Source organism: Cyprinus carpio, chromosome B20 (genome assembly GCF_018340385.1).
Source record: "Cyprinus carpio isolate SPL01 chromosome B20, ASM1834038v1, whole genome shotgun sequence".
NCBI classification, from domain to species: Eukaryota; Metazoa; Chordata; class Actinopteri; order Cypriniformes; family Cyprinidae; genus Cyprinus; species Cyprinus carpio.
Genome location: NC_056616.1, coordinates 25216107 through 25288195, shown reverse-complemented (window position 1 = coordinate 25288195; position 72089 = coordinate 25216107). Strand labels below are relative to the sequence as shown.

At 32.5% G+C, this 72089-nt stretch overlaps 1 protein-coding gene and 1 long non-coding RNA gene across 5 annotated transcripts in view; both read right to left on the bottom strand.

Annotated features, from left to right (window-relative positions):
* The window catches only part of LOC109076428 (MAM domain-containing glycosylphosphatidylinositol anchor protein 2-like), a 156156-nt gene extending 150124 nt beyond the window's left edge, over positions 1–6032 (bottom strand). For all 4 annotated transcript variants that reach the window (XM_042746467.1, XM_042746469.1, XM_042746468.1 and 1 more), the window contains exon 1: positions 5523–6032. In XM_042746467.1, coding sequence (XP_042602401.1) covers positions 5523–5595 — 73 coding nt within the window. In that variant the 5' untranslated portion in view covers positions 5596–6032. The remainder of the gene's footprint in view (positions 1–5522) is intronic.
* An 11845-nt stretch (positions 6033–17877) lies between these two features.
* LOC122141061 lies at positions 17878–53386 on the bottom strand. The gene is made up of 3 exons (XR_006157520.1): positions 53278–53386; positions 22552–22618; positions 17878–19464 (listed from the first exon to the last, which is right to left on the bottom strand). It is a non-coding gene; the product is annotated as an uncharacterized LOC122141061 (long non-coding RNA).
* Positions 53387–72089: the final 18703 nt, after the last annotated feature.

The following is a 72089-nucleotide window of genomic DNA, read 5'->3' as shown; positions in this document are numbered from 1 at the left end:
ACACAAATTCATCTGTTACTTGGTAGAATCTAGTACTAGACAAATGAGACATGGATAAGTCATGTGACACCTTAATATATATATATATATATATATATATATATATATATATATATTATATATATATATATATATATTATATATATTTATATATATAAATTTAAGATATATAAATATATATTTATATATATATACAAAGCTGGAAACTATATTATCACATAGCTATATCTAATATATAAAAGTATATATAATATATAATACTTTATCTGCATACAGTACATGTACATACTCTCTTTTAAAAAAGTGCTGTAGGATTAGCTTTTTCACTTGAAACAAAACAAAGATTACCTGAAATAAATTATAAAAGATATTTTTGATATTTTCTAAAATATAAAATTTATTTTAAAAAATGTTTTTTTTATTTTTTATTTTTGTCATTTTTATTAGCTTGGTTTTTTTTATGTCTATTTTTTATTTGTTATTTATTTTTAGTTATTTTATTACATCAAGTTAAACTAAAAACGACGGAAATTTTGCCTTGGAAATCGCACTGAAATATGTTTGAGTTTTCTTTTTATATTTTATTTTATTTCAGTTATTGTTTATTTTATTCCATTTTATTCCAAGTAACTTTTTTAATGGTTTTAGATTTAGTTTATTATAATAACCCTAGTATCAAAATACCCTGATTAAAATATGGCTAGCTGAGCAAGAGGCAACATTTAATTAGTTAAAATGTATAAGATTACTGATTAATTTATTAATCTGGTTATTTAAAGCACATCCAGTTTATTAGTGCTTTTACAGAAATCTGACCTGTCCCTGCAGCACAGAAGCAGTCATCAGTAGCACAGGTATATTTGTAGCAATAGACAACAATACATTGTATGGGTCACAATTATACATTTCTCTTTTATGACAAAAATCATTAGGATATTAAGTAAAGATCATATCAAAACAAGATATTTAATAAATAACATACCTTAAAAATAACAAAAACAAATTTTTGATTAGTAATATGCATTGCTAAGAACTTAACAACTTTAAAGATGATTTTCTCAATATTTAGATTTGCACCCTAAGATTCCAGATTTTCAAATAGTTGTATCTCAACCAAATATTGTCCTATTTATTCATTCATCTTTCAGATGATGCATAAATCCTAATTTCGAAAAATTTACCCTTATGACTGGTTTTGTGGTCCAGGATCACAAATATGCATCACATTACATTTATTACATAAATTATGTAAAGCAAATGCATGGAAAAATTATATATGCATCTTATGCATTATATATGCATTTGACTAATTCAAAATATACATTTCCCAAATCTCATCCTATGAACACGCCAGCAGAAGTGTGCGAGGTTGCTCTCATTACAGTAGGAAACGCAGGCTCCTGATCCAAGGGAATTGATAAAGAGCTCTGGAGGAGGCGCAGAGAAGCAACAAAGAGCGCTTTAGTTGCACTGGTGGAATGCATTTGCATAGTTTAGACGGCCGGCATTTGAAGCTCGCCGTGAACAGAGACTTTACTAGCGGCCGGCTCAGGGAATAAAGCACAGCAGCCTTGTTTTCATTCATCCTGACGCTTTAAAGAACAGAAGCGTCGCATGAAACAACGTTACGCAACGACACACGGTTCCCACGCTTCCCCTCTATAATCAACATCATGAATGAAAAACCGTCAACCCGTCTCCTCTTCCATAATTAAACCAAAGAGCCCTTTTGAAAGATTTTAGCGCACTTTTAAAATGAGTGCTTAATAATGTACAGTACTTTAAATGAACTTACTGAAGTGCAACTGAATGCAGTGTTTTCAGACATTTTATTGCATGTCTTTTGCAATGAAATGAAAATATATTATAGTTTAAATGTAAATTAAAAGCAGTTAATTGAAATTAGGAGTGCGTTTTTATCCACTTAAGTGCATTTTAATATGCATTTTAATATAATTACTTCTATTGTCAACTATAATCTAATTCCACTGAAACTTGCATGTCATGCATTTAAGTATATTTGTAATTACACATTTCTAATAATGAAGTTGCAGTTTAGTGCATTTGAAAATTTTACATCACAATTTTACAAAGTGTACATCTTTAAAGCATGACAAGAGTTTATTAAAACAATGATTTAAAGTGTAGTTTAAAGTAAAACTGTTAATTTGACATCATTACACAGGTCACTTTTTAAAAGTCTACTTACATCATAAAAGGCTTTTTATTAAATGAATATTATATTAGTTGTACATACGTTTTTTTAAAAGTATATTTTAAAAGATATGAAGTACACAATTAAGCACACTTCTTTTTTGCAAGAAAACAGTTTTAGTAATAAGCTTCTCCTAACTGGTTAAAGTAATAATACACCAAAAATTTTGTCAGCATGAGCACGAGAATCATCAACAGCACAAACGTAAAACACTTAATATTTCACTCTTCACCACCAATAAAAAAAAAAAAAAAAAGGAGATTGTTGGGAAGAGAAAGAAATATGAAATTAACCGGCGAACCCATTTATTCTGTCCAAAAGCAGTCAAGTGCTCACCACGACACAATTACATCTTCAGCACTCGTCAAGAAGTGCTTTACTTTACAATAAGGTCTCGTTAATGTGAGTTAATGCATTGAATAACAATGAGCATTACATTTTACACAGTATTTATTTATGTTTGTTAATATTGTTCTTTATTAGCTCATGTTATCCTATATGGCAAAAATTAATGAATGATGAAAATATTGTTTTAATGTAAATATATTTCAGCAAATATAAAGTTAGCCATTTTGTGTAGATTTTGATATGTATACATGTAAACTGCATAAAATACATATGTAAATATAAAATAATATTAACAGATGCAACACTTGAGTTTAATAATGTATTAAGAATTGGTAAAATTTTCATTAATAAGATTAATAAATACATTCTTTAGAAGCATTTTCCAGTGTTGTTAACTAACTTATGTTACTAACAAATGTAATATTATTGTAAAGTGTTACCGTTGCACTAAATTAAACCAATATAATATAATATAATATAATATAATATAATATAATATAATATAATATAATATAATATAATATAATATAATATAATATAATTCAAAACATACAATAAATAAATGACTGAAAGTATATATTTGCTGAAATATATTTACATTAATGTATTTTCTTCCACAGCATGTTTTACATTTTGGCATTTGAAGGTTTAAACTATATATATTTTTATTTTCAAAAATAAATTTAATTGAGCGTCATTGTTTTCAACATATATTTAGCATTTATTTAAAATATATTTTGACCAGAAAAATGCTGTAGAGGAAACCAATGATAATTACTCATTTATGACTAACAAATATGCATCACATTTAGTTTATTACTTTAATTTAAAATGCATGGACATTTTATATGCAATTCAAATACATATCTTAAATGTAGGCCTTTTTGGAGTAAATTGCTGTTTCTTTACTGAAGTAAGCATAATTATGGATTATGAACTCTATGTATTTGAGTTAAAAGCGTCTTAATGCTGGATGTGTTTCATCTTTTGTCTTCTCCAGATGTTAACTGATGGACTGGAGTGCTGTGGATTACTTGTGGATTATTGTGATGTTTTTATCAGCTGTTTGGACTCTCATTCTGACGGCACCCATTCACTGCAGAGCATCCATTGCTGAGACACTGATGCAGTGCTACATTTCTACAAACCTGATGAAGAAACAAACTCATCATAATCTCAGATGAACTGAGGGTGAACACATTTTCAGCACATTTTAATTTTCGGTGAACTACTCCTTTAAGTGTCCCCTGCTGAGTGTGAAGGGAGCAGAGAACACTTGAAGCGAATCTATAATTAACAGTAATTAGGAAGCATATACTGCTGCGCATCTCAGAGCGTGTTGGCATTCACCAGCATCTCTCACCGTCATTTCCATTCCTCCATGGGCTCTGAAGTCATTGATTTTAAAGTGCATTCTCATGGATCAGCGAAACCCGGCTCTGCCCAAACTCTATTATCCTATTAGCCCCTCAGAGACACATGTGCACTATGCTGCGTGCCCCTCTTGATGTGAACCGACTCCAGAAACAAAAACCATGTAGTTGATATTACGCCCACCATCTCAACGCGTGACCCACCAGTCAGATCGCCCCCGAGCAACAGCGGCCCACAGTAAACAATGCTTAGATGTTTTCCCTCATGACATTTGCACATTATGACTCATGGTCGTGCAAAGCTCTGGTTAACCCATACTACACTACTAGAACACCACTAGTTGCTTAGTACATGATGAGAATGCAGGATAAGGAGAGGCTAGAGCTCGACATATGCAGATTTCAGACACTTGCTGTGACATTTGCAACACATTAAACAGCATCCATACAGCTTTTCGACAACATTTCTCCAATGCAAATTAAAATGCATGAATGTCTCTCCATGCTACTTCCATTAAATGTGAGAAAAACACAATGGATTAACTGTTTAGAATGCAAAGCATAATTTTTGCTACTAGATTGGGAATAATGAAGCATTTCTACAGCGTTTCTTTAATGCAATGCATTGACTTCCATTAAATGTGAGGGAAACCAGTTGGATGAACTGTTTAGTATGCAACTGGGACATTTGCAATAGATGTACTTGCTATTTGCATTATTTTACCTTGTGGATTGGGAATATTAAGGGATTTCTACTGTTTCTTCAGTGCAATTAAATAACTTCTGTTGCATTCCCATAATGTTTCTTTAATGCATTGCAATAACTTCTGTTGCGTTTCTACAGGGTTTCTTAAATGTAATGCAATGACTTCAGTTGAATGTGAGGAACTCAGTGGATGAACTGTTTAGCATGCAATATGCACATTTTTAATATAGATATACTTGCTATTTGTATTATTTTATCTTGTGGATTGTGAATGTTAAGGCATTTCTACAATGTTTCTTTAATGCAATTAAATAACTTCTGTTGCATTTCTAAAGTGTTTGTTAAATGCAATGCAATGACTTCAGTTGAATGTTAGGAACCCAATGGACGAACTGTTTAGTATGCAATGGGCACATTTGCAATATTTTTCCTTGTACATTGGGAATATTGATGCATTTCTATAACGCATAAGCATTGCAATGACTTCCATTAAATGAGGAAAACAAATGGATGAACTGTTTAGCATGCAACATGCACATTAGATATCATGGCTATTTGCATTATTTTTTCTTGTTGATTGGGAATATTGAACTATGTCATGCAATGAAAATGCACAATGACTAAATTTTACACCTAAAAAAAAAAAAACTTTTGCAATTAAAACGATTGTGTTTTCTAATTCTAAAATATTCAACTGTTATTTCCAATGAATCAGTGGTGGATCTGGTGTTTATAATGTATCGTTTTTCCTTCTAAAAACCTGTGGATCGGTTGTTGGGAAGATCTCATGCTGGATGGTGTGTGAAATGGCACCTGTTCAGACGCACACCGGAATGTTGACTGGCATATAAATGCATCTGTATGAGCTGCTGGCACTTACCATACACTCCCTGGCATGAGATGCCCTCCAAAACGAGCGTCAGGACCCCCAAAACACTAATAATCCCATCCATCCTTACGTGCCTTTCAACATATCCAGATTAAAGCGCCGGAGTCTCTCCAGAACGTGGAAGAAAAGCCGCAGATGTCACGAACCGCTGGGAAGCGAAGTCAAAGCATCAGACCCGCGTCCTCGCAAGGGTTCGTGAGGATGAAGCGGCTCGCTGAAGATGAGTGTTTATTCGCTGGCTCGGAGGAGGTTCGGTGACGGTGTGGCTGCGGCTGGCATCGCTTCACCCGATCCGAGGTTCTGAGCGTCTCAGTGATGCTGCTGATGCTCGTGCGCGCGCAGCATCAGGACCAGCGGTGTCGGGGACGCGCAATGCGCGTGCACCTGGCTGTCCGTCATCGCTCCGAGCAACAATTGAACTCTTCGGTGGGGTTCCGTCGGAACCGACCTCAACCGAACAGAGTCCGATGCGTTCGTACCGTCGCGTTGCGCAATAACGCGCTCTGTGAAGAGAGAGAGAGAGAGAGAGAGAGAGAGAGAGAGAGAGACTCATCTGCATGAAGGACACACACACACAAACACAGAAACACACACACGTGAAATTAATGTTAATGACTAAAATCACCAAACCCTAAAATAAGTTTTTGCATGTTTCAAACGACAATTATTTGATTTTTAATAATTTATTATTGCTAAAATGTTCATTTGATTGTTTGATTGCATTATATACATATACATATATATATATATATATATATTATATATATATATATATATATAGGCTATTTAATTCATGTCACCTTAATGGGCGAGACCCACAAAAATTTAGCTATTTTATTGTTAATAATAAATGTTTACAGCACAAAGATAATTTATTTTAAAGACAAACATTTTTTCATATATAATTACTGTACAAATAGGCCTTTTCTAATCGTAGTTTTGAGGACTGAGAATCAGATTTTATTCACTTCTGAGAGCAATTTTTTCCCAATCATCCACTTAACAATCTTTTGTAATATTATTTTTCTTTAAGATATATATATATATATACACACACACACAAATATATATATGTAGGCTATATACACTGTGTGTGTATATATATACATATATATCATGTACATGCATTAAAATAATTTTTTTTAAACAATTTTGCAATATCAAGTAGCAAATTATACCTAAAATAACTGGAAGCGAATGACACATAAAATCAGATAACGCTTATGTCAAAAATAAGTGAATAAAACTCCTGCTTTTTCTCGTATCGATATTTCTTCTCAGTGTAAGGACAGAATGAGATTGATCAGGTCATTGAAGCAGCCCTCTGACCCGAAACAAAGACTAAACTGTTGAGCTTGAAAGTCAAATATTTTAATTAACAGCAACAAAAACAGTCTAATTGTGTTGCTTGTCACTGGTGTTGTTTGGTCCACTGTGTTTGCTATTTAATTGGGCGGCTGGAATAAATTCATTAGGGCAGGGAGAGTGACAGACAGACGAGGACGAGTGTGTTTTGCTGGTTTGTATGTTGAACTCCATCTGTGTGCTGCTTGTGTTCGTCCTTCCTGACCTCCATCTGTCTGTCAGCGACGAGCTGTTTGAGGCTCCAGTTCATGACTGGATCTCAGAAATCATCTACTGTAGATGATAGTGTCGGAAACATTCAGCAGATGTATGCATTTAAAATGGATTTGTCCTTTGTTTCATTCTCTTCTGGGAAAACAACCAAAATATAAAATGCACATGCAATCAAACGCTCCCAAGAATTTTGTTCTCCATTGTCCAACAAAAAAAAGAACAAAAGAATGAATCAATGCCATCACTGTCTTTCCAAGTTTTTATTTCTTACAGACTTTTTCTCTCTTTTTTCATCACAAGTGCGAAACTCATTCATAAATATATGCACCCACATATACATATGCATCATAATTTGCTGAAATTCTAATCGTGCAACTACTCATTGCATTTGGTTAAAATGACTCAAAGTGCACATAAAATGTTCATTGTGTAATATGCAGATATAACATTGCTTATATGCACTTTTAGGACCCTACATCCATCTGTTGATGTGCTTTAAAGGTTCAGGTTTTAATTAGCAGGTCAGACTCCTAAAGCCCATCATTTGCATGCTGTCACACTACTAATTACTGGATTGTGAGTTGACGAGACAGATAAAAAACAGCTTTCTGTTGATAAGGCTTTATGCATTCTTGTCGTAAGGCTGCTAATGGACTAAGATTAATAAGAGCTTCTGCGGATGAGCTTCTAGCGTCATCATCAGAGCTCAAATAGAGCCCGACGACGCCTTTGAACTTCTGTGTTTAACAACTGAGTCTTTGTTCACGTCTCAGATCCGACTGACACACATTCAGAGCACTTTGACAGTCTCCAGAACACATCCCTGCTTTTCTAAGGACTCCTCATGATTTCAGGTCACAACAATGGAAACAGCAAAGCTGGAGGATTCACGCGGGTAAATGTTTATTCTCGCCCTACATCTGTTCTAGGGTTTTATTTTGGGTTTTAAAGCAACAGTTCACCCAAAATAGAATGAATTTACTCATCATCAAACCTGTAAGACTGACTTTCTTCTGTGGAAGACAAAGGAGATACATAAAATTACAAACATAAAGCCCAAAAATGACAAAAAGCCCCATAAAAGTAACAAAACAGTGTCAACTTAAACAGTAGTACGTTACTGTAAAAATAAATAAATAAATAAATAAATACGTTGAAGACAACTATTTGATTACGTTACAAAATACTATTTCAATTTTTCTACATCAAATTTTCAAATTTTCTTCAGTGTTTCTTGCTGTTTCTTTGTACAGTAATTGTGAAATTTAGGCTACTAGCAATTTCTGAGCGAAAACTTTGCATTTGATTAGTAATGTTAATTAAAATAAACATTTAAATAAAAATGTACACTAAAAATTTTTGAAGTTGTAAATAAAAAATACCTTTTACAGTAAATACTATTTCAGCTTTCTACATTTAATTTCATGACTTTCTTGTCATTTCTTTGTAAATTTTTGTGAAATCTACTAGCAATTTCTGAGTTTTTTTATTTTATTTTTTTTTATTCTATGTCTCATGCATTAAATTGTGAGGAACAGAAATCATTCAAACCATTGATTCGGAGTGTGGATTTTTATAGTTATTTGAGCTTTAGTCAACAAGTTTCAGGTTGTGCTCGATTGCTTCATTTATTCTAAAGGAATAAAACGTTTCTCTTTATAATCTTTCATCAATCGCTCTTATTTTTTATCTAGCTCTCATAGGGACACTTTTCATTATTCAATGAATTCCTCACAGATAAAAAAAAAACATTCTTTTAGTCTGAACATCAATTCATGTAGACTTTAAGGTCTTGGACACAAAAAGAAATGAACAAAACTCGGTCTGTTTAACTAAAGGTCAGACTCTTACAAAATTCTGCTCTAAACACAGAGTAAATAGGTATTAGGCAAGAAAGAATATCTGATGCTCAGGGACGAACACGAGAGGCTTCAGCAGCATAACTCTTTTACATTTGCAACAAATAGAAACCATTTGTATTGAAACCTGCAGTATCTGTCACCCCCCAAAAAAATGTGTCCCATTCAATTTCACTTTTTGGTTGAACTTTTCCTTCAAAGCTACAAAACTGTTCACCTCTGTGACCTAAATCAGAGCTAGAAGGTTTCGAGATGAAGCAATTAAAGTAAAAGTGTGTGTGTTTCTCACCGAACACACACTCTTAAAAATAAAGGTGCTTCACGATGCATTGGAAGAACCTTTCAGTCTAAATGGTTCCATAAAGATCCTTTAACATCTGAAGAACATTCCTGTTTCACAAAGGTTCTTCAGATTATAAAAAGGTAAGAAAGAGATGGTTCTGTGACTGAAAGGTTCTTTGTGGAACCAAAAATGGTTATTCTGTGGAATCGCTGTGAAAAATCTTTTAAGCACCTTTATTTTTAAGAGTGTAAACTCATCTTCTCTCCTCAAAGCGAGCAAGCTCTGCTTTAACCCATCGGAAATTCACGCCTTCGGGCTTCACTAGGAATATTCTAATGTTACACAGGTGAAAATAGGTATGGCACTATATCATAGTGAAGGGATATGGCTTTTGGCTGATAATTTGACAGCGAGAGAAAAGTGAGCGGTTAGGGAGCGATGTCCCGCCAAACTTCCATGAAGAAAGCGTAAATGAGCTCGCTGAACCAGGGAATGAGGTGATAGATTTTAATCAAGCTAAAGGCGCCCAAGAGACCCGCAGTGAAGCTGAAAAACAGAGCGTGCCACGGAGAGACAATATGCAGCGGCATGCAAAATTTTGGGAACCCCTTGCAGAATCTGTGAAAATGTGAATAATTGTAACAAAATAAGAGAGAGCATACAAAATGCATGTTATGTTTTATTTAGTACTGTCCTGAGTAAGATATTTTACATAAAAGATGTTTACATAAAGTCCACAAGACAAAAAAATAGCTGCAATTATTAAAATAACCCCCTTCAAAAGTTTGTGCACCCTTGGTTCTTAATACTGTGTGTGGTCAGGGTTAGTTTTTTTTAGACTGTTTTTTGTTTTGTGATGTCTGTTCATGAATCCCTTGTTTGTTCTGAACAGTTAAACTGAGCTGTTCTTCAACATCTTTTATACTAAAGACTTGTGCAATCTCTAAACTGCTAAAACAAATGAAAGATATTATAACGGTGAAAATTTTTTTTTTTGTGAATACATTTTAGTCTCGTCTTATTTCGTTAACGTAATTGCATGTTGATATAGTCATCGTCATCGTTTATTGACTTTATCGTCGTCTCGTCTTTGTCTCGTCTTAGTCATGGGAAAAAAGCTTGCAAACAAACATCCTCCGTCATAGTTTTTGTTAATTAGATTTACACTAATAGGGAGCATGTCACGAAGCATGCACTCAGAAGAGCACTAGCCCATGAGAAGGACCCGCAGGTCCTGAGGTTGCAGCGTTATACTGCGGACCTGATGCTGGAAGGCTTCCACAGAAGCCCAGGCTGCGTGTCCAAGCTGAAGATGAAGGCTATCACCAGCCTGGATTCAGCACTGTTGAGCAAAACCATCACTGTATTCGGTCAACAGCAGGAGGTTCTGACTTAGCAGGGGGGTCAAACCTAAAAAGTCAGAAAACAGAACAGATCTAGTATTGAATACACAAGAGCTAGCAGTAGAGTAGATGGATCATACTCACCAACCATGGCTCCCGCGCATGACTGGATATAGACTGGAGCACTGGGGTCTGGACCACAAGTATGTAGTTCTATGAGACATAGAAACTAGCCAAAGCATCACAGGCCCAGCATAAGAGGCTGCAAATGCAAGTGCAGGAGGCTCCTACATATCCTCAGTCAGGAGGGAAGCTTTTTAGGGGAATGGAGGTGAGTAGGTGGTTCAGATTTTACTCTGGTCCAGACAAGAGCCCTGAAAACACCTAGTCTGGATCACCTCCTTCAAATCTTGCCTGATGCCCTTAGACGCACGCTCCTGTTGAACCCTACCCACAGACGGCGGAGGGACGCGAGTCTTCTGAGCCCACCTTTGATCCTTAGACCGAAACGGGCCAGGACCCCTTTGTTGTTCAAGCTCAGATCTGGACATTCGTGGAATGAAGGATTTAAAGTCAGCCGAACGCGTCTTGGCCTCTTTAAACTTCTCGATCAACGGAAGGGGCGAAAAGCTCAGAAGAGGAAACCGGTGCATCAAGAAGAAAGCCCTTCTCTTTCGACCCAATATCCACCAGGTTCACCTACAGAATGCCCTGCCATTCAAACGAGATGTGTCCTGAAGGGGTTTGGACGGCAGGGAGGGAGCCTTAAGAGAAGACGTCTCCACCATCTCTCCACATCTGACATCTCCTGCTCATCCTGGCTCTGAGCCAGCAGAGCACTAGCCGCTGGATAAGACGATGTAAGAGAGACAGCATTGTCATCCAGCAGCTCACTCTCGTCCGTGACTGATGAGCGCGAAAGGGAAAGACCTTTTTTCAACTCATCAGCCAGGTCCATCTGCGATCCCCACGAGCTCATTTTCCTGAACCACAGGGAGCCGATGGCTGTCCCTCTTTCCTCGAAAGAAGAAAAAGCTCACAGTGCACGCACGCTGCCCCCTCGAGGACATCGCACACACGCTCGTCGCCCAAACAAAAGACGCAAAGATCGTGTGTGTCATCAGGTGTCAAAAAACGAGGACACGGATCCACACACCTTTCTTAAACACCTTACTAGTGCTCGCCATGGTAAAGAAGAATAATCGTTCTAACCAGGAATGCATGCTTTAAAATAACAGTCCTTGAAGACGAAGAAGAGGATGATGTGTTCTCCCGGCGCCCTTTTATACTGTGGTCGCGCCGGGTGATGAGAAACACTGAATTAAACGTGACATTTCAATGTAGAAAAGCTGAAATAGTATTTCCTGTAAAATGTACTCAAATGATAATAATAATAAAAGTTAAAGGAGGGGCCTCAGCCATATCCGAGACAGGAAAAATACCCTAGCAACCACACAGCCACGCCCTGGCAACCAGAAGAGTGAGTGTGTCATGATTCAGTCATATATTCAGACGGTGCATCTGTAGGCTTCATCTCATCTCATCCGGCGTCTGACACACTCCACTGCACATCTACAGCAGCGGCCCGTGGGCTCCATCCTGATGAAGCGGCATCAGCCCGTCAAGATCAACCCCCATGAGCCTCTGGCTTTTTAGGCTACATCACGACCCAAGAATCCTGCAGAAATAATACGCTTAGATTCGCTTTAGCTTACACACCGCTCAGATGATAGTTCTGCTGCACTATCAGCTTTATCTCAGATGTTTCTCCTAAAAGAAATATACACATGAGTCAATAATAATAATAATAATAATGGTGTTATTGTAAATAACAATAATCATCATAATAATTTAAAAAAATAGTAAATGATAATAGTAATATTTAGAATTAACATTATAATAATTGTAAATAAATATAATTATAATAATTAGAGTAGTTGTAAATAATAGTAAATAATAAACAATTATAGTTAGAGTAACTGTAAATATAATAATAATAATCATAATAAATAATAATAATAATAATTATATTGTTGTTATTGTAAATAACAACAATCATCATAATAATAAAATAATAATAGTAAATGATAATAATAATATTTATAATTAACATTATAATAATTGTAAATAATAATAATCAGCATCATAAATAATATTAATAATGTTGTTGTTATTGTAAATAACAATAATCATCATCATAATAGTAAATGATAATAATAATATTTATAATTAACATTATAATAATTGTAAATAATAAATATAATTATAATATTAGACTAATTGTAAATAATAGTAAATAATAAACAATTATAGTTAGAGTAATTGTAAATAATAATCATCATTATAAATAATAATAATAATAATACCATTGTTGTTCTTATTGTAAATAACAATAATCATCATAATAATTCAAAATAATAGTAAATGATAATAATTATTATTATTATTATTATTATTAACATTATAATATTTTAAATAATAAAAAAAATAATAATAATAAATAAAATAAATAAAAATAATAATAAATATAAAACAAATAAAAAAAAATTAAAATAAAAAAAAAAACAACAACAAAACCATCATCATCATCATCATCATCATGACAGTCTTCATACAGCAAGATTGCACTGTAAATAAAACAAAGATTGTAGTGTATTACCAGAAAATACCATTTAATTTGCTCTACTTTAAAATTTCACACTTAATTAAATGTGTTACATGCTGTTTCTTTTATTTAGAAAATTTATTAGAAAATTCTGAGTGAAAATTGTTTCTACACCATTTCCCCCGTTTCTTTTGCATATTGAGATATCTGTCATGAGATCTCAGAAACTCCAGAGGAGGAGAAACATCTCATATTTTATTTTAATTCATTTATATTTAAATGTTCTCGTTGTGATCTGAATTGTATTGTATAGGATATAATAACCAATAATGCATCAGCTTCACAGTGTTTGCTCAGCTCTGGCCCAGTCAAACTCATAACCATATGAATATGTGATTTGACACAGTTAATCAGCATCTCTTTCAGAAAAATGTTTAAACCACCCAAAATCATTTGCATTGTAATCATTTTTCTTCCGCCACAGACGGAGTGTGTGATTACGCACGAATAAACGATAGAGAAAATAAGATCTTCTGGATGACGCAGGAGTCTGTAAGCAATAAAACCAAGTAATGAAGTATGTTTAAGTCCAAAGTCAAACTCGCTGTGTGCTTTTGTTAAATATGTTCACACATGCATGCAGAGAAATGCTGCTATTTTTACCATGCTTTGTATAAGCATTTATTTTCCATGAATAGTAAGTATTGCGGATTGAGTGATAAATGATTGTTTTTGTCTGCAGCGCTTGCTGAGATTAGATTTACATTAGGTCGTATTTTGCACACTTTCACTCAGGCTCTAAAATCCTCTGAGATGAGTTTCATTACCACATTTAAACAAAAACACATAAGGACATTATATTTTATCATCTCTTCCACTGACGTTGAATGTTCCCCATGTTTCTATATGCTCATGCAGATCTCTAGATGACATCTACTTGAAAAACTGCTAAATTGCATTGACCCTCTTCTCTTTTTTCCACACGGAAGGCCTCCGTCACGTCGCATTAGCCGCTGCGTGATGAAGGAATCTGGAACGGGACGAGCGTTACGTCTTTCTGACATTTCATCAAACGAGTAAAAAACAGAAAAGAGATTCAGACACATTTACAAGAGCTAAAGTCGTCTTGAAGCCTTTTCGTCAGACGCTATTTGAAGTGACAGCTGCATCTCATTCGGTGCATCACTGTTAAAAGCGTTTGGGATGTACGCTCGGCTCTTGTCTCGGGAATAAACTTCCATGGACAGAGTTTTATCTATTATGACTGCAACAATGTGAGAAGCTTCTTACCCTGAGATTGTGTTTTTACGCTCTCTTCCAGGTCTAAATCATCTTGAAAAGCTCTCGTGAAAAGAAACAGTTTATTACCCGTGTTTATGGAGCTTAGAAAATTGCCCTCCTGTTTTGCACGACCCAGAATCCGGTTGAATAAGTCTCACCCAACCTGGTTTTACTCCCGCCTGTAATAAGAGCTTTCACTTATTTTTGCTCAAATTTGAATGGAAATGCATGAGGAAACGCACTCTGTAAATCATTTTATGCAGATGAGAGACATTGAAATGCCTTTTCCCATGATCCTCATTTGTCTCCGATAGAGTCTTTGTTGTTTGGCGAAATGCATTTGGAAACTCTCCTTTTTTGAATCGCATTTTCATTTATATACATGCATTAATGTAATATGAAACCTCACAACCTTGATCCGAGTCTGCAAATCCACGACACATCGTGCATCAGGCCTGATTTCTCTTTCTAATCATGCATACTGAAAGTTGAGCTCATCAGAAACACGCTTTTGATGTTGCATCTTCCACGTAAAAAGCAATGATATGCATACTGAAACTTCATGCTGGGACTTTATTAGTAGGCCATTTAGAGTGGCTGCTTGCTTTGCTGTATTACATGTGATTAGTAATGTCAGATATTTCATGAACACTAATGCCTGACGTGCTTCACACAAGTGCTTACAGCCAATGCAATGCATCCCTTTGAACATATTTAACATGTTCACTTGCCTGTCTTCAAACCAGTTGTTATGAATGTGAATATTTTAACTAAATTGCTCCACAAAAGGTCATCTAAATGTTTTAAAGAAATAAGTCTCTTCTGCTTATCAAGACTGCATTTATTTGATAAAATCAAGTTATACAGTAAAAATAGTTAAATATCATTGCAATTTAAAACCGTTCTTACTGAATATTTGTGGAAACTGTCATACATTTTATTTTCAGGATTGAAAAATGACTTGAAAGTTCAAAAGAACAGCATTTATTTGAAAAATAAATCTTTTGTAACATTATAAATGACTTTACTGGCACTTTTGATCAATCAGATGCACCACTGCTGAGCAGAAGTATTCATTTCTTCTTTTTAATTCCTTTTTTTTATGGTAGTGTATCATGGTTTCCACAAAAATATTGTGCAGCACAACTGTTTTCAACATTGATAATAATCAGAAATGTTTCTTGTGCAGCAAATCATCATATTAGAATGATTTCTGAAGATCATGTGACACTGAAGACTGGAGTAATGATGCTGAAAATACAGCTGCGCATCACAGAAATAAATTACACTTTAACTTAGATTCTCATAGTAAACACTTCTGTTAAACTATAATATTTCAAAATTTTTACTGTATTTTTGAACAAACAAATGCAGCCTTGGTGAGCAGAAGAGACTTTAAAAATCTTAATTTTTCTAAACATTTGACAAGTATTGCACTTGCATTCTCTCCAATGCAGCAATTAGTGTAAATATAGTTACCAGATTAAACCACAGCAATATAGGAAGTTTGATTTCACTGCAACTTTCTACCATATTCTAGCTGAGCATAATCTTATAAGCATCATAAAAATCTTGTTTGTGATGTGGAGTCAGCGTTCATGTGGCAACTCCTCTTTGATTTCAGAAGCTCTCCGACAGTAAACATGCCCGGGAACTCATTACGGCGCGAGATTAATGATGCACCGCGGCTGCGCTAATGCCGTCTCAGATGCAATCGCTGCTACTTTAAAGAGAGGAAGACGTGATAAAACGAGGCAGTATGTGCAGGCCAAAGGTATGCTCTTATTGTTTATCTGCAGTGTGTTTCAGACGGCCCATCGCTATCCCAGCTGGAAGACTTCAACAATTATTCAAGCTTTAAGACTTTACAGGGTAGAGAAACAGGCCGGATCGCAGGGATGCATGATGGGGATCAGATAAAGTGCTCTGTAAGTGTACAGGAGCATCTGGAGGTAAAAGGCCTGGTCTTTGGGGAATGTTTGGTAAAGCCGGTGGTCTCTAGATGCATGTCCTTCTGGCCTTTGTAGAAAATCAAACCAAGCAAGTAGCAAATGCCACTGAGACACTAAACGTCTAAAAGTGTCTTGACTCTGACAGCTATTAAATCACTGCAAGCCGATGCATCATAAGACCAGAAGTTCATGCACAAATAAAAATGATGTTCTTTTTTATTCACCATCGTGTCTTTTCAAACATGTATGCTGATATTTTTAACTGTGGGATATTAAAGGAAAAACTAGTACACTACAGGTGAATCAGATAGAAAACAAATCCCAGTTGATTATTCACAGGACATTAAGACAATTGTTTTGTATTACAAGTTTTCTGAAATGTTAAATATGCAAATGATGCATTACTTACTTAAACATGCATTAATTTGCATACATTTCCAGACATCTGAACATTGGTACAAAATTCTTGTTTGGTTGACATATTAAAATAAAATGAGAGAGAGGAATAAAACTTTCTAATCAGTAGTTCATATGTCTCATGCACTATAATTCAAGACTGAAGTCATGATACTGTGTGAGAGAATAGTCTTTGTTGTCATTGCAAAAGTTCCCCTCAGCTGAAGATTTCAAATGAAATACACTTGTTAATAAATCATGTCAAATACATCAAACATCACTGACATCAAACCTGCTGGCTGCTGACAGGTTTTTATATGATATTAGAGCTGCATACAAAACTATCACATGCCTTCAGAAGACTGAATATAGCTCACAAGTCATATGGATGAATCTTTTTTTTTTTTTTTTTTTTGGTCTATTTGTAAGTTTTCAGTTTTCTTAGGGAAGCTTTTTTTTATGGAATAAAAATATGTAAAAATGTAATTGCAAACTTTTTCTTAAAATTGCAAAACAGTTTCTCGCAATTCAGCCTTTTTCTCTGAATTCTGAGTTTACATCTAGCAATTATTATTTATTTATTGCCAAAGAAAAAAGGTAATTGCAACTTTTCATCTCACAAGACTTTTATTCTCAGAATTATGAGTTTATACAGTATCTTGCAATTTTGTCTTTTTTCCTCAGATTTTGGAGTTTAAAATTGTTGTTCATAATCTTTCAATTCTATTCAATTCAGTTCAAGTTTATCTGTATAGTGCTTTTCACGATACAAATCGATGCAAAGCAACTTTACAGAAAATTAAGTTTCTACAATATTTAGTAATTCTTGCAATTGTTTGTTTCTTGTTTGTGCCAGAGAATGAATAAATTGCAATGTTTTCATTTAAAAATTCTATCTTTGCTTTTTTAGAATTGTGAGTTTACATCTTGCCATTCTGATTTTTTTTTCCTCATAGGAATTCTTATTTAAAAAAAAAAAAGTCAGAATTGTGAGAAAATTAGGAATTGTGTGAGAGAAAAAAAAATCTAAATTACCTTTTTTTATTTTTGTTTAATAACCAGGTATACTAGATATAAACATTTCAACAGTTTAACTGTAGCTCTGTGAAGATAAGTGTTGGGGAAAGTTACTTTTAAAAGTAATACATTACAGTACAATGCATACTATTATTTCATAACTCGCACTACTTGTGAAGACAGTAGCTGAGCTGAAAGAGAGTGAATGAAATGCATCACGACATTCACAAAACCGCATGAAACTGATCATGCACGCAGTAGACTGAAGCGTCTGCATTCATGTCTGTTTGTACAGTTTCAGTCTGAAACAGCAGGTTTATTTTTGCCTGAACTACTGCTTTCTCCAGCACCATTGTCTCCACCGGCTTGCCGTCCAGTAGGACACGACGGCGTGAGATCAATCCGTATCATCTCATCAATCCTCAGCAAAAGCAGAGCTCCTTCTTGAACCCACGGAGCCGGACGCATGTGACAAGTGAGCCGCCCGAGAGATCGTCCAAGTCCACGCCGCTGCTCTCAGCACTACTGTAAGCACAGCAGATCCACCAGTGTTTGGTAATAAATAGATAATCAGATGAGCTTTACATTCCTCAGTTCCCTAGCAGCTTCTGGAACATTCAGCTCCACTCTTTATGATTTATGGACTCAGCCTGAGTGCTATTTCACTGCTTTTCTTTGGGAAGAAATAAATATCTGCAATGCTGCAATTCATACTTATCCAAGTTTGTTTGTCCACTAGTTTGGAGATGATTAGCATTCGTTTCATCCCACAGTTTTTGCATACATCACTCAGACTCCCACAGACTCGTGAGTCCGTCATTTATTTTCAATTCCATTTAGAGAAAAATAGCTTGTTAACATTTCCTCTGAACCTTTAAAGCTGCTGCATCATATCTGACTTAAATTCTAAGGTCTCTAAAATAATCAAACTTTGTTATGTTGTCGTTCAAGTTTTTATCCAGTAAAAGCTCTTTTAGTGTGATTGTAGAAATGCTTCTTGTATCAAATCTTGACTGGTTTTGATCAAGTAAAGGTCAGAATAACTGCAGTAATATCTCCAGACTGAAGCAGCTCAGCTTTACTTGATTCTCCATCAATCATGTTTTAGAGTCTCAAATCTGATCATCAGGATCTTTTGAGGAGCGTTTGTTTCCAGAAGCTTTACTTTCACTGTTCAATAACAGGTCCTCGAGGCCTGAGTCTGATAATCCATGAAAATCCTCTCCTCCAAAACTGACAAATACAGTTACACATCCTTGGGTGTCCAAACATCTTTACAAGAGACAAACAACATGAAATTGGGAGTTTTCAATTTTTGTAACATACAGTTTTTAGCTTGAAAAGGAAATATAAGAAATAATACACTAGATAAAAATGACTCATTAGAGAAATAAGTACTTCCTTGTCCTTGAATGCCCTTGAGAAATAATTGAGAAATAATTGAGGTGAAATGCGACCTTGGCATGTCTTTCTGAGATTCACTCTTAAGTTTCAGAGGAACAACAATAATTGTTTTTATTTTGTTGATCTCTCACTTGTGTCTCTGCTCCTCACATGATTCGTTGTCTTCTTTAAGCGCCACTGAATCACATCTGCGTCTGAGGGATCAGCTGCTCCGTCTGCACAGAAATACACAAATATCAGCACAAATCATGTTTATTAATCGCATTATTCCTTCAGCTCATACATTAGATCATGGTGCTTGCAACACCAGGATCATGGGTTCGAATCCCAGGAAATAAGTGAACTGATAAGATATTTATCTTGAATGCAATGCAAGTCAATTTGGATAAAACCTTCTGCTTAATTCATGAATGTAACTGTATTAATCAACCCAGCTAACAGGAAACATTTTCAAACATTCTATCAAGGTTCTTTTAGAGTCATGAATAAACGGTCTTCCAGTAACATTAATGGAACGTTTGGTCTTTAATAAATGTCAGCCCAAAATCATTATTTATACATCATCCAATATTGTTCTGAAACATTTTAGTTATATGTTTGTCTGATGTGTTTAAACCGTTACTTTCAGATTGTTCAGAGAACACCCAAGAGTAACAAAAATGAATGATACAATGAAACATTCTGTTCATGTTTCCTTTGTAACATTTAAAGATGTTACATTTAAAAACTGGGCACTTTGAACATCCAAAGAACATTCAGGAATAACGCTTTCACAACATTCACAAAACTTTTGTTGTTGTTGTTGTTGTTAGTTGGGAATTCCATGAGCTTTCAGACGAAACAAACCTCTGCATTGCTGGACTTTCACTCGATTGGATTGTGAGATGTGAATTATTTCAAGTATATGGCATCCACAGAAAAGACTAGAAATGCAGAAAAATGCATTTGATTTTGTTGAAAGATTCTGAAAACATCTTCTTTATGAATATAAACAGGATGTGTTTTGCGGCGTCTGAGATCCACGTCTCTCTCAGGGAACGAGCGGCTGAGAACGCATTACATGCACCATGTACTTTCCAGATGCTTCTTTACAGACTAATGTGTCTGTAACTGTGACAATGTCTTCATTCACAGACAATCTGTGTTTCTAATCATATCTGCTCAATTCACTGAAAAACATCAGATTCTCTTCAGATTATAGACATGCAGATTGGAGATGATCAATAATCGTCATTCTTTTCTACTTTACCCAGCCCATTCAGCAAAAAAAAAAAAAAAAAAAAAAAAAAAAAAAAAAAAAAAAAAAAAATTAAATAAGCTAAATATATTTAATATATATGCTATGTATATTCTGTAAACGGTGAAGCTCAATGAAATATATTTTTGAAATTTTAAATATATTTAGTTTTAACCTTCATATGCCAAAATACATTTTAAAATGTGTTTTAGGGGCAAGAAAATATATTTCTAATCTTACAGTAGCCTACATTTTGGATAAATGCAAATGTGGATTAAATAGCCATCAAATATAGATTTATATTGATTTAATAATGTTTTATTAAAACATTGACTTATTAAAATAATTTAATAATAATTTGTAATTTTAGCAAATACATTTTTGGGGCATTTTATTGCATATTCTGAAATATATGTATGTATGTATTAGATTCTTTATTCTTTTTTTTCCTTTTATCTTTTATTTATTTAATTAATTATTATTTTTGCTGTATAGGAGTGATCGAAAAGCAAACTACATACTAATAAAAAAAAGCAGAGGGTTGTGCAAAATTTCTAAGCAGTATATAAACAGAGTAATAATGGTGCAAATTTAGATTTGAACACAGGAATAAATAACATTTTATAATATATACACATATACACACACATGGAAAACAGCTATTTCAAATTCTAATAATATTTCAAAAGTTTCACTGTATTTTTTATTAAATAAAAGCAGCCTTGATGTTTTATTCCCAAACTTTTTAGCACCTGTGTAATTATGGACACCACGTTCCTTGAAGAGAAACATCTTAAAATCAAATATCTGTATCAAATGCAATCCCATAATGCCACATTTCATATCGAAACATGAAACATCTTGAAACCTTTGAGCTTCTTTGTGTTCATGGTTTTATGAGTTTTACACTTCCAGACGCTGTAATATACTGTACTGTCCTAATATCAGTCTCAGACTGTCACCGTCCCAACAGCCAGCAACAGAAATTAAACAGCACGCCGATCCATGCTTACTTTCTAGGGATTTATAGCAGATATCGTCCTGTCAGTCAAAACTCACTCAGTCCTGTGACGTGAAAAACAGACAAATAATCCGAGGAGAAAGATCCGAATGAGTTTGATTCAGTGTTCATGGGTCAAAAACTTCAGACAAGATATTAGTAGAGAGCCATCTCACCGTCTACATAGACAGCATGCTGTAGTCTCATTAGGGACTGATTTGAAAGACTCGCTGGAAATTTTAACAAGTTTAGAAACCGGTTGCCTGATTTTTGTAAAGCAAACTAACAGGTAAAACTGAAGCTATCTGGCCAAAAATAAAGCAAGTATTTACATATGAAGTAATAAATATGAAGTTAGTTTTGTGTCAGTTTCAGTTAATATATTCTAGAATGTTACTTAATATGAGACTGCACTGCAAACATCCTAAAATATTACATTTAATCTTCTGTTTCAACTTGAAAGGCTCAACATTTCTTCATGCAAACTGAGTGCAACTAACCAGCTAAGAAAAAAAAAAAGAAAATAATTTTCTTGGTTATGTGAATGTTAAAGGAATGTTACATTGTATCATTTTGCAAACGTTATAAGAATGTTAGTTTTTAATATTCTCGGAACGTTCTGAACAAGTAGTAACATTTAAAAAGCATTAGACGAATGTTTGACTAAAATGCTGTTCCAAGAATAATGTTTTGAGAATGTTTTAAAAGAACCAGATAACTTGGATTGAATGTTACTGGAAGAACGTGGAGAGAACATTGCCAAGACGTTGTGCCAAGGTTCCTCGTTAGCTGGACATTACAGAAGACTCTCAACACAAGTTTGAAATTCATTTCAATATGAACATCTCAACAAGTGTTTAAAAACATCGCAATAATAAAACAATGCTTCTAAAACATAAAACACACTTCTAATAAATAAATCATAAATAACCCTGGTCATGTGACTGAGAAAACAACACAGTAGACTAATAAACATAAAACAGCACACTGACGGTTAATAAAATAGTCTATTTTTAAATTAGATAGCACATTTTATCAATACATCTCAGAAAGAAATATACGCACCTATATATAATCAACATTTCTTCCATCTTCAGTGGATTTTGTGCAATGCATTCTGGGATTGTCCTGTCTGTAAAATAATAATGAATGTGTGTAAAGCTGATTCACAGCATCTGAGAGACTATGATAATGTTATACACAAGCTTCTGAGCTCTGCAAAGTATTTAACAACAACAAAAAACACACACACAACCAACCTAAACCCAAACTTCACATTTTTAGGTCAAATTAAATGTTGCCACATTAAATTAAATAACACAATTTTTAATATAAGTTATAACAATAAAGTTATATTTGATAAAATAAATAACATTTGCTAAAATAAATGCATAATAAAAAAATAAAAACATTTTATAAAATACCAAATAACATAAAAAATAATAAAATAATTTGCATAAATATTTTTAAAATAATACATTTTTATTTAAAAAATAATAAAACATTATATAATGAACAAAAATTATATTTTATAATAAATTAAAACTAACACATTAATACAGTGTATTATATTCATATTAAGGTTTGTTTCTTTCTTATTAAGGCTCTTATTTTATTTTTTTATTTTTTTTGTCTGTTTATTTAATTGAACAGATTTCAGGTTTGCACAGTTTGTGAGCGAAACAGCTGCATCGTGTGGGTTTGTGTTGTTGTTCTAAATTAAAATCAGGACATGAAAAGGAAATAAAGAACACAATATACACATGTTCACAACACCTCCACACACACACGCACTCGCACCGACCACGAGTTTTCATTCAGTGAAAGAACATTTTCAATTTTACAGTAATTGTCCTATTATAAAGAGAGCCATTAAGATGGAAAGTAATTAATGTGGCACATAATCTCCTACAATCACGTCCAGAGGAGGATAAAAGCTCGTCTGTATCAGTGCCGTCAAAGCGTCTGCTGCATGCAGAGCCATGGCAACAAGCGCAGCACTGCATTACTGCAGCGTACAGTGACAGAGACTAGAAAAACAGCTATTTATGGGTCCTTTACCATGGTACTTTTACTTTTAGATCAAAGAATGAATGACATACAAGTATAAACAATCCAGACAGGCTTTCAGAGGCTGTTCCTTCATATTTCAAGAGACTTCACTGAACATATCAAATCAAATAAAAACAGAATGCATGCATGTATGTGTGCAGAAATAAATGGGGTAAAAAAAAAAAAACATTAAATTTAAAAAATAAAATAAATAAAAATAGACAGAAAAGAATGCATGCATACACACAGAAATAAATGAAGCAAATAAAATAGAGTAAAAAAAATACACATGCAAAATAGAATGCATGCATGCAGAGAATTAATTAATGTATGTGTGCATAAACAGTAAATAAAATTAAATTAAAAAATAGAAAGATGTATGCATTAAATAAATTAAATTAAAATTAAATTAAAAAACAAAAGAAGATGTGCAAAATAAAATGCATACAAGTATGCATAAAGTGAGTTAAATAAAATTTTATTAAAATTAAAAATTGACATACAAAATACAGTGCATGCATGCATGTGTGCAGAAATACTTTTAATCATTAAAGTTCGGTGTGTTTTCAAAGCTTCTTGCCGTATATTTAGCATTATTTTAGCAGGTCAGCGAGGGTCGCAGAAGCAGCAGAAGTCATGCATTATCTAGATGTACTGAGACTCAGAACACTAAAGCAGATCTCAGGCTCATGGAGCGGCTCAGGAATAATACAAGAAGACAGAGTCTGAACACTGGACAGCGGGACAATGTTCTGTCGATGACAGCAGGTGTTTCAGATGTAAAACTGATGCAATGCATCGCTCTCACTAAACCTGTCAAGAAATATCCAGGTTACATCACAGCAAAAAATAAATAATAAAAATTTTAATTATATTACATATCATCAAACTGAAATAAAGACATTGCACATTGAGACTTTTGACAATTAAGCACATTTCCCCAGTTATCAATAATGTAACAACAATTGGCATACAACTGAAATAATACAAAACAAAAATTATTCTAAATAAAACTGTTTTGATGTTTTAAAGTCTGACTTTACTTATTTATATTGCACATTGTGACTTTTTTACTATTCAGCACATTTTCCCCAATTATAATTTGACAAAATGCAAAAATAAATAAGAATAAAACTGCCACCAAGCTGAAGACAACATTTTACAATTTGACCATGTTTTTGCACATTATATAATATATATATATATATATATATATATATATATATATATATATATATATATATATACACACACACACACACACACACACACACACACACGTATATATAGTGACGTTTTGAAAATTAAGCAAATTTGTTTCCTAATTATCATTAATGCAAAAATACACTGAAATGATACCATTTATATAATATTAAACTGAAAATTACTGGAAATGCAGTTGCAAAAATAAATAAATTAATTAACTAATTGTAAAAGTTGTAAGTATAATCATGCTAGCATTTACCTTGATCATCTCTTTTTTTCTGTCCCAAATATATCTAAAGAAATCGGAAGACGTGCTTTTAAATTTAAAGCCCCATCTGATTGGAACAGCTTACCTTGTTCCTTAAGGTCCATCTCTTCCTTTCCACTCTTTAAGTCAGCCCTTTTAACTTACTTGCAATCCTGTGACCAATGTAAATGTTTCCCTGTTGTATGACCTGGATGTAAGAGATTATGTATGCATATTTGTTTGCGTGCATATGTGTATGTATGTGTATATATGTATTTTTGTATATGTATGTATAGGTAGGTTTTATATATATATATATATATATATAAATAAATAAATATATATAAAACCTGTAGGTTTTACATATTTGGCTTCGTCAAATATGGTTCTCTCCTGTAATATCTTTATATCATACTATACTGTTTATGTGAATACACTTTGGACAGAGTTGGGACAGGTTGGGGTGGTTGGTTGTGAGGAAGAGCTTTATGTGCAAGTGTGTAAGTGTTTGGTGCTATCTTGAGGACCCCCTAGAAAATGAGATGTTTTCATCTCAAGGGGTTATCCTCCAATAAAATGAAATGAAATTAAATGAAATTTACTTATTACCTTTAAACTTATTTAATAACAATATTAGAATTTAAAAATGTAATTAATGAGGACATCTTTTGTGATTACTGTACGTTATTTAAAAATAATAACCTAAATTTAATGACCTATATAAAAAAGCTTTTTTTCTGTTGATTTTATGGTTAAAAACATGTCCATTTCAGTCTTCCTCCTACCATACCCAGCTCCTACAGAATCATGAAAACCTTGAAACTGAACAAGTTGAAAAAATAAGAGTTTGACTGAATGAATGGTTTGTTTAGCACAATTACGGCCCAACAAGCGTCTGAATGCGAAGCGTTCCCATCAGCTCCATTCAGATCAACAGAGACGCGTCATCAGCGCAGGAAACAATGATCTGCTCTCAGAGAGAGAGACTGATGAGGAGCTTAATGACGAGCTTTATCACGGATCCATCAGGTACGAACGAAAGCGAAAGCGGCTCAATTAAAGAATCATTAGTTCCCAGCTGCTGCTTGTGTGACGGCTCCAGAAACAGCTCTTCCCTCCTGTGTTTTAACAAGCTGCTTCCCATCCACGTTCACCCTTCAGAGAAACTTTCATCTGAGGGTGAACGGCCGAGGATTGTGCTGCGGGGTAGAGTGAAGTCCACAGAGGAGCAGACGTGATGAGGTGCGCTATCAGACCTCTACAACAAACACAGAGACGCACCTGAACCTCGTTAATCAGCGCTGCTCGACCCGAGGCCAACGCTTATGGAACGTTTTAAGGTTCATAGAAAGCCCTCGTTTGTAGCTACTTCTTGAATGTCCTAAAAAGTTTTGTAACCTTTAAATAACGTTTTAAGCACAAGATGAAAACTCGACATTTCAACGTTCTTTGAATATTAAAAATTAATGTTCAGCTGACGTAATATTTTGGGTGAGAAATTAAGAATGTTGTTACAAAACAACAACTTTTTGTAACCTTTAAATAACGTTTTAATCCTAATATTTTGAATCTTATATATCTTTGAAGTTCTTATATATATATACACCGTGTATATATATATATATATATATATGTGTATATATATATATATATATATATATATATATATATATATATATATATATATATAAATATATATATAAAAAAATAGCTGTATATATATAATTTGAAAAAATCTCCATTCTTATTTTATGGGGGAAAAAATTGATGTTTGTGATTTATTTATTTATTTATTTATTTATTTATTTATTGGGTGATTTTTTTTTATTGATATGTTTCTCATCAACAAATTGGCTCACATTAGGCCTTTTTTGCAAATCATAATTTTTCAAATGATGCAGGGCTGTGTTATCATTAATGTAATGCAAATAGGCCTAATAATAATAATAATTAAAAAATATAAATCATTAATAAAATATTTTAAGAAACACTTGTAAGTTTAAATCATGTTATCATTCACTGTAGTGCATTTTAATTAAAAGAAAATTGAAAATTAATTTGTAATTGTTTCACAGTAATAAGAATATATTTTATTTTGTAACCACCATGGTTATTATAGTTAACTAAAACTGAAACTAAAACTCAAATAAAAAAAAAAAATAAAAAATACTTTGCTTGAAATGAAAAATATTAATAATGGAATAAAACATTTTATTTCAGCTCGTTGCCAAGGCATTATTTCCCATTTTAATTTAACTTGATGTTCCAAAATAACTAAAACTAAACTATAAAATGATATAGACATATTTGAAAAAAAATACAAATTACAAAAACACAACCAAATTTTGAACCCTTTGTCCTACAAAAAGTTCATTAAAAAAATTAAAACATGTACATTACATTTTGTACATTTCAGCTACCTTCCCTGCTGAATCAACTCATACAGAAACATGAACAGGAAGAAAAAGCAAAAAGAGTTTGGACTAAATGTATTCAATTTTGGTTTTATTTTGGTTTTATTAGATGTCTAAGCAGGCATTATTATGAGCCATCGCAGATACTCTTCAGACATGAAGCCTGTACCTCGATCTCCCCTGCGTCCTTCACACAAGGATTAGTTTCTCCAAGAAGGACACATTTAATGCTCAGAGGACGGGGTTTTAATGCTGATGCATGCATTTGCAAACAGGCTTCATGCTCAGACTGTATTTGTGATGCTTCTAGTTCAGCTGACTATATTTTGGAGCAGATCTGCAGTGTTTTTCCTCGGTTCGCTGTGATCATCAGCTGATCATTTATTCATCAGATCATTTCTGTGTTTCAGTCTTGTGAGCGGAGAGCATCAATAATGCACGTGTCAGTGAGTGTTTGCGTCGCATGTGCGTTTGCACGACGTGGATTTCTGAAAGATTGCATGTGGAATGTCCTTGCATGCGGTCCATCACGAGCGCCTGCTTTGAAGCTGCTTATGTTTATTAAAATGTGAATTATCTTCTGGCTGGAAACTGCAGTATAATTTCAGCCCTTCCTGACAAATCAGACTCCAGCCCGCAGAAAACACAGCAGGTTCCCACAGAATTCAATCATTCACAAACTCCTGACCTCTGTGTACTCGTTCATTAAATATAGTTTGGCTAATTTGATGATGCTTTCTGCGTAAGATTACAATCTAAAGAAACATCAGTAAGAGTTTACTTAAAGCCTTTATGTATAATGCATTATAAAGATATTTATGAATTTACATTATGATGCATTATATATTATGCAATATACTTTCTGTAACACAATGCATTATAAATGAGATTACAATTATTCATAAGATCATACAATACATTATAGGAGGCATAACAAGGTATATTTGATGCATTACAAATATTTCATGATGTAATATATAAAGGCTTTACATAAACATTTTAATGTTTTTGAAAGTCTCTTTTGTTTAATTTGTTAAAAAATACAGGAAAAATTGTGAAATATTATTACAATTTAATAAAAGTGTTTTCTATGTGAATATATTCTAAAGTGTAATTTATTTCTGTGATGTGCAGCTGTATTTTCAGCATCATTACTCCAGTCTTCAGTGTCACATGATCTTCAGAAATCATTCTAATATGATGATCTGCTGCTTGAGAAACATTTCTGATTATTATCAATGTTGAAAACAGTTGTGCTGCACAATAAAACAACAAAAACACACACAAACTTTATTTTTCAGGATTCACAGATAAATAAAAAGTTCAAAAGAACAGCATTTATTTGAAATAGAAATCTTTTGTAAGATTATTCATGTCTTCACTGGCACTTTTGATGCGAGTGTATGTATATTTAATTCAGATTTTTCCCTCAGATTCATTATGTAGAGTGTGATAAAGTCTGAGATTCTCTCCGGCCGTGTCAATATCTGGAGCTGATGTGTTATGAAGCTGTCATCAGACGTGTGGTCACACTTTAATACGGCTAATTTTGGATGCGGTCTGGGTTTCCAGCAGCCTCCCTCCGGTGATGTCAGCTCCTTTAGTCGTGGAAACAGCAATGCTTCAAATCTGCCAGTGGTGCAATTAGCTGTCAGTCAATTAAGCGTTAAATCAGCCACCAGCTGATCGGAACAGAAACAGAACGATCTAACCGCACCGGTTTTAGTCAACCCCCTTTTGAACTGCTTTATTTACACTTCATTTCATATGTTTCTTCTTAAACACCAAAATGAGATTTAAATATTGCTGGAGGGACCACTAATAATAATAAAAAAGAATAATAATAATAATATAAAAAGTTGAAATGTTCGAAGGTTTAGGGTTTTAGTTTAAGTTTTTTTTTTTTTTTTTAAGATAAATTTTTTTTATTATTATTCATCAAGGACACATTAAATTGGTCATATTTCTAATAAAAGTTGTTCTTTTGAACTTTCTATTCATCTTGAATGAATTTATATATATATAAAGATTCCGTTCTGTCGTGGATTTACCCTTGTGTGGATTTATTAAAGACTGTTTGCATTAATCTACATCTTCGTGCATTTATTTCACTATTTTTAAACAATAGTGATTGTAGTCGAACTGCTTTAAAAACTGTATTTTGAAGAAAGCTTCTGATCACTGGAAGTTCTTCTTCCACACAACACAAGTTCTATTTGCAGCTCAAGCCATGAAACTTTCAGGAGCTCCTGATTTTGATGTTAAAAATCAATACGCCTGTAGAGACGTCTCGGCCTGAGTCAGCCGGACCACCGATCGACAAGAAAGATGTTCCCAATGAGACGAACACTGACAAGAAATCCCTCTTCATCATTCCAGCCACCTTCACCTCGATCCTGACCAATTAACAATCGCTGGAATATCCCTAACACACGCTCTCTTTGCTCGTCTCCAGTAGCCTCCATGGGCTCAAGTGTATGAATCTGAAGATTTCAGGCATTAATAATAACAGACAAGCATCATTATTACTAGTTCACACACATACTGTAGGATTACGGATCTGAAACATTAAACATGGAGACCAGAAATCATCTGAACATCCAAAGAGCTGCTTCCTTCGCCTTTAAGATCTATTTTTAGCCTTGAAGGAGGGAGACACAGTTTATCCCGTTCTTCTTGTGACACCGTTTTGCAGTTCTCCGTTCATCCGTTTCTAGTGCCGAGCAGACATGGAAATCCATCAAGACGGTGTCATTTCCCTTCAGTCTGCTGGATTGATTTCACGAGCTCACGCTCACAATTACCAAACACGCTTTCAAACTGCATTTCAGTGAGAATCAAGAAGAGCTCCAGATCCAGGCAACAAACAATAGTTTATTCAGACTTCTGAGGGTTTCCTTTGAAACCAAACTGACTCTTTACACACACAGCAACATACAGTACATCAATGTTGATTAGGATTACTGATTACAACAATTATAATATATTCGTCATGACAAACATCTGAATAATCTATAAAAGATTATCTGAACTGACTAGATTTTTTTATATACTTGAAAGAAACAAGAGGAATTTGCCCACACAAAACTATGCCAGGGTGTTGCTAAGGTGTTGTTGGTGGTTGCCAGGGTGTTACTGAACTGCTCTGGAGATTTTTGTAAGAAATGAAGGGTTTCTGACCACACAAAACTCACTGCCATAATGTTAGGGTGTAATAAGTGGTTGCCAGGGCGTTGCTAAGTTGTTGTGGATGGTTGTCAGGGCGTTACTAAGGAGTTCACATTGGTTGACAAGCATTGCTAAAGTGTTCTGGTGATTTCTGGAAGAAACGAAGGGTGTCTGACCACACAAAACTCACTGTCTTAATGCCAGAGCATTGCTAAGGTATTCTAGGTGGTTGCCAGGGTGTTGCTAAGTTGTTCTGAGTGGTTGCCAGGGTGTTACTGAACTGCTCTGCTGATGTTTGGAAGAAACAAAGGGTGCCTGACCTCACAAAACTCACTGTCTTAATGCCAGGGCATTGCTAAGGTATTCTAGGTGGTTGCCAGGGTGTTGCTAAGTTGTTCTGAGTGGTTGCCAGGGTGTTACTGAACTACTCTGGTGATGTTTGGAAGAAACAAAGGGTGATTGACCACACAAAACTCACTGCTATAAGGCTATAGTTTTATGAGTGGTTGCCAGGGTGTTGCTAAGGTGTTGTAGGTGGTTGCCAGGGTGTTGTTAAGGTGTTCTGAGTTCTTGCCAGGGTGTTACTGAACTGCTCTGGTGATGTTTGGAAGAAACAAAGGGTGATTGACCACACAAAACTCACTGCTATAAGGCTAGGGTGTTATGAGGTGTTGCCAGGGCGTTGCTAAGGTGCTTTTGGGTGGTTTTCAGGGTATTGCTGAAGTGTTCTGGTAAATTGTAGAAAAAAAGTAAGGTTGTCCGACTACATAAAACTCTATAGTAGCATTATTCTATAATTCTATAATACTTGAGTGGTTGCCAGGGTGTTGCTAAGGTGTTGTAGGTGGTTGCCAGGGTGTTAAGTTGTTCTGAGTGGTTGCCAGGGTGTTACTGAACTGCTCTGATGATGTTTGGAAGAAACAAAGAGTGATTGACCACACAAAACTCACTGCTAAGGCTAGGGTGTTATGAGGTGTTGCCAGGGCGTTGCTAAGGTGCTTTTGGGTGGTTTTCAGGGTATTGCTGAAGTGTTCTGGTAAATTGTAGAAAAAAAGTAAGGTTGTCCGACTACATAAAACTCTATAGTAGCATTATTCTATAATTCTATAATACTTGAGTGGTTGCCAGGGTGTTGCTAAGGTGTTGTAGGTGGTTGCCAGGGTGTTGTTAAGGTGTTCTGAGTTCTTGCCAGGGTGTTACTGAACTGCTCTGGTGATGTTTGGAAGAAACAAAGAGTGATTGACCACACAAAACTCACTGCTATAAGGCTAGGGTGTTATGAGGTGTTGCCAGGGCGTTGCTAAGGTGCTTTTGGGTGGTTTTCAGGGTATTGCTGAAGTGTTCTGGTAAATTGTAGAAAAAAAGAAAGGTTGTCCGACTACATAAAACTCTATAGTAGCATTATTGTATAATTCTATAATACTTGGGTGTTATGAGTGGTTGCCAGGGTGTTGCTAAAGTATTCTGGGACGTTGCTAGGGTGTTTCTATAGTGTTCTAAGTGGTTGCCAAGGTATTACTAAGGTATTTTAGATGGTTGCCAGCATGTTTCTAAGATGTTCTGCAGGGTGGCCATTGTTAAAGTGCTAAAGGCTTTACTAAGGTGTGGAAGACGGTTGCCAAGGTGTTGCTAAGCTGTTCTAATGTATTTTGGGTGGTTGCCAGGGAGTTGTCAGGATGTTTTTGGCAACTACAAGTCCAAAAGTGTCTGAAGAACAAACGCCACAAGTAACAGTTTAGTAGTAACTGATCAGTACTGATGCATGACTAAACTGAAACACAATCACACTAAAGACACACTGTTACCAGCACAGAAGTATTAATCAGTGTGTTTAACACTCACAGCTTTCTGCTTCAGCGCTCACATACATCTCATGTGTAACTTCACGGATCCATCAACAGCAGGTCTAGCAGATCTGAACCAACAGCCAATTAAGGCAGGAGGGATCTGATTGGACGCTGGATGGATGGGGCATGTAATGACAGCAGTCCTCGCAGCCAATTGGCTGTCAGTCTCTGATGCTCCAGGGACGCGCTAATTGCACCTCTTGCACTCCTGCGTTTTCCCCTGCGTCTGATGAGATGCCAATAGAGGCCAAAGCGTGCTTAACCGATCGATGATGGAGCTGATAAACAGAGAGGCCATCTCACCCTTACACTACACTTACTGAGAGATGAGTGTGCGCGCGCACACACACACACACAGAAAGAGAGCACCAGCACATTACTTCAGGCTGATACAAAATTGCATCAAGTGCTACACCCTTATACCATTTTACTAAAGCTTCACTACTGCACTTCACTATACATAACACTTGAACTTAAAATTAGAAGTGTTGCTGTAGAAATAAATAATACATATATTAGGTTTAAGTAATAGAAATTAACAAATGAAGCATCAAATTATGCACATAAACTCTCTTTTTGTTGTTGAACTCAGTGTTATTGTTAACTAAAACTAAATTATAAAATATATATATTTTATAAAACATAATAAAAATATTATATATTATGAAATATATGCTACAAAATAAATAAAATAAAATAAAATAAAAAAAAAAAAATATTTTACTAAACTAAATACCCTCTGGTGTTGTTTGCAAATTTTAAAAATCACTACTTCATCAGAACGTTACAAAATTCGGTGAAAGCTGTTGCTGTGTGACTTGATTTGAAAAATCTAAATTACATTTAAAAAAAAAATTATAATTTTTTTTAAATTTTATACAGAAAACAGTCCATAATTTAGATATGAATATTAATTAGTAACATGAAATACACTCAAAATGCAAAATATTAAAGAAAAGCATTATTGAAATTAAATATAGTTTATTTATTTCACACAAAAAATAAATAAATAAATTATACGATTATGGCCTCCAGTCAGTCTTGACCATGAACAACACGTGTGTGACTCCCAAATGAACAATACCAGAGGGATATTAGGTGAAAAACTTAATCTTGGGGAAAAATAGAAATGATGTCTGAAATAAGTACGTTGAAGTACTAAAATTACTACAAATTTACAGATATTATGGATCTAAATGACATCATTTTTGCAAAACTTGAGTTGTAATTAACTAAAATGTAAAAAAATGTATAAATAAAGCTGAAATCTAATAAATATTACACAAAAATCAAAGGAAAAAATGGAAATCAGAAATATTAGAAAATAAAATTAATAAAACAAAGTTATATAGATCTAGGAAAAAAAGCATGAAATGTAATTAAACTTAAAATGAAAACTGAAAATAGAAAAAAAGTTAAATATTTATAAATACTTTAACAGTGCAGAACTTCACTTTGGTTGCACTAAGAAGGTTCCTTTGTTTGTTGGGAAGTGAAAAAACATGTGAAACATGCATCTATCTTTTTGCTTAATTATTGTGGACACATGAGCAGGATCTTTCCACGGAACCTGAAGAAAACATACATTTTATTGATCTTCAATGATTCTGCATCATTTCAAAGATACAACAAAAACACAGATCAGTAAGGCAATGACATCGACTGGCTGCTTTTTTCCCGTCAAAATGGCTCATATGTGATTGGAGGAGAGCTTGACAGGTGGTGAAAGACGCCCCACAGCAACTTTAAAACTTTTAAAAATAAACCAATAAACCATGTCATTATCAACGGCTAATTAAGCTTTTACCTGCTCATTAGCGGAAAGGCAAGAAAGAAGAAAATGAACGTCTCAGGACCGTCTTCCTCAGAAACAGTTTCGCCTGATTATTCACATGAATCTGTCAAAACATGTCCAGGTTATATCTCACTCCACAATCAAACGAAAAAATATCTGTCATAAAATCAAGCCTATTTTGGGACTGCTCAGATTTTTTGCTTTAAGACATTTTCATGGCAATTAAGCACATTTTGGTGAGATTTGTGTCTTTATAGCCAAGACGCGTGAATTGTTTAAAAGCTGGATTTATTCTGATACAAACACAGTGTGATTTCATCTGTGAGATCTCATGCTTTAATTACTCTTCATAATGGTTACGAATGTACATTTACATCATGCAAATGAGCAGCCTGTGGTAGTAACACACCACAATATTGCTTTTTTCTCCATATGAGCAGCATTTCTAACAGCAGTAATGTTTATTACAGAACACATTAGCTCAGACGAGACGGTGAGGAGACAAAATGAGAATTATTTAACATTTGGCTAACTGTGTTCAATTTAACACTCTACATATGGAGAATTGATGCACCAGACTGCACTATACTATACACTGCTTGCTAACAATTTCACAACAGTATTTGGAACTGCACATAGCATCATATGATACTGTATGTCATATGACCTTATTATGTTGCATGTTTAATTAAGCAAGAGGCATTCAATTATTATTTCTGAAATAAATACGACTATTTTGCATTTTTAATCCAGTCAAATCGAAATGAGTCAAGAAAACAGAAACAATGTTGGAAAAAAAAATCCTATTAAATTTACAGTTTTGAAAAAGAATAATTAACAATTTGAACAAATGTTGAAAAAAAAAAAAATCTTATAAAATTTACAGTTTTAAAAAAGAATAATTTAAACAAACAAGCAAAAAAACTGCCAGTAACTCACCATAAAATAATGCCAATGCTTCATTTTTACAGCATGACATGTTTGTATATTTCCCAGCATATAATTGTATATTTCACTAATCGATATAACTTTGGTACTTATTAGTGCTGTCAAACGATTAATCGCATCCAAAATAAAAGTTTTTGTTTACATAGCATACATGAGTGTTCTGTTTATATTTATTATGTATATATAAATGCACACACATGCATCTATATATTTAAGAAAAAAAGTGTTGTTTATATATTAAATATATTTATATATAATATAAATGACATGAATATAAATATATTAGTGCTGCCAAACGATTAATCGCGATTAATCGCATTCAAAAAAAGTTTTTATTTACATAATATATCTGTTTGTACTGTTTATATTTATCATGTATATATAAATACACACACATACAGTATACATTTTGAAAATATTTACATTTATTTACGTCTATATTTATAGTCATCTAATTTATATTATATATAAATATATTTAATATATAAATGTAACATTTTTCTTAAATATATAAATGCATGGTTGTGTATTTACAGTATGTATACATAATAAATATGCACAGTACACACACATAAACTATGTAAACAAAAACTTTTTTTTGGATGCGATTAATCGCGATTAATCATTTGATAGTACTAATAAAAAAATACACACATATGTGTGTGTGTGTGTGTGTGTGTGTGTAAATAGATGTAAATATTTTCAAAATACATACTGTATGTGTGTGTGTTTATAAATACATACATACAAATTATACACAGTACTCACAGATATATTACATAAATTTCAATTTCAATTTCAATTATTATACTGAATGAAAAAACTCTTATTTTGGATGTGATTAATTGCGATTAATCATTTGACAGCACTAGTTATTATATGTTCTTACTCCACATATGTATTAAATGTGAGTCCTTGAAAGTTTTCTAACATGTTTACTTTAACTTCTCATGTAATAATCAGTGGTGTGAACTATTTCGGATGCTGCTGAAATGACTACAACAGTGGTTACAAATGCATATATTTAATTGTTTGATCATATTGTTGGATATAGGAACATCGGCTCTACTAAATCCTATGCCCTTGCTAACACATGACCTCCAGTGGATTTAGAGCACAAACTGTTCATTTTAGAATAAATATAGATTCAGTGTAAGTGTGTTAGTACAGAACAGAGCTTTGTGTTTACTCTTGGACTTTAGTAAGGCTGGTGATTATTAACATTTGCATGTAAATCCGCGACTCTCGCCGCTCATGCTAATTAGATGATGCTTCACTTCTACTAGCATCACACACTTGATGAACGCAGTCCTGCGAGATTGATTCTCCAGAGCGCCTGACAGCCCAGATTACCTTGACAAATTAATGGCTCTTTAATTTGATTTTCCAAGGATAGCGATGTCTAAGTGACTCCTGAGGTGTGCAGGGAGACGTTTGAAGTCCATTTTCCACAGTCGGCATATAATCACATCTATATGCTAACGACGTCTCACGCCGGCCTTTCCCAAACACACACACACACACACACACACACAACATAAACCTCCTTATGTTCTGCTTGTTGCTCCCTGTTGAAAACACAAATATTCCTCATGGACAGAGAGAAACTAGTGAAGGTTACTGAATGTTTAGCGAACTATGCAATGTTTCTGTCGCCTCTCGAGGGAGCAACTCTGAGATGGAGTTTCGCTCTTCAGTTGCAAATTTTTGCATCTTGGGCTACAACAAAAAAAGTAATTAGTAATATGCATTGCTAAGAACTTCATTTGAATAACTTTAAAGATGATTTTCTCAATATTTAGATTTTTTTGCACCCTCAAATTCCAGATTTTCAAATAGTTGTATCTCAGCCAAATATTTCAAAAAATTTCAAATAAAAAATTGACCCTCATAACTAAGTCAGCTGAACCATTGCAGCATGAAAAACTGATAACTTTTTTTTTTTCATCTGAAAGTGAATGTTTTTGCAAGCAAAATCGATTTATTTTGTTTGGAAACTTAAGTTGTTTTGATTTTAAATAAATATGTAAGGTTTATAGATTTGGAGCAATCATGAGTTACAAATTCAAAGGAATTTAATAAAATTACATTCATTCCAATGGGGTTAATACTCATAATTCTCAGATTATGTGTGACCCTGGAGCACAAAACCAGTCATAAGGGTGCATTAGTTGAAAGTGAGATTTATACATCATCTGAAAGCTGAATAAATGAGCTTTCCATTAATGTATGGTTTGTTAGGAGGACAATATTTGGAAATTACCTTTAAATATTTGAAAATCATCTTTTAAATTGTTCAAATGAAGTTCTTAGCAATGCATATTACTAATCAAAAATTAAGTTTTGATATATTTACGGTAGGAGATTTACTAAATATCTTCATGGAACATGACATTTACTTAATATCCTAATGATTTTTGTCATAAAAGAGAAATGTATAATTGTGACTCATACAATGTATTGTTGTCTATTGATACAAATATACCTGTGCTACTTATGACTGCTTCTGTGCTGCAGGGACATCAGTGAAATTCACTCCAAAATTGTGTGAGATATGAGGAAAAGGCTAAATATATTTAAAAAAAAGTTTTTTGACACAAATATAAATAATTTTACAAAAAGAAAATTTTGACACCTATGGTACTCCATACATAAAGGTCCCAAAAATCTTTATTTTAAAGTTAAATGTTAAAACAGTATCTCTTAAAAATAATTGTAAAAAGAAATGGGGGCGGGGGGGATATAATAATAATTACATAATCTTTTACTTACATTCCATTACCAAAAACAATGCTTTTTTATGTCAAAATGGGCCAAAGGCATTGTGACTAGAATTAGTTAATATTTTTAATCATATTGTGGATATTAAATAATGATTTATAATCAGATTACATTACACAATTGTACAATTAATGATTGAACCTTAAATTGAAATGCATTAAAACACTTTTATTATTATTATTATAATTAAAAATAATTATTAATACTTTTTAAAGGTATGAACTGGTAAGTATTAAATTGGGGGAATTTTTTATTTATTTATTATTTATTTACTTTGAATCAATTTACACTCAGAAATTGCTTACAAAGAAATAATTACAAAGACAGCAAGCAACAAATTGAATGTGAATTGGTTACAATTTGAATGTGAACTGGTTTCTGAAATTATAGCCTTCTGCGTATCATGCATTGTAATATGAACACCCTTATGATGCATTATAAACACCACCCTTATAATGCATTATAAACAGACTTGAAGTAGAAGTCTGGAAATGACTGTTATTACACACCCTTACATTACTAGTGTTTATATTGACACATGCTATAGTGACTATGGATGTGGTTTGTGATGACGAGCACATCTGCGGTCTAGAAGCTGCTGTCGATAGTCATAGACTCCAGGAGCACAGCAGACCATCATCATCATCATCATCATCATCATCATCATCATCATCATTCCTGATGCTCTGCCTCAGTTACCATTGAATTAACGGCCATCGCTGTCAGCCACAGACCATCGTTCAAATCACCGGCCACACAAAGACACTGAATTAACAGCATGTGATGATCAGATCTGAACGCATGCCAAATAATGCTAACTACATTTGGAGAACGCATGCTATTGCAACTTTATCCACCATTTTGCAACATGGAAGTAAGAGTTTTTTTGTGAACGTTGCAAGACTTCTGGTTCATTATAGGTAAACAACTTTAATTCAATTAAAAGACAAAACTATCCAAACCGAAAAAAATTTCATTATATATTTAAGACAATACATTTAAATCATATGATTAGAAAAACCAGTTTGCAATATCAAACGCCATAATATTGAAGCTTGTTTTCACCACAGAAAAAAAAAGTGTAATTGCGACATTTTATATTACAATTCAGACTTTGTTTCTTACAATTCTGAAGAAAAAAGTTTGAATTGTCACATAAAAATAGAATTGCAAGATATTTTGACCCTCGCAATTCATACTTTTTTCTAAGAATTCTGAATTTACAACTCAATTTGCTTCTTTTTTCTGAGTTTACATCTCGCAGTTGAGTTTAGGTCTCACAATTCTAACTTACAATTCTGAGTTCACGACTCGCGATTCTGAGTTCACGACTCGCGATTCTGAGTTCACGAATCGCGATTCTGAGTTCACGACTCGCGATTCTGAGTTCACGATTCTGAGTTCACGACTCGCGATTCTGAGTTCACGACTCACGATTCTGAGTTCACGACTCGCGATTCTGAGTTCACGGAGTCTGAGTTCACGACTCGCGATTCTGAGTTCACGACTCGCGATTCTGAGTTCACGACTCGCGATTCTGAGTTCAAGACTCGCGATTCTGAGTTCACGGAGTCTGAGTTCACGACTCGCGATTCTGAGTTCACGACTCGCGATTCTGAGTTCACGATTCTGAGTTCACGATTCTGAGTTCACGATTCTGAGTTCACGACTCGTGATTCTGAGTTCACGACTCGCGATTCTGAGTTCACGACTCACGATTCTGACGACTCGCGATTCTGAGTTCACGACTCCCGATTCTGAGTTCACGACTCGCGATTCTGAGTTCACGACTCGCGATTCTGAGTTCACGTAGTCTGAGTTCACGACTCGCGATTCTGAGTTCACGACTCGCGATTCTGCGTTCACGACTCGCGATTCTGAGTTCACGATTCTGAGTTCACGACTCGCGATTCTGAGTTCACGACTCGCGATTCTGAGTTCACGACTCGCGATTCTGAGTTCACGACTCAAGATTCTGAGTTAACGACTCAAGATTCTGAGTTAACGACTCACGATTCTGAGTTAACGACTCACGATTCTGAGTTCGCGATTCTGAGTTCACGACTCGCGATTCTGAGTTCACGACTCGCGATTCTGAGTTCACGACTCACGATTCTGAGTTCACGACTCGAGATTCTGAGTTCACGACTCGCGATTCTGAGTTCACGACTCGCGATTCTGAGTTCACGACTCGCGATTCTGAGTTCACGACTCACGATTCTGAGTTAACGACTCACGATTCTGAGTTCGCGATTCTGAGTTCACGACTCGCGATTCTGAGTTCACGACTTGCGATTCTGAGTTCACGACTCGTGATTCTGAGTTCACGACTCGCGATTCTGAGTTCACGACTCACGATTCTGAGTTCACGGAGTCTGAGTTCACGACTCGCGATTCTGAGTTCACGACTCACGATTCTGAGTTCACGATTCTGAGTTCACGACTCGCGATTCTGAGTTCACGACTCGAGATTCTGAGTTCACGATTCTGAGTTCACGACTCGCGATTCTGAGTTCACGACTCGCGATTCTGAGTTCACGACTCGCGATTCTGAGTTCACGACTCGCGATTCTGAGTTCACGACTCGCGATTCTGAGTTCACGACTCGCGATTCTGAGTTCACGGAGTCTGAGCTCACGACTCGTGATTCAATTTATTACTCACAATTCTGACTTTATATCTCGCAATTCTGCGTATAAACTCAGAATTGTGAGATATAAATTGTAAATTGTTATATATAAACTCAGAATTGCAAGAAAAGATTATTTGTCTGAAATAACTGGAAGAACTGTGAATGAAATCGGAGACATCACACATTCAAGTTACAAATGACCGTGCGTCTCTTACCTTAAAAATAAGGTGGATATTCAATCATTTATAACTAGATAACAAACGCTGCAAGACGATGCACACATTCAACCCTAATTCTTATTCTGCTAGAGGTTTTAAATCAGCAGTAAAAGTGATGGTTGCATTAGCAAACACCATTAATAATTCAGTAAATCCTGCGATATCACCATGATGTTAAAACAATAAAATACATACTTGTTATTTTACAGCAGCTCTGAACTCGCCTCATGCAATCAGTCAGGACTACTTTATATTCTCATTCGATCCCACAATGTGTACTTTCCTGCTGTTCCACAATCTCTTTCAAACAATAAATAAAACATGTGATCACTCCTATACGAGAGACATCCAAACTCACTGATCCCAGTGCTGTTGAATTATGGAATACAGAATCCTCTGCACCGTAATCCCTTCAGAAACACAAATCAATACATCTCATGCTAACTGTATGGAATATGATGCTCTTTCCACATCATTTGAAACATGCACTTGTGCTGTAAAACATATGAGTGCTGTAAAATCAATCAGTTTGTTATCTAAACTTACTGTTCACCAGATCAGTGCAATAATAACATTGACAACTAGTAAAGGAAGGTTCACCAAGACAAAATACTGGCTGAACAGAGCCGTGGCTGAGGTCTAGAATATAGAAATATAATAAATATTGATATAATATTGAACTAAATATAAATAATAAAAACTATTAAATGTAAATAAAAACTAAATAGTGATTAACTAATTATAAAAAATATATATATATATATATATATATATATATATATATATATATATATATATATATATATATAAATCAATAAAGTATGTACAATAAAAAAATATACTGTGTGTGTATATACAGTATATATATATATATATATATATATATATATATATATATATATATATATATATATATATATATATATATATATATATATATATATATATAAATTCAATACAAAAACAGCAATGCAAAATTAAATATAAATAAAATATTAATATAATGTAAATAAAAATAAATATGAAAATAAAATAAAAATAAAATAACATTAAAATAATAATTAAAAATAAAATCAATTAACAAAAAAAAAATACATTTTAAAATCAATCAATTAATCGATCCCACACACTACAAGATATAATAACAGTATCTCTGTCAAGCCAACATAACTAATCTTTAAAATTATAATTGCTAAAGAGCAGATTCAGAGCCGTGTGTGTGTGTGTGTGTGTGTGTGTGTGTGTGTGTGTGTGTGTGTGTGTGTGTAGTGTGTGGGCTTTGTCATGGTGAATTATCTAATACAGGGTCTTAAGTGGCTTTTAATTTGCTTTTATGGAGCAACAAGCGAATTTTCCTGCAAACAATGAGTGTGGGATAATATCAGCAGCCTCATACAACTGACTGAGCTCATTTCTACTATATTTTTGAGATTATATTGCAAACATAAGCCAAAACACTCAAACGCGGAACAGGATTACACCGAAATTGAAGCATTTACGATAAAACCTGGATCATCTCATTGATAGACAGAAACAGATCCAGGTTTTTGACTCTCTTCAGTCGGTAACCAAGCAAAAAAAAAAATGAATAAAAAAATAATAATCAGATGTTTCACCACAATATCAAAAGGGGGGGGGGTTAAAATATTATGCATATAGAAAAGATAAATTTATATAATAAATAATAATATTAGAATTATTATTATTATTATTTAAATAAAGATAAATTTATATAATAAATAATAATATTATAATTAATAATAATAATAATAATAATAATAATAATAATAATATAAAAAATTATATTCATTTATATTTAATTTTTTTATATATATTGAACTTTTATTTTGTTATTCTGAATGGTGACATTTTTTGATTCTCTTCACTGTAATATTGATATTTATTGTATTATTATTATAAAATACCATAATTTTCAGTCAACATAAATTATGAAGTACAGCAAATGCTGCATTAACCAAATTATTTACTACTGAAAAGAAAATAATATTATTTTCAATCAGAATTTACAGTAACAAAGAAAAACATTTCGTTTTTTTATAATAAAGTCAAAAAATTCAATAAATAACAGCAAAGGTAATGGTCACGCTTTTTTTATGGAAAATATTATACATATAATTTTGTAAAATAATGTCAATATTTTGTAAAATATAATGCTAAATATTACCCATAATATTATTTCATATGAAATATACTTATAAGAAATATGTCAAATAAATAAATAAAAATATTCCATATGGAATACTACTATGGATAATATTTTAAATTATATATATATATATATATATATATATATATATATATATATATATATATATATATATATAAACAAATAATGAATAATATTTAATTTATGTAAAATATCATTTCTTATTCCTAAATACATATGGATGAAATATGACCCTGATTTCTTTTTAAAATAATGTTTTTTTAAATGGTCAGATTATATTGCGAGATAAAAAAGCATGTCATATTTTATATCTATAAATTGCATAAAACGTTTTTTTTTTTTTTCAGGGTGAACAGCAATTAAACATCTCATTTTGTATTTGATTTGCATCTCAAAGCCTAATGATTAACGTGGTCACCGGACGTGTCGGGGTCAGAGCATTAAAATCAGCAGCCGTCGGGTCAAACGCTTCCCCTCAAACACGTCAGCAGATAAACTGTGCTGTGACTGAGAACAAACATGGCAACTCATCTCCAGAGCTCGGCCGACATTTGCCCTTTGTGTCTCACAGCCGCTCGGAATTAAGCCAACATGATCGGCGCTCAAACACACACACAGATCCGCTTTTCCAGACGGGAAAACCGACAGAGAGGTTACAGATGGGTGAGATGATGCAAGAACACACATCAGAGACACACAGAACAGTTCAGCAGAAAATACACATTCTGTGACTCGCATGCTTTCAGTGACAGGACAGAGTTTATAGGGCAAACTCTTCCTCTTAAGCTGATTTTCCATCATAAACAAAAACACATCTTGAACTGGTTTGCTGGTCTTAAACCTCCTATCTCAACAATACACACACACACACACACACACACACACACACACACATAAAATTAAACACTTCAAATAAAATTAAATTGAAAACCGAAAATCTAAAAATAAAAAGTTTTCCAAAATTAGGCTTCATAAAGGAACTGCAGGCAGAAAAAAATTAAATTAAATTAAATTAAATTAAATTAAATTAAATTAAATTAAATTAAATTAAATTAAATTAATAAAATAAAATAAAATAAAATAAAATAAAATAAAATAAAATAAAATAAAATAAAATAAAATAAAATAATAAAATTAAATTAAATTAAATTAAATTAAATTAAATTAAATTAAAATTAATTTAATTTTTTATTACATTCTTATAAATAATTTACTGTCATTATATAAAAATAAAAACATCAAAAAAGTAATTGTAATCTGATTACAAGTATTTAAAAAAAAATATATAAAACGTTTTCTGAAGGATGGTTTGTTGATGAAAAGCAAATAATTACATGTAAAATGAAATGGAAAAAAAACACATTAATAATTTAATGCAATTGTGTAGAAATGTAATTAGCAAAAAACTAATCTAATTGACCATTTTAAAACACACTGTAAATAACTTTCCCCCAGTTTCACAGACAAGGCTTAAAGCTAGTCCCAGACTATAATGCATGTATGAGCTGTCTCAACCGATAATATCTTGCTCTGACATTTCTTAAAATATGTCCGTATCTCAAGATGCACACCTGTAAAGACATTTTTATAAAAGCTGCTTAAATATCTTAATTTAACTAAGGCCTAGTCCTGGCTCAAGCTAAACCCCATCTGTCAAACCGGTCCTGTATGTTTTCCATTACTTTAACTCAAATTAATTTAACCAATTTTAACTTTTTTAACTTGTATAAAATTCAAGTCAATTTTGTAAATCAGTTTAATATAATTTCAGTTTAAATGACTTGTAGAGTCAGATTGTTTACACTTAAAACAGCAACTAAACTGAGGTTTTTAAGTTGAAGTAGGTGGATTTCTTACAGTGTGATTTAATTAAAAGTACGTAATTGATTACACATAATCAGAACTGCATACAAATAACGCTCCTCACGTGAAGTGCACGAGAACATCGACTCACCATTGATTTAGTTTGCTGTTTATCAAGATAACAAACATGATACTCCCATAAGCATGAAAGTACAATCAATATTCAATTACACTGAATATATCTGAACTATTTTTAATCGATACTATACTGCATTGAACAAATTAGCATAGCATATTTATAACTCGAGACTTCTCTCACTTCATCCATCATGCTTTCGCGATGCACTCTTTGCATTTGCATGCACTGAAAAAACTGTGTTTGTTCTGGAACGGAGCCTTTGAGTAACGGCTTCAATTATGAGCGTCGGTAAATATGAAGAACCCCAAAGCACAGTCTCTACACAAGTCCAATGCGACGGTGACAGAGGCCAGCAGTGTGCTTTTCTTTCATGCTCAGTTTGTGAAAAAACGGTTGTGTACATAGAAAGAGAAAGCAAAGTCAAAGCCGAGTCCTTGACAAAGGGCCCCGTCCCCTGAGGACTTACAGCACAAGTCTGAAGGACGTGAACAACAACGTACTGTACCTGACCTCAAGTACACAGAGAAAAACTAAAACTCGTTTTCAGAACATATCTTCAATTGAATACATTTTTTTAACTGCCTTTTATGTATGGAGCGTGCAGTGTGTGTGTGTGTGTGTGTGTGTGTGTGTGTGTGTGTGTGTGTGTGTGTGTGTGTGTGTGTGTGTGTGTGTGTTAAATGCCGGTGTTTTATCTTGTTTTACAGGAAAGCAAGACAAATGTTTTTCTTGAATTTGAAAGTAATTATTAAATGTTTTGCCATATCAGATATAACATAATATAATAAATAGTTATTATTTAAATTTTTTTTTAAATATTACAAATATTTTACAAACAAACATTTTATAACATTTGACCAAGGCCAAAAGGTATGTATATATTAAATATATTTTAAATATATTATGTTAAATATATTATATATTAAAATATAAATAAATAAATATATTAAATATATTATATTTAAAATAATAAAATTATATATAATTATATAATATATATAATTATATATAATTAAATAATATATTTTAAATTGCCATAATTCATATATCAAACATATCTCAAATGAAAAACAAAACATAATAAACCATTTTATACAATAACTTTTTATTGTTTTCACACACAAAAAAACAGTAAAGAAAATAAAATAAAATAAAATAATGAAAATAAAAATGTATTGAGCAGATAAATCCATTTTATATAATTATATAATTTAATATAATATAATTGTTGTTGTATGTGTTCACACACACACATATATATTATAATATATATATATATATATATATATATATAATATATATATATATATATATATATAATATATATATATATATATATATATATATATATATATATATATTCAAGATTATTTTATAAATATAAAAATTATAAAATGTACTTGATAAAAAAAAATTGTATACATTTTTGTGGGTTCATCTTACAAAAAAAATCCTTAATCTTTGTCTCATGACATTAAAAATTGGGCAGATCAAAAACATTTTTTTAAATATTTAATATTCATATGTTTAGGTATTAACAAGATAATAATACTGCTTAAAAAATAGTTTGTTTTTTTGATCATTGGTTTATTTATTTTTGCAGTGTAGTTTATATTCAGTTTGCAAAACTAACGGAAAAGAACAGAATTCATTCATCTGAAAAACATTAAAAAAGGCCAGCTTTGATAAGGCTTGTCTGAAGTGTACTGAAATGAATGCAGACTGATTATATTTTATATGCACTAAATCTATATCTTGAAATGACTCTCAGAGCACTTATTCTGAGGGCATTGTAAATTACCAGAGCGCAGCAGCAGCAGCAGCTTCTTCAAGTAAAAATCCCATTCTGATTTTTAATAACATATAAACCTTTCAAGACGGCCCAAGCGTGAGCTCGGAGGGTGATATATATATGCTTCTGTAGAGGACACTAGTCGAGCTTAAAAAGCTGTTTAATTGCCGAATTCCGCTGAAGAACTTAACTTCCCTCAATGCTTAAGAAGTTACTGTTACCATGGAAACAGGAGAAGTGCAATGAAATCGTCTCTCGATGCAACATAAGTGCATCTGTATAAGTCTGAACGCATGCAACACAGTGCAAACATGATTTTGTCTCATCATGTCTTGTTTTCCCATTAATATCTAAACATTCTTAAATCAAGATACATTTGCTTAAAAAAAAAAAAAAAAACTTTTTGTTTCAGAAAAATACATCAAAATTAAATGTATTTTTGCTTAAGACAAAATATGCCGGTAGGGTCAGAAAAATAAACTTAAAAATAAATACTAAATATTATTTTTATTACCCCATTGGCAGATATTTTGTCTTGTTTTAAGCATAAGCTTGTTTAATTTAAATACATTTTTCAAAAAAAAAAAAAAAGATTTAATATATAGATATTAGATTTTAAGATACTTAGATATTAGATATGAAATATGTAATTAAATTGATTGCCATGTCAGCAACAGATTCAACAATCAACAAACAATAGAATATATAATACAGACATTTTATAAAATTTAAGTTAAAAGGAGACCAATGCATTCAACTCCAAAAAAGAATTCATCAAAAAAATAACATTCTATTAACAAGCATAAAAACTATATAAAATATTGTACTGTCAATAAAAATCAAAAGAAGTCCTTCGAAGTATGTAATATGTATTATTTACTTATTATATTTACTTATTATTTTTATTTATTTTTTAAGTGTAGTAATGAGTATTTATTATTATTATTATTATTTATTTATTGGTCATTTATTTATTTTTTACTTTTTTTTTTTACAGTACAGTTCATATTCTAAAGCAAAACTCACAAAAAAAAAAAAATAACACATTAAAAAAAAAAAAGCTTCCATAATTGTTAACTGAAGCATAAAGAATATTGAAATAATATTGTTTTTATTTGTTAAGACTTTTTATTTATTTATTTATTTTTCTGTGTAAACAAATACATTATAATAATAAACAATCACATGCATGTTTATATTGTCAAACATATTCATTAAATTTATTTTGATTCCCAGGAATGCATTAACTAATAAAATGTTTATTTTAAATGCAATGCAAGTCGATTTGAATAAACCTGCCTGTTAAATGCATAAATGAGGAACGCTGTCTTTTTGAAAGCTGTGTTGCTCGCACACTCCAGATGCATGAGTTAAACACACTCATTAAGACAAAAAGTGCACAAAATACCAATGCAATACCAAGAAACTCAACAGAAATCAGTGCGCCTGCATTGCATTGTTTATCTACTCTAACATGGTTAGCAGGACCAATTTGTTGAGAACTGAACAGGAGGTTTGCCATCTTTTATTCTGGGCAAAGGAACAGCAGTATTTCCGGACATAGAGTAGGAACATCCCACATGCGATAGAACGCAATGCAGCATTCATCTGTGAGCTGCTGCTCTTAACGAGAAGGACCCATATGAGGCACTGCTTCGCTTTTTTCCACGGTTCATTTGATTTCTTATTCTCTTTATGATATTGTGTTTCCAGCACATCCAGCCCACTCAAGCTCTCATTAGTGGCAGAACTAGGAGCTCGAGCTCCACACGTGAAGTTCATGAGCTTTGTCGTATCTGTATCCCTCGAGAAACGTCATGGGAATCGAAGCGAAGCTCCCCGTGACCCGGTGCACAGCTGCGGCGTCTGCATTTACTGAGGATTTTCTGAGAGCGAGATGATCTTAGTGAATCCCTCAGCAGACCTTCAGTGCACTTTACATTCACGACCGCACGACCTCGAATGTGAAATATACATATTTATGCCTGATTCTACTTCTGGAAAGATGCTGACACACTTAAGCCGGATAAGAACGGGTCATTTAAATATTGTTGTTATCCCATAAAAAATAAAAAATTTGAGAAAAAAAAACAAAATTTTAAAACATTTATAACAAAAAAAAATAAATAAATCGAAATAAAGCTAAAATAAAATATAAATATAACTAAATAAAAATGGAAAAGTTGCCTCTGCAACTAACCAAAATAAGTTTGAGTACTGAAATTACTAACAGAAAAAAATGAAACAATATAGAAATAATAAATACATTTTTTTTAAATCTAATAAAAATTACAAAAACACAAAGTTGCTAAAAATTACATACAATTTAAAATATAAAAATAAAAGTTAATTCAAAATATTAATATTTATAAATATTACTAAGTATACAATATTATATTTTGTAATATAGTAACCTTTTTGTCACATAAAGAAATAATTAATAGTTTGCTGCATTACAAGTCTGTCAATTGTGTAATAATAATAATAATAATAATTATTATTATTATTATTAATATAAATGAGGATAGATTATGTTTCAAAAAGCAGCACAAAAAAATCCATAATATTCTGTCTAAGTCAGCTGAAATCATATATCCAATGTTTGGAGCTGCAAAAGAGAAGATTTTCAGGATGTAATGCATTATTTTCTAAAACAAAAGTTATCAAATGATTCCAGAAGACTGTAAATACAGTGCATGAGTCATAAGATCTACTGTAGAGTATCAGATTGTAGAGCACAGCATCCGTCCACATTCACTTTCAATGCATGGAAATGATAGCAATGACATATGCATTACACTAGAAGCTTCTAATATCATTTAATAGTATTTATACTATAATAAGTGTTTAAAGAAATACACTACAAGTGAATAGGGTAAAAACTATAGTTTCCAAAGTCGTTTGTTATGATTTTTAAGGGTGTAGAATTTAATAGACATCAGACACTACTGAATGTCCCTAGTGGCAAGTATACATTAAATTAAACATGCAATTTTTATGTAGAATAGAAAGGCTGAAATATTACTTTTTGGTAATGATTAAAATGTTTTGTAAAATGTAGTAAAATATTCTCCAATAATTTGGTTTATTTACAACTTTTAAAAAAAAGACTTGAGCTGGTCAAATATGCAATCTTCACATTATCTGGATCTGAGCATCAGACTGAAGAAGATGAATGTAGAACTCCATTAATACCAGACTGCATTTATTTGACGTTTTTAATTAAAACTTACGCTTTACAGATTTCCCTTTTCTCCCATTCAAACAGAAGCTGAACTCACATGAACTCAATCAAACACAGGCCTGAGAACAGCTCCGTCTCAAATCAGCTCTCAATATATGTTTACCGTCCACAGAATCACAAAGAACTGAAAGAAACGAGGATAGTTCGTCCTGACGCTGTGAATGGTAAATTATCCAACAGGAGGAATTTCACTTCACTTCCCAAGGTCTCACCTGCTTATACGAACACATTCAGCGCTGCGACCGCAACGATTCCCTTCACTTCCCACACACTTCATTATCAAGAATCCAGCGTCTTCAGCATGTCCTTTACTGATTTTATGAGGCTTCATGTCTGATTACATAAAAAGCGTGTTTTCTAGCAGGACTGGCCGTGTCGACTGGACACACAGAAGCATAGAGAAGCCAAGGATAAATGCATATTCGTTTAATACAGAATCATGCTGTTATGTGAATGTAAATGCATTATTGTAGATATCGACTGAACAATCACTTCTGATGTTTCTTCTTGCACTGTTCAAGGAAAGTTTATTTTATACAAAATGTAGATGAGTTTGTTTCTCCATCAGGTTTGTAGAAATGTAGTGTTTCATCTTTTGTCTTCTCCAGATGTTCACTGATGGACTGGAGTGCTGTGGATTACTTGTGGATTATTGTGATGTTTTTATCAGCTGTTTGGACTCTCATTCTGACGGCACCCATTCACTGCAGAGCATCCATTGCTGAGACACTGATGCAGTGCTACATTTCTACAAACCTGATGAAGAAACAAACTCATCTACTGAAGATTGCATCACAGTCACACATCACTAACATGCATCACAAAATGTATGTTTTGTTCTTTTTCATTAATATGAATATAAATACTTAAAGCATGAGCATGAGGTTTTTAGCTTGAATCAGATGGAAATACAGTGAAGTCTGAATTAATAAAAGCAATGTGCATTTCAACAGAATTAAAGAATTAAGTAAGAAAACATAAGCTCTACATGGTCAAACAGTCTCTCCAGATGTGTATACAGTGACCTTTAGAGCTTTAAGTGTGTGCACCTATATTAAATATAATAAAATGGATGTAATTATCAAAATGGGCCTATTCTATTAACTCCTACACTGAAAAAAAAAAAAAATGCTCTTCTTACTCTGATTTTTCTTCTTGTTTCCAGCCCAGTTATCTAAAAATTTTTTAAATCAATAAGGATTTTCTACACAAGTAAAAAATATAATTGTCTTGTTTTCAGAAAAAAAAAAAATCAAAATTAAGTGAGTTTTTGCTTAAAACAAGAAAAAATATTATTTTGCTTGTTTCAAAAATTAAATTAATTTTGACACTTTTTTTTTCCTAAAAACAAGACAATAATTTTTACTTGTCTACAAAATACTTCTTGATTTAATATTTTTTAGATATCTGGGCTGGAAACAAGACCAAAAATCTGAGTAAGAATTTTTTTTTTTTGTTTGTTTGGTTTTTTTGGCAGTGTATTGTAGTTATATGAAGCTAAGGCTATCGTAATCACTGCACATCAACCCAAACCCTGAAAGGAAACTCTAGCAATTACCATTATTTACTTTAAAACTGGGTCCAGCAGCTTATATTAAAACCAGAGCAGCAGACACATTAATGATTAATAGATCAAGCAGTAGCGCCTCGTTTACAGCAGAAAACAGTAATGGGGAAGTTCATTCATTTGTCATCGCAGAACACGTTCCTCCAGGTGCACGACGCAATTACAGACAGACGATAGAGGCTCTAAACAACACGCTACACCGGTGTACACTGGATATAGACACACTGTGCAATTTGCCCAAAGCAAACAAACGTGACCGATGGCAGCTAAACCTCAGATAACAGCAAAGAAGCAGAAACAGCAAAAGTTCAGAATAATCAATCATAAAGCACAACAGAATGTCAATAAAGAGACCAAAACATTACATTAATGCTAAAAACACACTGCAGCTTATAGCAGAGATACTCAAACGCTGGAGAGACAACACAATCCATCACTATTCTGAACAGATTTGGAGAACTTTTGCAGTGAATGGGTGCCGTCAGAATAAGAGTCCAAACAGCTGATAAAAACATCACAGCAATCCACAAAACTGACTGAGTGAACTATTCATTTAAAGATTATCACTGGTAGCAAATTTAGATTATTGAAATGTTGTGGGAACATTGTTTTGTAAAGTTTCTAAACCAGTTTTCTTGTTGTGATTAGGATGTTAAAGGTCACAAAAACATTTCTTAGTACACTCTACACTCTTAAAAATAAAGGTGTTTTAAAGGTTCTTCACAGCGATGCCACAGAAGAACCATTTTTGTTTCCACAAAGAACCTTTCAGTCACAGAACCATCTCTTTATAATCTGAAGAACTTTCAAAGAAGCTTTTGTGAAGCAGAAATGTTCTTCAGATGTTAAAGGATCTTTATGGAACCATTTAAACAAAAAAACGTTCTTCTATGGCATCGTAAAGAGTGTATATGTTTATTTTGACCCTACATATAATGTTATTTGAACCTTTATTTATTTATGTTTTGTATTCTAAGAATGTTAAAATGTCCAGGTCTCTTGAAGTGATTGAAAGTTATTTAAAGGTTATAAAAACGTTACTTTCAACGTTCATCAAGTGCAAGTAACAAAACAAAGATGTTACGTTGTTCTCAGAACGTTCTCTCAAGGTTATGAGAATGTATATCAGATATTAATAAGGTTATCAGAAAAATTAAGCATCAAAAAATTAAGCTTGTCAGAAAATATGAGATAACAGGTGCATGCAAAAAACTACATTTCCCATCATCCTCTGTGCACAAGAATTACAAAATATACAGATAAACCATCAGATACACATCGACTACACAACTGTTTATTGCATTACCACTAATAAAGCTTTCTTCACTTGCCAAGTTAAAAAGGCATATGAAGTCGCTTAACATTTTTTCAACATTTTATTTTTCTAAAAACATATGTATATACACAGATTTTCAACATAATTTGATATTTACCTTTTTCAACATATTTACAACTTACAAACTTCTCAAGACAACATGAAGGCCACAAAGCATACATCAGCAAAAGAGCGTGTGATGAAACTCAACATAAACGCAGCAAACACAGACGCTCAAGACAAACACACAACCGAACAAACACAGTCAGAAGTGCTGGAGTGTGCCGTATGATCACATTATTACACACCGATGCAACTCTGCTCACCCTAAACCTGAGGACACAGCGAACACTAAACACTAAACCACTCGACTCCATGCAGAGAACCAACCAATTCAGCCACTAACCAGCACAAGTAAAGCTTTTGGTTACTCACAATCTCTTCTGGACCTCGTCAGTGACCTCTGCAGCCATCTGTGAACAATCCTCTGAAGCTTCTTTCCATCACAAGTGCACACTACCAAGGGCTTGAAGTCATCCGAGAGGTCAAAGGTCAGCTGTTTGCTTCAGCAGGTGCCATAAATACAGCATTATGTAGCAAAAGGCATCTGTGCATTTTGATCATTTTTGTTTTTTTATTTGTATTTATTATTTTTATGTATTTAAAATATAATTACAAATATAAAGTTAGTGCTGGGCAATGATTAATCGCAATTAATCGTATCCAAAATAAAAGTTTTCGTCTACGTAATATATGTGTGTATACTGTGTGTGTGTGTGTGTGTGTGTGTGTATATATATATATATATATATATATATATATATATACACACACACACACATACAGTATATATTTTGAAAATATTTCCATGTATTTTCATGTATATATTTATATTCATATAATTGATATTAGGCCTATATATAAATATTTAAAAGAATAAACATAACATAATTTTCTTAAATATATACATGCATGTGGGTGTATTTATATATATACATAATAAATATACACAGTGCATACACACTTATATTATGTAAACAAAAACATTTATTTTAGATCATTTGACAGCATTAATTATAGTTGATGTTTCTCCAGTGCACCATTTTACTTGTTACTTGTTTTTTGCAGTTTGTTGCGGCAATACAGCCAATTTTTATTAATTTTAAAGGTTTAGTAATTATTTACACTATTATTTATAATATCAATTATATTTATTAGTAGTTATTTATTTATATATTATTTTTCTTAGTTTTAGTTTTTTTTTACATATCTTTAATAATTCTTTATACTTAATATTATTAACTTATTTATTTCTAGTAATTTTATTACAAGTTACACTAAATGAAAATAAAAAAATGTTGAAATAACAACCTAAGCTGAAATAAAATATTTGTAAAAAAATATTTTCTTACATTTAACATTCTATTATTTTTATTTAAAGTAAAAAAAAAAAAATATGGCACCCATCCTTATATCCTCATTAAAATTTAACAACCCCTATTTAATTATATTTTTTATTTTCTTATCAAATAAAACTTTCACTGCAGCTATTTTATTTTAGATACACACAATCACTTTAGGTCATTATTTTATCAAATACAGCTATTGAAGAATATATTCTCCTCTTTGTGTGGAGGGAAATGATTGATATCATAATGTATAATAAAGACGAGAAACATAAGTGAGCGGCTGGCTTCAGATATAAGTGACTCGACTGAATCTGCAGCTCCATAACTCAAACAAGAACATCCTTCATTCATCAGACCTTCAGCTTGAGCTTATATTTAAACCTCATAGTGTCTGTAATACATGTTAAACTAGCTCTGAGGGTCACTCATACTCAGAACTGAATCTTTAATGTTATGTAATCTTTATATGGGTTATATAAATGTTAGGGCAAAATATTCTTGAAGTAATGCTTATGGAATATTTGATATATGCTCTCAAAACGTTGAGAGAAAATGTTCTTGGAATGTCCTTATGATGTTATTTGGACTTAATAACCTTTAAATAATATTCTAAGACACAAAAATGAGACATTTATTAAACATTCTTAGAATAAAAAAAAAAAGTATGTTTAAATAATGTACTATTTCGGGTGAAAATAAAGTTGGTAGAATGTTTGCTTTAAATAATATTACCATAATGACATGAAAATTGTACAATTTAACAAAATAAAAATTAACACAACATTATATTTTTGGTAATAAGATTTTCTTTTTTTTCATAACGTTTAAATAACATTATATTCATAACACAAATATAAATATTACAAATAAAGATTTAAATAATGTTATATTTTGGGGGGAGGGATAATGTCAGTAGAAACGTTTTAGTAACCTTTAAATAATGTTTCAATTACATTCGAAAACTGGACACTTTAATGTTCTCAGAATATTAAAAATAAACATTCAAATGACGTTATAATTTGGGAGAAAATAAAGTTAATAGAAAGTTGTGGGAAATGTTTTCGGAACCTTTAAAAATCGTTACCATGACGACGAGGAAACTGTACAGTTTAACACTCTTACAGTATAATAATCAATGTTCATTTAAAAGTATTAGAACGTTGTAAGAAACGTTTTTGTAAGCTTTCAATAACGTTATAATCACAACAAGAAAACTGAACGTTTTAATGTTTCAGAAGCATTCCAAAACTGTTACCGTGGTAAGCAGCCACCTAGCAACCACACAGAACTCCCTAGCAACCCTAAAGATAAGCTCTTTCCGCCAGCCACGGAGATCATAATGACGAAGATTTGAATCTGATATTCATCTTTTCCTTATTACATCACATTTATTATTATTCATCATTCAGTGCATCTGTTCAATGCCTCCTTCTGAAGATTCTTCAGTAAGATTCATAGCTCAGTATTTGCTCTGTCACATCATTTCCTCTAAAACGAGCCGCTTCAGATGGCGTGACGTGCTTCTGAACACTCACATATCAAGCTACCGTGTGTCTTTCTCCTAAAGTTGAGCAGAAAGTAGCAGAATGAGTTCTGAATCGCTCTCGTAATCCACATTTCTTCTGGAGGATTTGAATATTTTACTGACTGATGAAATTTAGCCTCCATGCAAATTGATTTGGTTTTCAAGTTTCTCCGTGGGATCTTGTCTCTAAGCGTCTAACATGGCTGGCGGCCGTGAGGATTTGTGGATTCTGATGCATTAATGCATTGGGCATTTTGAGCATTAAACGTTTTTATTAAAGTTCCACTAGATTTGGCCTCTCTATCGCCATCTGTGGCTGAAACACTGAACTCTAAAGCATTAATAAATTATAGCAGTTTCAGGAACGCATTTCTAGGACACTAGATTTTTGAGATTCTAGTCCAAACAGTTGCAAAGAAGGGTTATTAATGATAAACCATAGAATAACACATTCATTACTTCATTAACTCAAATAAAATCAAATATAAAAAAAACTGCAGCTTATTTTATTTCAGATATAGTCACCAAGGCAAAATTTTCATTTTCATTTAGTTTATGTGCTAAAAGCAATTACAACTAAGTAAAATAAAAACTAAAAATTAATAAAAACTAAACATTAAAAATTACAAAAACAGCAAAATGACTAAAACTTAAAAAAATTAATTAAAACAAATTATTTTATTTTTTTTTAAATAAGATTTTGAATCTATTTTTGCATTATATTTTAATTAATTTTTTTAATATATTTTCTGGTTTCGTTTTAATTTTAGAAAGTTTTAGTCATTTTGTTGAGCATTTTTGTCATTTCTATTAGTTTTTGTTGTTTTTAAATATTTCTATATATTTTTTATTATTATTTTAAATGAATCATTTTTATTACATTCTATTGATAAAAACAAAAAAAGCTAAAATAAAATAAAATAAGAAACGTTTATCCTAATAAACTATATTAAATAAAATAAGTTTACATTTTTATATTATATTTTATTTCAGCTAAAAATATTTTATTCCATTTAATAATTTTTTAGTTTGTTAAATACTTGATTAATATTTGATTTAGGTTCTTGTAATGCTGAGAGAAAATGTAACTTTTTTTGTACTCAAAAATAGTTTTAAAATTTTTGTACTTGAATGTTTTCATAATGTTGAGGGAACATTCGTAGAATATTAAAAATAATATTTAAAATATATAAAATTAAAGTTAGCAGACTGTTGTAAGAAATGTTTTAGTAACCTTTAAATAACGTTCTAATCACAACAACAACAAAAAACTGGGTATTTTAACGTTTTTAGAATATGAAAAAATAAATGTTAAAACTAAACATTAAAAATTACAAAAACAGCAAAATGACTAAAACTTAAAAATTTTAATTAAAACAAATTATTTTTTAAAAAATAAGATTTTTAATCTATTTTTTTCATTATATTTTAATTATTTTTTTAAATATATTTTCTGGTTTCGTTTTAATTTTAGAAAGTTTTAGTCATTTTGTTGAGCACTTTTATCATTTGTATTAATTTTTGTTGTTTTTAAATATTTCTATTTATTTTTTATTATTATTTTAAATTAATCATTTTTATTACGTTTTTTGTTTAAAACACAAAGTTAAACTAAATGAAAATAAGAAATGTTTCGCATAGGAAACTAGCTGAAATAAAATGTTTACATTTTTATATTATATTTTATTTCAGCTAAAAAAATATTTTATTCCATTTAATAATTTTTTTGTTTATTTGTTTGTTTTTTAACTATAATAACTCTGTTCCAGTATCATTTGCTTCCAGTTATTTTAGCTGATATATATTTTTATATTAATTTCTTGTTGTACTTATACACAGCAGTTTATAGCTCAAAAGTACTGCACTTTCTTATTCTAGTTATTTATATACATAAAGTCTCACACATACACAAAAATAGCTTACTGCTGCATTAAAAAAGGTGTTTCTTTCAAAAAAAACAAAAAAAACAAAACAAACTGAATTTAATGTAAAAATGACATTTACATCATTAAAACATAATAGTGTCCTAGAAATGCAGTCCTGAAAGGATCATATTAAAGCAAGAAACTCCCTTATGGCATATACAGTATATAAAAAGTCACGAATGATTCCTCAAATCACGTTTGTTGTTAAGGAGAGCAGTGTGGTTACTTACTAAGTGATCAGATGCACATAAACCAGGTCAAACTTTCTATTAAATAAATATTTTCTTGTTTATAGTGGATGATAAAACATTATAGGCCCATATGCCGGAGGCTCCTCTCTTGCATTATTTATTTTGAGTGTACATGTGTTTTTCTCCCTCAATTCTAATCCTTTAAAAGCACTAAAGCTTTTTAAATTTAAGTAAAGGCTTTCTCACAATTTACATTTTTTAAAAATTATATAAATGTTAGGGCAAAATGTTTATGGGCATTACTTTGTAACTTGATTAATATTTGATTTAGGTTCTTGTAATGCTGAGAGAAAATTTAAATTTTTTGTACTAAAAAATAGTTTTAAGTTTTTTGTACTTGATGAATGTTTTCATAATGTTGAGGGAACATTCGTAGAATATTAAAAATAATATTTAAAATATATAAAATTAAAGTTAGCAGACTGTTGCAAATAATGTTTTAGTAACCTTTAAATAACGTTCTAATCACGACAAAAAAAAAAACTGGGTATTTTAACGTTTTTAGAATATTAAAAAATAAATGTTAAAATAATTATATATTTTAGGGTAAAAATAATTAGTAAACCGCTATAAGAAATGTTTTAGTAATCTTTAAATAACGTTATATTAATTTTATATGCATTTTAATGTTCTTAAGATTCTAAAAAAAATAATGTTAAAAAACTTTATATTTTACAGTAAGCAAAACAATAAAGTTAGTAGGAAAATGTTTTTGTAACGTTTAAATAATGTTACAATCACGACACTAAAACCTGACATTTTACTGTTTTTACAGTAGAATATTAAAAACAATGTTATATTTTGATTAAAAATAGAATGTTGTAAGAAACACTTTAGAACCCTTTAAATAACAATCTAATCGTGACAAGAAAACTGGACGTTTTAACATTTATTCTCTGAATATTAAAAATAAACTTTTGAAATAGTTAGTAGAACATTCTAAGAAATGTTTCTGTAACCTTTAAATAACGGCACATTTCATTGTTTTAGAAACGTTTTACACAATGTTTCCATAACATTTTTATAACCTACATTTGTTACCAGTGTTTAGGAATTTCAGGCTTGGGATTTGATTGTTTACTGCTCTTTTTCTTTTACAATACTCGCTCGCGTTTGTTTTCCTGCCAGCATCTAGAGTCTCGACTCAACAGATGGTGGGTGCAGTTGGTCTAATCTACATACAGCGCTCAGAGAAACAAAACAATGCATAAGTTGTGAGCGAAAGCTTCCTCCGATGGGCACTAAAGTCCTGCAAACACACATAAGACCCGTCTGCTTATTCCCCATCTGCTCTGAGCCAGACACAAGCTCTTTTAAATGGAAAACAGCTCTTATATTTCCACCTGAGCGACAGATCGTAGACCGAAGGCAGCTCACCGCAGATCCATTACAATGACTGATTCTGACATTTTATTAATAGAGAAGCCGTCGGAGAGCAGCGATGAGGTTTTTATATTCAATAACAGCACTAGGATATGATTACACACCGGATGGAATGAGACAATAATCTGGAGGAATGGAGAGGCGTGTAAAAATAAATACATGAGGAGCTCTGATGAGGAGCTGCTAATTAATGTTCTCGCCTCGCGAAGGTCACTGAACTTGTTATGGGCTGTTTTTGGATGTTCATAGTTTATGGTGCATGCAAATCGCAGTAATGGTGCATGTTAAATTTTCATTGATTTACCCTTGAAAAAATAAATAAATAAAAAAGGATTTAATTTTTAAAAATATATATATTTTTAATGTTTTTAAAAGAAGTCTCTTCTGCTCAGCAAGGCTGCGTTTATTTTACTGCTAAAACACAGTAAAAAATGTGAAATATTATTAGAATGTAAAACAGCTGTTTTCTGTGTGAATCTCTGTTAAACTGTAATTTATTTCTGTGATGCGCAGCTGTATTTTCAGCATCATTACGCCAGTCTTCAGTGTCACATGATCTTCAGAAATCATTCTAATATGATGATTTGCTGCTCAAGACACATTTCTGATAATTATCATCAGTGTTGAAAACAGTTGTGCTGCACAATATTTTTGTGGAAAATAAAACATATTATTTATTATTAACAAAAGAATAAAAAAAACAAAAAAACAACATCAATTACATTAAACATATAACAAATTTTTTTAAAATATTAATTTACTATTTACATATTAACAATGATAGGCTAGTTCAATAATATTCAAATACATTTGGCATATCACATTTTTATTTTATTTTTTAATTTATTATTTATTTATTAATGTATTATATTTAGATTTTTTATTATATATATATATATATATATATATATATATATATATATATATATATATATATATATATATATATATATATATGAGAAAATTATTTATTTATTTATTATATTTATTTATTTTTTTATATAGTTCAGGATGTAGAATAGCTTTTTGAATGTAAGAAATAAAAAAAAAAAATAATATGATTTAAATAAAAAAAAGAAAAATAACCAACATTCATATTAGAAAAACAACCAACTTATAAACTTACAAAAAAAGCATATAAAAATACAATAAAAAACAATAGATAGACAGACAGACAGACAGACAGGTATATATATATATAGATAGATAGATAGATAGATAGATAGATAGATAGATAGATAGATAGATAGATACAGACAGAGAGATAGATAGATAGATAGATAGATAGATAGATAGATAGATAGATAGATAGAGAGATAGAGAGATAGAGAGATAGAGTTGACATATTTTGCATAACCCTGATATTAACACTTGTGTTTAAGTGTTTTGAAATGACTTCTAGTGGGTAATTATGCAGCCATTGTGAGCTAATCACCAATCAGGAGCCCTGTGAGCGGCGGCCAATCAGATGCAGCGCAGTTTTGTTCACACACAGCGGTGTGGTCTGGATTTAATGTATGTTTGATAATAAATAAAGACAGAAAGCCAGCGTGAGCGTGTTTAATTGAATGCATGAGTCAGATTTGCATTGCACACACACATGAAGCGCAGAGCAGATCAACACACAGCAGAGAAATGCCACTGAACCCTGTGCATTTATGAATATTCTATCGTGGCTTTTAACTTCAGCACATGAGGCAGGAATGCATGAAATCTCATGGTTTTGCGCTGGACGGGATACTAATGCTGCATGTTGCTTATATAATGCATCTTATATAACACACACAGTGATGGTCTCTCAGTGTGAATGAAAAGACTCAGTGATTGTGTCTTGAATAATGCAGTTTAATTCCAATAGAGGTTTGATGCTTGATGTCGTTTCCAGGTCACATTACATGAGGGTCTGAGAATTATAAATACTGCATGTGCTTGAATTGTACAGTGTCCAGTCTCTACTGTAACTCTCTGGATCGCTGGATCTGGAAAAAACTACAAACGGACAGTCTCTAAAAGTTATGAACAAACGTTCTTTCAATAACGTTTGAATGTTTGTGTTTACATTTTAGCATTTTTTCTAGTAATTACAGTAAAACGATTTAGTAAACTAGTTGTGCATTTTGTCATTTATTTATTATCAACACAATGATTAATATATTATTATCTATACAGTTTTTATTCATTTTTATTTCAGTTTTAGCTATTGTAATATATCAAGTTAAACTAAATGAAAACGAGAAACATTGCCTCGTTTTTTATATATTGTATTTCACTTAAAGTTTGTTTCACATAGCATTCAGAGTTATCTGGTCTTTAGTAATGTTCTCAAAATATAAGCACAAAAATGTTATTCATACATCATTCATGCAAGATTTTTCTGAAACGTTTCTGGGACGTTTATGTAACACTTTTTTAATAATGTTTCTACCTTCTTCAGAACGTTCGTTCAAAAGTAACATTCACATGATGTTTGCAAGAATTCTAAAATGGAATGTTCCCTTAACGTTCGCATAACCAAGTGTATTTTTGAAATATATATAAAAATAAAAAAATAAAAACATTTTGAAAGTTCAGAGAACATTCAAAAGTAACATTCCAATGATTTTGCCTAGAATGATACAATGTAACATTTGCGTAACCAAGTAAAAATGTTTTTTTTTAAAAATGCTTGAATCTTCAGAGAACATTCAGAAACAAAACAGGGATGTAAGCAAAACATTCTTAGAACATATATTTGTTAGCTGGGAAAACAGACATCAAAGCAGCAGAAGTTCCTTGGCGAGTTATGAACCTCTGACTGATTCCATTCATTCATAAAACGCCACATCGAGCTTCCTGCACAGAATCAGCTCACGCGTGTCTGACCTGTGTGTTCAGTGATGAGAGGAATCAAAGCATGAAAAGCGGTCTGATCATCTCGGGTGTGAGTCTGAAGCTCATGTCTGTTCGGCTGAAGAGCAGCAGGTGTTGAGTTCAGGCGGCGATGCATTTTGCCGCAGGTGCGACGCATTCCACTGCTGCCTCTCTGAGTGCACTGCTGTCCGAAATATACACCAACAAGCACTCTGATTACAGTTACTATGCTACAAAAAAAAAAAAAAAAAAAAAAAAAAAAAAAACATTTGACCAATAAGTTAAAGCAACATGTCAGCAAAAACCAACTTTACAATTAAAAAAAAATCCAAAACATCTTAACTACAAACAGTAGGTAGACATCCAAAACGTCGTTTCTACCGCCGCTCGTACCGCCGCCGCGGCGTCTGCAAAGTGCATTTGCAGCTTTTGACCGCTGAGTGGCGCTTTAATCACAGGTTTTCAAACAAGCGCATCAAAGCACATTTTCGCAAATAGACGTAAGCTTTGCCTCACCGAAGTGTTATATTTGATTGCAGTCGGGGAAAAATGAAAGAAAAAATATTTAATATCCACAGATGAAAGTTTAGTCCTTATGAAGATATGTGCGTTTCTTAGAATTAATTCAAGCAGGATAAATGTCAAGCCTATGAGCCTGTGCTTATATTTTCTCTACACCATATTTTAGATTAGACACATTTAAATAGTGTGCAGTATTATTAATATAATATGAATTATGTGTTATATTATTAAAAAGAAAATGTGGTTTACTTTGCATCGGAGCATTAAAAGTGGTAGCCTATTGTGAGCTAGGCTTGCGTGTTTTTATAAATTATTTTCTTTATTTTAGTAAAAACGTAAGGCACTGTATAATTTCGCTCCCATTATTTAGGCCTAATTAAAACAAGAAACGAATAAATTAAACCTGCACGATTTAACTAAATCATTGCAACTCTAAAGAATGGATGGATTAATAAAACGTCCTCACTTATCAACAAAGTGCACACGATGTAAAAAAAAATAAAATAAAAAGAGCTTCATTAATTGACAACTTCAGTGATTTTAAATGGAGTCTTCTTTGCTTGCTTTCATATAATTTAAGTAAAGTAAAAGATAAATAAATAAAATAAATAAATAAATTGCAGCCGCATTTAAATGCAGGTTTGTATAATATTCCGTAAAATATCAGTGCAAGATTTGCTCTGCATGATGCTGAGTACACGCAGCATTTATTCTTATTTGTCTACATATTTTATCTTCATTACAAATCTTGTTTGGTTTTATTTTGGATAATTGCATGTAAAAAAAATATTTACTTTGTAATGCATATGCAAAATGTGAATTATTATTTATATTCAAGTGTTTGTGCAAAAATGATTAATGCGCATGCATGACAGGGAGGCGCCCTCTCGATCACGTAATTTTTTTCCTAATAATGAAATAACTGAAAATTGTGGCGTCTCACATACAATGAGAAATATATCTACAGAGAAAGCTTAAAATGTATTTTAAACGAATCAATTCAAAACGAAAGCATTATGTAATCTGTGAAGGTTGTATTTCTGTTTAAAGGCGCGTCCATGTGGAGAGAGTCAGCACTGTGAATTTCATCTTGCAGCCGACAAGAAAACATTTGTTTATTAATAAATAATTAAAATGTCTCCTTTTTCATAATTATTAGGCTACTTCTGCCTGTGCTTTGTGACGAACTTAATGCATGTTCTTGAGCGTGGAATAAATTAAGGCTGGATTATAGTTGTAAATTTAATATAAACTTGCGATTAGTTGAATAATGACAAATGAACGACTAGTAACTAGAAAAATCTTACGTGGGAAGCAGACCTATTAAATACCATCTAGACATCTCTGTTAAAGTTTTTAAAGAATTTTATACGCGTTTGCATAAATTCTTCCTTCAGAACGGTCTGTAATGGATAGATGCCTTACTGATTTTTCCTCTGAAACACAAAAACGAAAGTTGAAATAAAATAAATATTTAATGTTTTGAGAATGATTGGGCTCAAGCCTCCCCGCGCGTTTGAGACACGCTGCCGAGCAGAGTATGAGCGGAGCGGAGTGATTCTGACTGAAGAGGAGCGGATTTTTTAAAAGTCGGAGCGTCGTGGGTTTTCACTCGCTCCAGCACCGCTCCATCACGAATACAATTCATGCCAACATCCCGTAATATAACTGCATATTTAGCAAGAATTCACATGATAAACATATTTAGCTATAGCTTGATACACATAATCTCTCCGATCAGAAGACTATAATGACGGCAATAGTCGAGCGGGATGTTACAGGCTAGTTCTCAAGGAATTTGTCTTCCTTTTACTGATTATTTTCGGGTTAAAGCATGATTTAAACAGATACAGCACATTCACACGTAATCGCTGTAGCAATAATGCATTCAAACAAATTTAATCTTACAGTAGGCTACTTCATCTGTATCTGATTTTGAATGAGCAGAAATCTGTAACAAATGCATCGATCTGTAGATAAAATAACTGATGTAAACTGTTATTTTCATCACAAACAAAATTTGCACAGCAGAAAGCAGCAATTATACCTTTTAATGCTGACAATTTTATTAGTTTGGCGTTTGGGTAGGACAAAAAGTTTGCACACAATAGCCTAATCCCCTTTGAAACTCTCCTGTAATTTTATTTATTTATTTATTTATTTTTTATTTTTATAAGCTATTATGAACATAACATTTCAACTTTAGCCACGGAGTGAAGGCGGAGCAGTGTTTCTGGTATCAATGAACCGCGGAGCTTAGTGATTATTAAATGCTAGGAGCGCGGAGGGAAATTGTTGCCGCTCCACTCTCACATACTCTGCTGCCGAGAGTGAGAGAGATGTTTCGCCCAATATGAACAAGGCCATCCAGTGTAGACACGGTTAGACAGTGTCTGCTATATTTACAAATAATTGATATAAGAAATAAAAAATAAATAAATACCTAAACCAGCGGCATAACGAGATGAAAATATAGACTAGAAAACTGATTTAGGCCTACACTTGGTCTGTCCTCCGTCCATGACACTGACTCACTGCGGAGCTGGCAGTTTTAATCTGAACAGCTCTTAACGCCGAGTGGATGGCATGATGGGCTAGTATTAAAAAATAATATATTTTTATATTAAAACTTGTTTTCAACAATTTCTTTGTCATTTGAATATTGATTTTAAGTAGGGAGGCAAAAAAAAAAAAAATCGATTTAAATTGTAAATCGGATTTTTTTTGTGAAAAAAATCTGGGATTTTTTTTAGGCCATAGGCCTATCGCCCCGCCCTAATACAACAGTTTTTTTTTTTTTTTTTTTTTTTTTTTAAGGCAACTTCCTCTGAAATTAAGTTATAATAACTAATAAACTTTATTGCGCTATACAGTAGTCAACATTTGAAGTGATCAAACCTTTCTTTAAAGTTGTCCTAAAACCTGTTCTGCAAATTTGAAACCCTCATAAGACTGTCCATATGAAAGAGCAAGAGATTCACACCTTTATCTCGACCCCCACAAGTTATATAGAACTACCCCAGCCCCCTCCAGCTGAACTGAACTCGGTCTGTTTTTTGGCTGTGAGGAACGCTGTGTTGTTACTGGGTTGAAACATGCCTGCACTCACAGCAGCCCTTCTCTTTTTATTCATTATTTTCCCACAGCCCATATTATTATTTTCACTAGACCAAAATAATAACAAATTATCAATTGATAATTAATCATTATTTTTGCCAAAATCATTGTTATTTGTGAACGTAGGCATTTGCGGAGGGCTTTAAGACCAGACTGAATCCTCCATCAGCTGCTCCCGCTTCACAGCGCGCGGGACTCGCGCAAACTAACCCAACATTTAGCAAGGCAGGAAAGCATTCAGTCTGCCTGAAGGAAGACGTATTTAACAGTTAATGCTGTTAAATAGAGAGTAAAAAAAAAAAAAAAAGAAAAAAAATACAACTAGTGTAGGCTATCCTTAAACTTGGAGCTCATTATATTGAAGTACAAATCCAAACACCAGAAGCTTACACTCTCAACTTTTTAACTGCAGGCAGATATAGGCCTATATTATTGTACATTACAAATATTTGGATTCCTTATTTAATTAAATAATAAATACTTATTTTCTTCAAGAATAAACATTATAAATAAATAATTAAAGAAATAACCTCGATTAATAGCCCTTATTTGTAGGTTGTAGGAGATATGCGAGCGATTCATAGATTTAAAAAAGAAAAAAGTGGGTGCTTGGTTTCAGAAAACGAATACAGCTTGTAAAAAATGCTATGATGAAAAAGTCATGCTAACTTATTAATTCATAGAAATAATTTAATAAAAAAAATTTTTTTTCGAGATTCAACTTGAATTTCAATACTATTAAACTGACTTTAAAATCTCAAGGAGTTGATAAGTTGAAACGGTAAAATGTCACAGTGCATGCTAGCCTAAATGAACTTGTATCTTTTATAGTATCCGAAGACTTGAGTGCATGTTAGCATAAAACTAACAATATAATTTGATTTGATTTGATTTTTTTTTTAAATGAACAATTCCTGTATAAAATGTGACAGCAACCTTTATATCAAACATTTTGAAATGGTCCACAGCTGAGCAACGCAGGAGGGAGATCTGAAGTTATATTTGTTTGTTCACGAAGTGAATGTGATGCACAAAGTCATTTTTAGATGCAATGAAAAAATAAAGCTGGATAAAAAACATACACGAAAACACGCTAAAAAATAAATTACATTTGTGAGAGTTGCATTTTTATTACATTCAGAAATAATAACGGCAGGCCTAATAATGCTATAGGCTAATGTACCAACAGGACATTTTTAGTTCCCTTCACTTTACAACAAATCCTTTAAATTTAAAAAAATTATCAGAACAGAACAAGAATTACAAATATATAAATTCTAATGGATAAATATAATTGCAGCAGGCTATTATATATAATAATATAGGCTGATAAACAACAACAAAACTAATAATAATTAAAAATAATGTAAAGCGATAGGCTACATTATGTTGGGCTTATCTCTCTCTCATTCGGGACAAATCCAAACATGTTGCCCATTTGAAGCTAAACTCTTATTCATTAGGTAAAATAGGCTTTGGATTTCACACGTGTTTCAGTATCGACGAAAAAAAAATAATTAATTAATAATTAGCAAAATTATGCCAAAGTGGCCCGCTGCTCGCGCCGCATGGCTCGGTGAACGACTGCTGTTTCCAATGAATATGTGTGCATGAGGCACCAGCGCGATCAAAGTCACAATTCACAATTATTGGTCACACAGTAAAGGCATAATTCAAAAATGCAAAGTGCTAGCAGTTTGAAAAATCAAGAATAATAACAGAGTTAATAAGAACTATTTGTAAATGCTGCACCGTTCTCATTTCGCTCTGCAAATGGAACCTGAAGATTATTATTATTATTATTATTATTATTTTTAAACCAAGAATGAACAGAAATGAAAACATTTTAATCCGTATATATATATAATATATATATATAATATATATATATATATAGACTGTTTAAAAACATAGCATGCATAAGAGCCTTTGTGTAAAGGTTTATTTTTTTATTTTTTTTGATTAGTAGACTGTAGCCTAAGACTATCCTATTTTTAGTGGCTTTTAAGGATGTTATAATGTATATTATAATGTTATTGTTGTTTTACATCTTCCTTTCATTCTACAATTACATTCAGTTCGCAATCCGTCCCTTTGCGCCACCTGGCGGTAGTTTCGCGAATGATTTTAACACGCGACTGATTTGCAGTTAACGCCGCGGCCCTGCGGCGGCGGCGGTACGCGCGGCGGCATTACTCATTTTGGTTGTCTACCATCTGTAGCATGTTAAGTATAAATATCTAAACATTCTTGAATCAAGATGCATTTACTTGACAAGTAAAATGATCTAAGATATTTAGTCTTGTTTTCTAAAAAAAAAAAAAAAAAAAAAATATATATATATATATATATATATATATATATATATATATATATATATATATATAAATTGTGTTAGTTTTTGCCTAAAACAAACAAAAATATCTGCCAATGGGGTTAGAAAAATAATCTTAATTCAAAGGCTAAACGCTGTTATATTTAAAAAAGCAATTTTTTTTTTTTTGCCCCATTGGCAGATATTTTTGCTTGTTTTAAGGAAAAACAATCAAAATATTGATTATTATTTTATTTTTATTTTTTTTACAGAAAACAAGACATAATATCTTAACTCAATTAACTTGTACAGTAAATGCATCCTGATTCAAGAATTTTTAGATATTTATACTAGAATGAATAGATAATCATTTTTTTGCAGTGTAAGTTCTATGAGATTCAACCAAATTTTTTTAAAAAGAACTGAAATGACTTGTAGCCTACAGTCAGTTCAGTGACACTTAAACATTTGAGGCATCAACTGAACTTTTAAGTTGGTGGAAATTCAGATACTATAAATACCTGGTTTATTTTGTTATTTTAATGAGTAACTATATCACCACTATCATTAAAAAACAAAAGAAAAAAACTAATAAAAAAACTTAATAGCATATATATTATATTAATAAATTTACATCTTGCTGCAAATTCACACTAATCACGTCTATCTTTAATAAATCAGTGAATGAAACGTATAAATAAAATGTGCTTTGTCACACTTTAATATTAAAAGTACCAAATGAAGATCAAATTAATGTATCAAAGACCAGAGTTATTTTAGTATTACTGGGATGTTATAAAAGTTTTTATTAATATTTAAAAATTCTTTTTTATTTTTATTTTTTTCTGTTTTCATTTAAATTTTAGTTAAGAATTTTTACTTTTTATGCATTTTTAATATTTTTTCCAGTAATTTTAGTTAAATATTTAGCAGTTTTGTTGTTGTGTGTGTGTGTTTTCAATTGTATTGTTAATTATAAACATAATTACTTATATTTTATTGTCTATATATAATAAAGACCTATAAAGACTCAAGTTAAAGAGACAATTAATATATTAAAAAAAAACAGAGTTCATACTCTAGTTCCTGATTGGATGCAACACATTTGATGCTGATATAAACACACCTGTGATGCATATTGGATGAATTCTAGATTAATGCAAAAACATTGTAATATTTCTCTACGTAAACAACCAAAATCTACATTGAGGCTTACAAAAACCCTTCTTCCTGATACGGGCTTGTTTGGCACTGTATTTTCACATTACTTTATCACTCTGATGTATAAATAATGTAATATAGTCCTGCCACTGATAGCTACATCTATACCGCAGTATAAATTATTGACACATATCTGCCATCATGCCATGCTTAAGTGATTATATGCTTTAACAGTATATTCTATTCATTACGCAGCAGTTCCAGCAATGCCTCATGGGAAGGTGTTTTCTAGACCCATGAGAAAATACAGTATATTGAGATTGCTCAGTGGTTCAATCAGCTGGATAATGTCTGTAATGCAATTTCACTTACTCAAGGGCTCAGTGGCTGGCAGAAACCGTCAGCAGTCCATGACTTGTTAACAAACCAGTTCCCTCCGGATGAAGGCCGTCTGTGAAAGTAGACAGGGTCTGATCAATGCCTGTCCATCTGCACTCGTTCTCAGCGCTGACTGTGTGGTTTAATGTCATCACTCGCTGATGATTCAGGTGCAGATTTGAAATAAAGACAGGAAGTGACATAAAAGTCCAAGGCAAGGCACAGAGAGCATGAAACAAAAACAAGAAAGAGTTGATTTGTGAGGAGAGCCATCATGTTTATTTTCTAAAACCAAAATAAAACTGAACACCTCAAAATTGCATTAAAAAAAACAATATCCTTCAAAAAGGTCTCTTCAGTATAATTGATGAATAAATTGCACTGGATGTGCTGGTTTGGGCCTCATTGCAGGCTGCAGTCATGTCCTCATCTCGTATACAAAACACCTGTGATTCACAAATACTTGCTAAGGAACTTGCACTAACATAAAGTAGCCTTGTTGAAAAGTTTGGGTGAGTAAGGGCAAAACGCACAAGATGCAGTACTTTCAGTGACCTGTAATCGGCAGCATCATGTCTTTTGTAGCAGAAATAATCTGCTGCAGAAAAGCTAGGTCCATGCAGAATGTTATGTGTAACTGCAACACTCATTTCAAATGTAGTGGAGTAAAGAGTACAGATACTCATTCAAAAATGTAGTGAAGTAGAGAGTAAAAGTTGCTAATATCATGGGAGTAAGAGCCCACTTCACTAGAGGCATAGCCTCTTCTTGGGCTTGGTCTAGCGGTGTACCTAACTAGTCTTCTACCACGCTACAATCCATCACGCTCCCTAAGGTCACAAAACGCTGGACTTTTGATAGTACCTAGGATAGCAAAGTCCACTAAAGGAGGTAGAGCTTTTGCACATTTGGCTCCCAAACTCTGGAATTGCCTTCCTGATAACGTTCAGGGTTTAGACACACTTTCTCTGCTTAAATCTAGATTAAAAACACACCTCTTTGGCCAAGCATTCAAATAATGCATCTCATAATTTTGGACTGCAGTTATATCTGATCAAATGCGCATCATTATTATTCTTTAGCTTGGGTTAAACTAATTAATTTTACTTGGCTGGAACAGCAGCTGTGCTAATTATGTCTCTATTTGTTTCTCTGTTTCTGCCGGGATTGACATCCCCATGGTGTCTTATCAGACTCAGTACCCATATCTCAGGGAACCAAGGTTACGTTAGTAACCGAGTATGTTACATTACTTTAACAAAGTAATTAAAATAGTTTCACTACATTTTAAATAGTGTAACTTGTAATCTATATGTAAATGTAAAATATTACATTTCCAAAGTAACCTTCCCAACACCGATGACACTTTTGCAGAGCAATATTGTGTGATCAAACAATATTACACAGACCACTATTGGAATGCTGCTTACTCAAACAAATTCAAGACCAGAACAAACAGTTTAAAAAAATAATTGTGTGGTTGACTGAGTATGGGTTGCTAAGAAGGCTATTAAAAAGTGAAACTTCTGTATTAGTGAATGAGATTTTTTCCACACACAGACATGGATCTGACTGTATGCAATCATCCATTCATGTCCTTTATAATACAGTCCAATCATCATAGTTCTCTTTTCTCTTCTGTACACAATATCCCTTTATTAAAGAAACAATTCAACCACAAATGAAAATCATGCCATTCACTCAAACCAATATGAATCATTCATTATAGCCATAGTCCATGTAACTTGTGCAATATATCCTATAATATATTCTATAAGTCATAATGATAGTTACATGATAGATTCTTGAAAACAACTGCATTATCATTGCAATGATTTTTGTTATTAACCTTCAGATGATAATATAAATGGGAGCTCTTATGTATAATTCTGAATGTGTACACTGCTGCACAGAAATTTCTTTATGAAAGTGGAAGATTGCATGTACATGCATGACCTTTTTTCCACACGTCGCCTCACTGAAATAACCATACATGAAGCTTACAGCAGCTTTTGTTTTATGCATGACCTCATCTCCATATGCATATTTCCATCCTGACAAGATACATTAACAGTGCTAGAAAGTATGAAAATGGTAAATAATAAAAATTGTAGATGTTGCTTATATGTTGCACTGTTAAATAATTTTCTTGATCTGTATTTTAGTCTTTTAAATATCCTTGCCATAAGATATACCTTCCTAAGAACACAATTTTTTTTTATGCGCAGAAAAAAATGCAAACATTCGGATGTCTTTAAACGTTCTGGCTGGGTTATCTTGTAACTAAACTTTTTTTTATCTTGTCTTTGATAACATTCTCAACATGTTAGCACAAAAACATTTATACATCGTCCATGGAACGTTTTTCTAAAACATTTTAGTTGGATATTATTTTCACATAATGCATAACGT